This window comes from Coccinella septempunctata, chromosome 4, assembly GCF_907165205.1.
Source record: "Coccinella septempunctata chromosome 4, icCocSept1.1, whole genome shotgun sequence".
NCBI lineage: Eukaryota > Metazoa > Arthropoda > Insecta > Coleoptera > Coccinellidae > Coccinella > Coccinella septempunctata.
The window spans coordinates 4,403,292-4,457,938 of record NC_058192.1 but is presented as its reverse complement, the minus strand read 5'-3'; the positions used below and the strand labels follow the sequence as shown (position 1 = coordinate 4,457,938).

The 54,647-nt window shown below is 38.5% G+C and overlaps 1 protein-coding gene across 1 annotated transcript; it reads right to left on the bottom strand.

The window, feature by feature from the left end:
- Positions 1-8,976: 8,976 nt before the first annotated feature.
- On the bottom strand, positions 8,977-47,655 carry LOC123312297 (transcription factor sox-2). Its single transcript, XM_044896658.1, has 5 exons — positions 47,494-47,655; positions 42,522-42,763; positions 30,892-31,089; positions 17,180-17,319; positions 8,977-9,858 (listed from the first exon to the last, which is right to left on the bottom strand). The coding sequence occupies exons 2-5, from the start codon at positions 42,748-42,750 to the stop codon at positions 9,316-9,318; spliced, it is 1,110 nt and encodes a 369-aa protein (XP_044752593.1). The 5' UTR covers positions 42,751-42,763; positions 47,494-47,655; the 3' UTR covers positions 8,977-9,315.
- Positions 47,656-54,647: the final 6,992 nt, after the last annotated feature.

Genomic DNA, 54,647 nt, shown 5'->3' with positions numbered 1-54,647 from the left:
AAACAGCTTGAACAAACGCAACAACGTCATCTAAGACAGATAATGCACATCAGATGGTTCCACAAAGTTTCGAATGCAGAAGTCTTGCAACGCGCGAGTTGTACAACAATTGAGACTCAAGTAACGAGGGCCCGACTCAGATGGAGCGTTGCATTCTGAGGATGCAAGACACAAGACTCCCCAAAATAGCTCTGTAAGGCGAATTCACTGAGGGAGCCCGGAAACCAGGAGGCCAGTATAAGCGGTTTAAGGATATACTACATCAATTCCTAAAATCAGTTAATGCCAATCATAACTGGGAACAACTAGCATTAGACAGGTCACAGTGGAGGTCTTTGGTACACAGTTATAATGGAGACAGTAAGGATACAGCGGCGGTCAGATCTGGTTGGTGACTATCCATGCCCAGAGTGTGGAAGGATCTGTAGGTCACGGTTGGGTCTCTTCAGTCACAGTCGCAATTAGCCCTAAAAAAGTATAAGTCTGTTCGCACCGTTTTTTTTGTCTCTTTGGAGATTTATTCCCGGTAACGGGATGCAGCAATGAATGTCACAGATTCAGCTAGTTATTTCTGAAGGTAATTTTGTTTTTCCAGGTGTGGACAGCTCATTACGAAAACTTAGAATGGCTATATCTTTTTATCAGGGCCGTATTGAAAAAAATGGTATGGGAAAAAAGTGTTTCTTTTGATCTCAAGAATCTACTGCTTAAATATTTGTACGAGTCAAAGACTCACCCTGTACATTGCAAAAACATATATTACATTTATACTAACCCAAAGTTGAGGCCACCAATAAAACTTCACGCCTCTGTTGATATCGTACATCGATAACCCTACCAAATTCACATTTTCTCCTATCCCATTCAAGTATTATATTGAATAATAGGAATCCCCGAAGAGAAGAAATAAACTGCCGATAAAGCCAACTCCGGATGGCATTCGCAAGCTCTAACTTCATTACAAATGTTCCTTTTATTCACCGGTCAATCTCATCTGAGAATCATCCGTGCCTCTGGATATGGACTCTGTTCTTTTGTCAGGGGCTTATTCCCGGATTCGTGCAGTCGGTCAGTCAGGAGTCCTGATGCGGAAAATTCCGATTGGGCATGCTATCATCCGAGATGTGCGGACGATATGGCAGGATGCACATCCTGTACCGAATTTAAACGATACCGATACCAGAATGGGGTGATTTACCGATCAATTTTCTTCGTTGAACTGGGAAAATCAGTCCTGGCTGAGGTGGGGATGTTTCTTATTGCTTGAAATGTAACTACCTATCTTAATAAATTTGAGGTTGAACTGCGAGAAGTAAGAATGTGGATCTTTGCAAGATGCTACACCTCCCTACTGGATTCCTTAAAGGGCATTTTCGCCTTAGAAAGTATCTGATGGTCTAGCAGAAACTGACGAGTGCAGATTTTGTGGGGAGACGGATGAAACTTTAGATCACCTGGTAACATCCCACCATCCCACCGAAATTGCGTGAAAATCTAAAAGTTGGAGTATCGAGACTGTCGACTTGGGCTAAAACAGATATCTGAAGCACTGAATAGTCCATACAAACGCGTTCATCATATAGTTCACGTCAATTTGGACATGAGAAAAATTGCTGCAAAATGGATCCCCAAATGTTTGAATGTTGACCAAAAGCGTGCATGGGTAGAAGCATCGCGTTCGATCTGTGCTCGATTTGAAAACGATGTAGACTTCTTAAACCGAATTCTTACTATGTATGAGACTTGGGTACATTTATACGATCCAGAAACAAAGCAACAATCGTTGGAATGGCGACACTCTGGTTCTCCAAGACCTACGAAGTTTCGTGTCCAAAAATCTGCTGGAAAAGTTCTTGCTTCAGTTTTTTGGGATTGCCATGGGGTAATCATGATTGACCGTAGTTTGCTATTCGACATTACTGACCTCTCTACGACAAAAAATTAAAGAGAAAAGACACGGAAAGATATACAAAGATGTTTTGTTTTTGTAGGACAACGCCCCTGCACACAAATCTCATGTTGCCATGCAAAAAATTCTAGTTTAGGGTTTGAATTACTAGAACACCTTCCTTATTCACCAGATTTGGCTCCATCCGACTATCATCTCTTTCCTCAACTGAAAAAAAGTTTAAAAGTTCGTAAATTTTCTTCCGACGAGGAGGTAATAAAAGCTGTGGAGGTCTGGCTTGGAGAGCAAGAAGAAACATGTTTTTTGAAAGGTCTAGAGACGTTGCAGGTTCGCTGTAATAAATGTATTCAATTAATAGGAGAATATGTTGAGTAATAAAATATTTTGACATTGAAATTTTGTTTGGTGCTATAGTAGGCTGAGAATTTCTCAATATGTCCTCGTACACTGCTGGTTTATATCCAGGACTATATCGTCGAGTAAGTACCCTATATGACAACGGTCTTTTAAACTTTTAGAAACTACCCACCGAGTTTGAATTGAGAAATCAAAAATTGACGCATAAAATGATTTCCTCGAGAATTATTCCTTAGAGTTTGGTCATTTAGCTGAAAGCCTTTGACCAAATGCCCCGTGTCTCCTGTTCATAGTTCGAAAAATATCTCGGCTCAGAGTCTCCTACGGCCATTTCCAGAACGGTCCTCTTTATTCGCTGACAATCAGTTATTCTTTCCGGCTTGTATCATCGGTTTGCACGGCCTTTCAACGATTGCTTCTTTCTATCCGGGCTTCGGAATGAGGATTTGATTTTATCCAGACAAAAGTCAAGTTTCCCTTCGATTCGCTCTGAAAAACAACTTCGATTCAACGGAAGTTATTTCAGACCCTTGGTGCCTTTCTTTGCCGTTGGTATTGTAGTCTGGCTGATAGGTAGTGAAGAGACAATAACAATGATAGAATGAGAAGTAAACTAGAAGGGGATGAAAGAATCGATTGTTGCTACTCCTGGAGAATCGCTGAGGTGGCCTACTCAGATTTCAGAACGCTACAAACCATACTCGAACATTCCTAGTCTAAGTCTTTTTGATAACAGTAAGTCCAGAACCCTTTTAGAAAGATTTTCTACTACCACTGCAGAATCATGCAAGGTTTCAGAGCGAATTAAAACTCTGATGGTTGAAGAAGATAAGCCCTAGAGATCGCATGACCTTCAACTGAATATTTCGAAGATATCGACACTGATTGACTCCCCAGGGAACTCAATCACATTTCAGGAATGTTTCCTAATGAAATTTTTGCACAGTTTTCGATGAACATCATCTGCGCCTAAAAAATCCCAATAGAAACATACTCCAATTCAATTCTACGTTTCCTTTTACACAGGTGCACGAAATTCACGAGTTTTATCGACGTCTCTATGCGAACCGTATAACTTTCTAGCTTTTCCGTTTCCAAGACTCCTTCCCCTGTATCGACATAAAACGCGAGTGAACAACAAAGCAATTTCAATACTAAAAGCTTCATTATGCCGCGCAGTCTGTGAAATACGAACGGACAAATATAAAAAGACCTGGAACTAAGCTCCAAAGCTATACACGGGCTTTTCATGCAAATGTGTCCTGTTTCAATGGCATTAAATGTCTACAAAGGAAGTACGTGATACACTGACAAACACAAATAACGAAATCCTGCACAGAAATTAGAATTTCGCATCAGCCTTTGATTACACCGTTGTGAGGAGGTTGCATTCAGATCTTTCGCTTTTTGGAGGGTAATAACCAGTTGTCCATGACGAAAATATTCATCCTAATACTAATGATTTCGGGGCAACTTGTCCCTGAACTTGTCCAAAAATCTGCTGGAAAAGTTCTTGCTTCAGTTTTTTGGGATTGCCATGGAGTAATCATGATTGATATCTTGGATAAGGGTAGAACAATAACCGGATATTAGTATTCGACATTACTGACCACTATACGGGACAAAATTTAAGAGAAAAGACGCGGAAAGCTATCCAAAGGTGTTTTGTTTTAGCAGGACAACGCCCCTGCACACAAATCTCATGTTGCCATGCAAATAATTCGTGATTTAGGGTTTGAATTACTAGAACACCCCCCTTATTCACCAGATTTGGCTCCATCCGAATATCATCTCTTTCAGCAACTGAAAAGAAGTTGAAAAGGTCAATTTTCTTCCAACGAGGAGGTAATAAAAGCTGTGCAGATCTGGTTTGCAGAGCAAGAAGAAACATTTTTTTTGAAAGGTCTAGAGACGTTATAGGTTCGCTGTAATAAATGTATCCAATTAAGATGAGAATATGTTGAATAATAAAATATTTTGTCATTGAAATTTTGTTTGGTTCTATAGTAGGCTAAGAATTTTTCAATATATCCTCGTAAAATGATGGGGCTATTTCAATCATAGTGATCATCTCAACATCCATCTGAATTCACTAAATTATACACTTTCAACCTAACGCAATTATCCCAAACCATCAATTAGAGAATTTCTCTGAAGATTGTGAGCCTCAGTATAAACTTCTTGTTTAGACACCCCGAATAAAGGCGATAGAACTAGTGATGTTCGAACAATGGTCGGAATTCTTTCGAGGAACAAGTTCTTCGAGCAACATAGAAGCTTCACTCCTGAAATCAACAATCTCCGTTTATTGGCAGCCCCTTAATTGATTCCCATCGTATGGGATGAATGCCTGTTACTCAGCAAAAAACGAAACGCACGGTATTTTCTTGAGACACCTGTGCCCATAATCGGCTATTATGTGAGCATGATGAATAAATCGAATGATCTTTTGGCTTCGTGACCATATGGTGTTGATTTACATAATATGAACGTATCTTCTGGCGCATTGATTGCTTGTGGTGTTGGGGAATTGAGAAGAATAAGTCTCCACTACTCTGAGGTGGATCTGTTCACAGTATCGTGGGTTTTTGAGCATGTCCCTTGAAAACCCAAAGTTTACAGCTACTTCTGAAGGATAAAAAATACTTCAGATTCACTCGTGTCTAGGATAGTTCTCTAGATTTCGAAACATCGACTCTTCTGCCTTCCTCAGTCGAGCTAACAATTTCGGGATTAATTAAAACGCACAAATCACGCCCTATATATCTCACGATATTGTTACAATTCATATCGAATGCGAGATGTGATACTGCCGGCAAGTTATTATGCGAGAATACGTCGTTAAAACTTTTCAGACTTGCCTTTATTCTGTCAGTAGCAATGCCATACCTGACTGCTTTGTCGAGAGGGCCTTTGTTACATCTCGAACAATATATTGTACGGAGTTGTGTACGATACAATCGTAATTATGTTACGGTTTCAATTGTGCCTTGCATAATTAAAAATAAGAGTGATAATTGAATCACGAGTTCATATTGTTTGCTTCTGAAATATCGGGTTGTTACAGTCGTCTTGGATACGCGTAAGATGGTTGCCGATAGTTTGAGGTTAGGTTGGCAAGCCTGAAATATTGGGAAGTTATTTTTCCAAGAGCCAATTAAAGCATGTACTCTTTATGAAATGATGATCGTCTCTCGCAATGATACGTACCGAGAGTAGGTGGGAGCAGGGCTCAACGACTAATTTTCAACTTTTTTTCAAAAACTCATACGAATTCTAATTTCTCTGTTATTTTTCTCACTCCCAAAATCGATCGGTTGGTGGTAGTGGCTATGCTTAAAAAATCGCAATGAGTAGTATGAATTTTTGACCCTATATACGAGAATATAATGAAAAATTCTTAGCCTACTATAAAACCAAACAAAATTTCAAAGTCAAAATATTTTATTGCTCAACATTCTCTCCTCTTAATTGGATACTTTTATTACAGCGAATCTGCAACGTCTCTAGACCTTTCAAAGAAAATGTTTATTCTTGCTCTGCAAACCAGACCGCAACAGCTCTCATTACCTCCTCGTTGGAAGACAATTTACGACCTTTTAAAATTTTTTTCAGTTGATGAAAGAGATGATAGTCGGATGGAGCCAAATCTGGTTAATAAGAGGGGTGTTCTAGTAATTAAAGTAAGTAGTAATTGAAACCCTAAATCACGAATTTTTTGCATGGCAACATGAGATTTGTGTGCAGGGGCGTTGTCTTGAGAAAACAAAACACCTTTGGATTGTTTTCCGCGACTTTTCTCCTTAATTTTTTCCCGTAGAGTTGTCAGTAATGTCGAATAGTAATCTCCGGATATTGTTCTTCCCTTATCCAGAAAATCAATCATGATTACTCCATGGCAATCCCAAAGAAATTGAAACAAGAACTTTTCCAGAAGATTTTTGGACACGAAACTTCTTAGGTCTTGGAGAACCAGAGTGTCGCCATTCCATCGATTGTTGCTTTGTTTCTGGATCGTAGAAATGTACCCAAGTCTCATCCATAGTAACAATTCGGTTTAAGAAGGCTACATCGTTTTCAAATCGAGCACAGATCGAACGCGATGCTTCTACCCTTGCACGCTTTTGGTCAACATTCAAACATTTGGGGATCCATTTTGCAGCAATTTTTCTCATATCCAAATTGACGTGAACTATATGATGAACGCGTTCGTATGAAATATTCAGTGCTTCAGATATCCGTTTCAGCCCAATTCGACGGTCTGATAAAATCATGTCATGAACTGCTTCGATATTTTCGGAGACAGACACAGAAACTGGCCTTCCCGATCGGTCATCATCTTCAATGGAAAATTTAACTTTTTTGAAGCTTGCAGTCCAATTTTTCACGGTAGCATACGAAGGTCATGATCACCAAGAGTATTGAGCATTGGTAGTAGCAGGTACTTGATGATGGCTCGATACTCCAATTTTTCGATTTTCACAATTTCGGTGGACATCTTCTTTCTCAAACTTCACACTGACACTTCTAATGAGTTATTGTTCGTTGCTATGGTAACGCAATATTTTTTTTATGCATGGAACTGGTCTAGGCTAACTAGATATCAATACCTACATCCTCGTATATAGCTACCGCGGTCCTGATTTCCACTCAGAAATTATTCCATAGCTATAGGGCGATTGCGAGCATTGCGGTCCTCTTAAAGTGGGCCTTTTACCACCTGGGGTTTTCGGGAACTACTCCAGAGGCAACAATTATGCCAGACAAAGGACGAGTGTATAGTCATCGAAGGCCGGTTGACTCTAAATTCAATTGATTCCGAATCGATCCCAGTATGAGATCCTTTATAGCAAAAGCTGCTACTGGGGAGGACTCTTGAAGATGGGACGGAAAACACAAAAGTGTTGATGTCAATATCATTCTTTGGAGCGAAAACCGAGAGTCATCCATTGAGATTGAAAAACTTCTGGAGAAACGAGCTAATACGAGTGGAGCTAATTTACCTTCAAGATAAATGAGATATATGTTAAGTTTATTGGGAAATGATTCTGGAACATTCACTGTGTTTAAATCAGAGTGCTACTAATTTGAGTATCATCAATTACAGAAGTCATTCAAGGAAAATTTCAACAGATTTCTGACATCTCTGCTATGTTCAAATGAATAGAATTCTTTCATCTAGATAAATGTTTTAAACACCCAAAAAATTCCTGATATCCATCTAATCATCAGATCACTAATTATTGCACATTACTCCTCGAATATAGCACAAAAAATAACACAAAAGACGTGTTGATTAGTTCGTAGAAAAGGATGTAGGCGGCCTTCAATGGTACTGAAATTCATTTGTCAGATATCCATTTAATTCAGACAACGGTTATGCAAAAAATCAATTTGCGAACATAAACCGCAATTATTATAATTATCGAATCATTTGTTGGAGGCACGTTTTGTTAATAATCCTACAATGATGTTGTGAGAATCTGCGATGCATAAGTTGAAGAACAATGACTTTCAAAAACGTTCTTCACGAAATAATGAACTCATTCATTCTGTGTTGAAATGATACTTTGGGAAAGCAAATTTCCTTTCCAAAATTTCGTTTTTTTTCCTCCATGATTGATCCAATTTTCCAGATTATAGAAATTAATTAACTCATTGAAGATAACACGCCGGTATGGATTGTTTGTGTTGTTAAGGAAAACCACAAATAATGCAGTGAATAGAGCGCTGTTGTATACCTCCTAACATATGTTTTTGTACGGAAGAAAATTGACACTTTAATAACATTCGAAGATAATGAAGCGACAGGAACGTCATTAATCAGAAACTGGCAGGTTGTCTATTTCCTCCTGCATAGGTTATACTTATTTATTATGTTTAATGTATTTGCATTTTTCATTGCGATTATTGTACCTCACAACTTGATACAATGACAGGTTAAACGGCAATGAATAATGACTCGAAAATGATTTCGATTCAGAATACAGTTATCAGTTGAAGAAAAATCGTGCTGAATTCCTTCATTGGTCGAACTAGAGGTGTCTTTATTTGACTTACCTCTACCTTTTTAGACTCTCAGGATCTGTGGACCAGTCGTTTTACTGAGGCTGCTGTAGTCTTGTGGAAATTGTGGGTTGAAAAATGAAAAGATGTAATTGGAACAATCACGCTCTAGTTTATTATTCTTCTTTGTATATAACTTCACATAACATTACATTCAAGACTATCTCCATAATAAGATCAATATAAATAACAATTTACATAACCGCTAAAGATGCAACTCGATGAGAATCTCTACTGCAAATAGGAACACAAATTGAATACGCTAGATGATACTGCTTCAATATAAGTTATTCCATAACAAATGAATATATAAACATAAACGAGAGAACATCTAACACGTATTTCTTATTTCCTAAATATTTACATTTTGTACATTGAGACGAATATTTCTTGGGGGAAATCAACATCTTTCTCTATTTGTCAGTCTGTTGAATTAAATCCTGAAATTCACACGAACCCAAACTCAAGTCTTCAAAAATTGATTACTGGAATATCTATTTCCTTCGAGATGTTTGAATGAACGTGGATCTATTCACTGAACTGAATATCATATGGCTTCATATCGAATATTATGTATATCTTTTTGACTAGAATTGCTTTCACGAGGAGAAGCAATCCGATTCGACATTGTAAACAACTTCACTATTCTCGTGAAAATCCAGGTTATTCCAGTGAAACATAGGAACGCTAGAGAAATGGAAGAAAAATCGGGGAAGGGAGTTGTTAGAATTGGAATATTTCACAAGACCTTTTCTAGGTCTGGTGCTTGAAAACAGCAACTGTAATCAGACCATCAATAAGTTACTCGTAAAATAAATAAATATCACAATATAAATTGAAATTCACTGAATTAAACTATCCAGATGCTTACTCCACATACTGATCACATTGCCTTCAATCCACCAACTGTAATTCGTTGTGAATCACATATTAACTATTCACGCCGTAGCTAAAGTCACTGGACACGTTCACATGTGCTCTGGTCAGAGTATAACAGTCAAGGGTCGTCTGAATTCTCCCGGAGAGGAGTACTGACTAGTATACTGAGGCATCGGGAGCAACCCTGGCACAGCGTTGCCTTGCTGCATCTGGCTACCTGGGTAGTAGTTGGGCAGACCGCCTGGTGACGCCCCAGCTGAAGACGTCGTTGTGGATGACGAAGACGACGTGCCGTCATGACGTTCCTGCGCCTGTTTGACGTCAGGGGAGTCCGAGCTGCGAGGGGAGTTGATACCGGCTGTAACTTGCTGATTCCCCGATTGCTCTTGGTACATCTTGCCGAAGTCCAGCGCCGAGTAGCCCCTGGAGGTGTCTGGATACTTGTCCATGTACATTTTGTTCGAGTCGAAGTAGGCTTTGGTCGTGGAGTCCAGGTAGCTGCGCTCCAGGTAGCTCTTCGAGGAGGAGTCCATGTATTTCGGGTCGGAGTACATGGACATGGCCAGGGTGGACGGTGGCATGTACGGAGATCTGAATTTGTCCGCGGCGTCCATGGAGTACTTCATGGCGTCCATGGAGCTCATCACCTGGAACAAGAGAAAGAGCTGGTTATGCCTGGATTCGAATCGGTGCAGCGGGAGTTTGAGGATCGCCTCAAATAAGACGACAAGAGATTCTTCAATTTTACTTAGATTTTTGTTAAAGGAGTCGATTTTCTGGGAGAATCGATGGGGATCAGGAGGAAGGTAACCTAAAAAGACGTTCATACAAGCTGACTCGCACAAAAATTAAGTAGTTCATAGGCTGATTCCAACGCAACAAACCAACTAGCATCGTGAAAGACCACATGAATGCTACTGTTGATAAAAAAATCCATCATCCACCCAAATCAATCAAAATTTCATTCTGAAATGTCCGATACAGACCCAATCGAAGGCTCTGGGTTCAAAGTTATTGATCTCGATTCTATGTAGTTCAGTACGATTCTTGTCCACACATGCATCACGTAGCTGACCAAATGCCAACGCTAAAATAACGAACACGACGGTCCTAAATGACGTTGAAGATGTACTGATCCTTCTTGAAGAAGACATGGAAGGGCTACATTAAGCTTTTCCTACAAGTGCTGTCCATCTGGGGACCTATGTATATAATTCTGCTATATGGTTCTTATAGAGGGCCCTAAGAAGTTTTGTTTCTTTGAGGCTCTGTTACTGTGCCCTTATGCCATCTTAGGTACAAACTAGTGGCAGATACGCTTGGACTAGAAAATTTCTTCTCTAGCTTCGAATCCTCAGCCAGTCTTATTCAAGCTACAGGTAATTCATTTATTCCTTGGTAGATTACCCCTTCCTCCGGGTTGCGAGTAGCTTCTCAGTATTTTCTAAAGATTGCGCGATTTTGGAGAACCAGTTATGTTCTGTTGAGGCTTTGCTTTTGCCAGCTTAGGTAGTGGCCTCTCAATTTTTAACCCAACAAGGAATAGTGGCCTATACTTGGACCAGAAATTTCCTTTCTAGCTTCTGGATCAAACTCAGGATCTCGTGATTCTGAGCCAAAGCTCTAAATAGTCCAACCCAAGCTTCTTCATTCATTACTCTGTAGATTGCTCATGGCTCAAGCGTGTGAGTAGCCTCTCAGATCTTGTGTGAGTTTGGAGAACCAGTTATGTTCTATTATGGCACATATCACTTAAGAATTTCTTCTCTTAGGTTCTGGAGGGCTAAGGCTCTAACGAGTCTAACTCAAGCTACAGATACTTCATTCACTACTCAGTAGCTCGCTCAATTTGAGACAAAACTGGGAGTTATTCAACCATGCACTTGCTGGATGCTGTGTTCTTTTGTGAGTATTCCTTTATGGTTTACCTAGAAATTCCTGAAAATTTGGTAAAGTTTGACGAATACGGACGAATCGAGGAGTGTGGAAACCAGGCTCCTTTCGTCAAAACATCCACATCCTGTAATTCCCCCATCAGGAAATGATTCCTCCGGAATGCTTAGCAGAAAGAAGACTCGGAGATGAATATTTGGTCTTTATGTCACGGGAACATTTGAATAATTATCATTATTGTATCCAGGCTAATCTATCACTCCATTCTGGTTTCTAGATATCCGGATGACAAAAATGCGAGTGGCATTAAAAGGACATTCCCAAGGAACGAGACGATTTTGCGTAACGCGGTCGTCCATTCAAATCGTTAAAGCTCATTGTGTGGGATGATATATGGTCCGGCATTGTCAAGCAAGGTGCTGGCTTTCGCGAGACAAAAAGATGCAGCTATCATAATACCGGTTCTCTTCTTCTGTTATTGTTGAGACATATAAAATGTTATACGTGAAATAGAGGGTTATGAATATGAAATTTTAAATTGCGACGGGACAAGATTGAATGGGGCCCAAATTAAATTTCGACCTGTGTTTCAGAAAGGATGTTTATGTTCCCCTTCTGATCCGGCGAGTCCTTTTTGCCGTGGGATGTATCCAGTATGTAACATAAGGAGTTACAAGGTAGTCTTCTGTCGAAAGTTAGAGTGAGACTTCCATATCAGTTTTTTCCAATTAGCCCCTAAAGATTGACGTCATTTTTTGACAAGGAATCACGCCTTAAAATTTTCCGCAACTATTCATTCGCACCCTGTAAGGAAAAATCTGATTCTATTGTTTCCTTTGCTCGTAGGAATCCTCCGAATGTTCTACATTCAACAAAACTTTCCTAATGGCTTCGTAGAACACCATACGTGCGTTTTTAGATTCCTGTCAGTTTAAAACGCAGTGGCGACACATTGACGAAGTCTAAATACGATCTAACAACATCAGTTAACAATATTCCCTTTCAGAATATACAAGCCAAATAACTACCCAATAATACGACATGAAGGGCTCTAATGACAAACCCAAATAATAATAGATTTGGTCGTTTGGAGGTGAATAGAAAACAAATATTGCCTTATTAACGTTCCGTCAAAAATGTGGTTATGTTCGGATATAGGTGAAAATTAAATTATCGCTCAACTTGTTTCATATCCGAATTGTGATAATTGTAAAATGCCAACTCTTGTTTGTTCTTGTGATTGGATATAACGATACTGGTAATTTCTGTTGTCTATTCCCCCATTGTTCTTCATACGAAGGTTACATCTGAAAGTGGCATTTATCCCATTCGATTCCGAGATATTCAGTGTGGAATTTTTCGTTGAATAGAAGCTTGTAACGTTTCTAATTGTAGTATAGAAAATCTGGGGGGGCAAGAGAACCATAGTGAGTCTTAGATAAATGAATCATCATCATTTAAAAAAACCTGAGTGGTTGATATTGTAAATGCATACAAGGGCTTTCAATCCGAGTCTAAGTGAAAATAATAAATTCCCATCCTATCATCTAACAGATATATAAATTCTACTTCATTTCCACTACAGCACTGCAAACGGGAGAGAGCTATTCAAGTGTCGAAAGGACCTGATTGAGCGCGTCTGAAAAAACAACACAATCAAATAAGGGATAAAATTCGAATCAAATTGAACGAAAACATATGGGAAATATAAACAAGACAGGACCCCAAAGAAAAACTGCAGGCCCCCTGTTCCCGTCACAACAGGATATGTAAATAGGGAATGGGACGATTTGAACTCCGGTTCTGATGCAAAATAGGCCCATAGAAGGCTCATTGATATGGCGGGGGTGTCTGATACGCAGCAAGGATATTTCTGTCGGGGAGACAAAGATGCAGGCATTATTAAATCAGGATTAGCGAGGTGTCCGTGAACTGGTCTTGCGGTTTGATGATGGAGTAAGAATATTGTTCGATCCGATGACGGTTGGAGCACAGGGATTGACTAGGAAATATTCAGGAAAATCGGAATCTTATACTGAGCTATAATGTCCAATTCAAAGATGTTATTTAAATGCAGGGTGTTTTCAAAGGTGGGGCTTTTTTTGACAGAAGGTAGAACTCATCCAAATAAGTCGTTTAACCAAAAATTGTCTATGTAAAATATCCAAGATGGCTGAGATACAACCACTAGAATTTCGACAAATTTTCAAGTACGGGACTGTGGCATCGCAAAAACGAAACATATCGTATCGAGTACTATCTGACCCTAAAAATTTCGCTTCAAAATATCCATCGATAATGAATTAACATTCGAAGGCTTGAAATACCTTCGCTAATGACCGCAGAATTAATGAAAACAAAAAAATGGAAAGCACAGCAATCGGAATAGATGATGGGTCGAAAAGAAGTGGTCGTTTGTCAGTTTCCCACAACAAATTCACTCCCAGAGGCCGTTCCTGTCTCACCTAATTCGAACACCAAAGAACTCATGCATACCAAATTCGAATTGTCAGATAAAGTGTCGTTTTTATGTCACAGAGATCTTGTTTGCGGATTGTGAAGCTATGAAACCTGCGGTTTATATTGGATATGTGACTCCCGAAGAAGCCAGCACACTAGATCGCGTACGAACTTAATCACCGAACAAACAGGCGAGGGCAAGTTGAGAAAAAAGCTTTCTTTCACTTCGTATTTATGACGTATGTTAATACAATTTCTCGTTGATAATCCTGATTAACGGGGATGATGCTTGTTAGATTTAATTTAATGCTTATGCGGATCTTCGTCTTCAAAAATAGGCGGGTACCATGTAAGTGGGAATATAGTTATCGTGGTAACGTGTGTGTACACAGGAGATCTAAAATTGATTATAACAAATATCTTGAGCGTAGTATCAGCTTCCTATAAGCTGCTTTGAGAAACTGGTTATACAACATATTTTAATACAGAATTATTGGAGTGAGTGGTATATCTTCAGAGGGAGATATACTGAGGAGATAGAAGAAGGTAAGGGACTATTTCAGTTGTCATCACCATGGTAATTCTAATTTGAGTGCGACAATACCAGAGGAAAATTAGCAGAAATACAAGGTGATATTTTTGTTTCAAGCATAATATAAATAGGCGTATGAAACTTATGATCACTCGGATATTTCAGTCAGGCATCTTTATATACCAAAAAAACCTCTGGGCCAGTAAATGTCATTTGTGAGCAAGTGTATTGGTCCCTTGTTCTCCTTCGTATCTCTAAGTCTAAAAGACTTGATAGTTGGGGAGCCGACGATGCTTAATCGGGATTTACTCGAGTGTCGTGGAGACCTAGTGGATTTTGAAGATTGGATGGTAGAAAGAAAAAAAGGTTCTATCATGTATGCACTTTCAGAGGTGGGGAAAGCGTCTGCAGGGTCTCCAAGATGTAAAAAAAAATGTGGATATGTTAATTGGACCCAAAGGAAGCTACTTTCAAGACTGACAATTTGGACGTGACGCAAGGTCACAGCGGTCCTTTGAAAATGTAAAAAAAATCGTTACTTGTACATACTCGAGCGTTTCAGATTTTCATACAGATGGTTAATCTCGGTGTTGTAAACGTGTTGACCCATTAATTTGACACTAATCAGGAAGAGGGTTTTCATAATCTGACACTTTGAAGATGATAAAAATTCTTTTTTTTTTCGAATATTTCCCTGCCTGTACCTCTAATCGTTTTTGTATTCATTACGAAAGTTGTAGATAATGAAATTCTACACAACTTTGAAGCAATTTTACATACTGTTAACCGTTCTCGAGTTAGAGGGCGATAAGGGCGAGAAGCTTAGCCACACATGCGAAAAGGCAAGGTCAATGTAGAATCCCAGTCTAATCTACAATTGTCAAAATTACAAGGTACTTCTATGATGATAATTTCGTAATTAGTCACGAAAATTTTAGTGTTGTCTGTGACTGAACCTTAGAATGTACTATTTTCCAACGAGTGAATTTTCGCTTTAGCATGTATCGCTAAACACCTCGCATTAATCGCCATATATCTCAAAAACGTTTGAACGTAGAAAAAATTGCTTGGAACAAAATTTGTAGAAAATATTATGCTCTACAACACTCATAATGAATGCGAAAACGATTTGAAGCCCAGGGAAGGAGATAATTCAAAAAAACTGATTTTTGTGACCTTTATGGGCAGTTTTTATTGTTTCGGCTTGCTAAAACTGTCAGATTATATTTTTTCCGTTATTCTTGAATCATCAGCTTCAAAATAAGAAAAAACGCCACCGCGCTCGAGAATGAACACGTGACGTTTTTTTTTGCAACTTTGGCGCCCTCCCACACATTTTCGACAAGCTTAAATTGTCAGATTAAGAGAATATATACTTTCAACATGTAATCAACCACATATATCTTAATCTGACACGCTCGAGTATGTACAATGATCGTTTTTTTTTTTTACTATTCTGACAGGCTGTCCTAGACAATTCAACCTATATACAGGTCTTATTTTTGGTAGAGGTACTCTACAGGGTCCAAGGTATATCCCCTTCTATTAATTTCCCTCTTCGGCTCCCCAACTATAAAAGCAACTAAGGAATTAACTTCAGAATTCATGCAGTTTCCCATATCTTGCGATCTTCTCATATATGCCTCTAGTTTGCATTATCAAACCTCCTTCAATAGCACCCGTTGAATCGAAAGTTCACGGTTACTCATCAGTACAAAAGATTATCCACACTCTTCCTGCCCTACAAAGATCCTCTTGTGGCCATTATCCGCCAGCGAATTCTTTTCCGGTCACTCCATAATGGACCACACAACTCACCAGTGGCATTATTGTCCGGGCCGAACTCAATTCGGCCTCATTGGAATTGATCGATCTCTCACCTGAAAAACTAATTATGGAACGCCATTGGACACCTGGCACATCACATACTGTCCCCCGGCTAATCGCCTAGATCGTGACTCGGGTTTTTTTTTCGAATAAAAACTGGTGCATTAGTTCTCACACTTCGTTAGTTACAGCAAACAGAAATTTTCCGTGTAACTTGGGGAGGGATATCGGTTCAGCAGACGTCTTGTCGGACCATTATTCCGGACAACATCAATTTTAAACTGGCTCAAGCGGAAAACGCACGGGTGGACGAAATTGCAAATCACGAGAGCTGCCACGTAAGTCGACATAAATCACTTTCGCGGGAAATCGATACCGCTGGTCGACTTTCCTGGGGAATTAGTCGCCAAAGAAACCTTCCATCTTCGATTTTAGAACCAAAATAAGGATGAGAGATCTTGCTACACACTACCTGACGCTTATTTTCAGCAAGTAACAAATCACAACCTAACCAGAGAAGAACTCAGCATTCCACTGCTACCCCAAGGCCTATTTTGCCGCCCATCAGAGCTGATCTCATAACTGCGCCATCTACAGCTCGCTCTCCAGCTTCAGTTCCAATGAACTCCAGTCCCCACTATCTAAGATGGCTTCAAGAAGGCTACGTCCCCATTCCTCCTATAATTTTCTAGTCCAAGCATTCCTTCCTGAGATTCAGATACTTCTTGCAGATTCAAAATCCCTAAGTAGCCTACTTTTTTGGTTTCTTCTTCTTTCTTATGAGTAGGTGCACTTTTCTATAGTACAGAAGGGTTCTTTGCCAGTAAGACCAGGAACCCAAAGTAAAAAGAATTTGTTGTTCTTGCCTTTTTCATTAAGTATCCTTTGACACTCCCATCAGCTTTGATTCGATGACATAGGAGTTCAATTCTTTGATACCAGCTCGAATATCAGAATTGATCACTATGCCACATCCTTGATAGTTTTTTCCAGGTTTATGTCACACTCAAGCGATAGTGTACACTTGATGCTTGTCCCTATCATATTTTTTGAACCATGTATGTACCATTTAATGGCACTAACTTTTAAAAGTTCTTCTCGATACTTACTCGTTAAATAAAAACATAAAAACATGTAACGATGATAAAAAATAATATTCAGAAAAGAAAATGAGAAGAAGGAGCATAAAGAAGTAGAAATCTTGGAAAATAAAGAAAATCAATTAAGCAATCGTCCAAACAGTTCGATAAACTTACTTGTGGAGAGGCATTTAGTCCAGCAGACATGGCCAATGCCGATTGTTGAGCAGCAGTTGCAGCTGCTGCCATGGATGCAGCGCTCAGAGATCCATAAGCAGGGTTGTAATAAGATGCCATCGATTGGCCCATGGTGCTAGCTGAAAATGAAAATTTAAGGTTAGTTTAGGTGAATTAAGGCTCAAAAAACTGACGACAGTAAAAATGCCAATCTCTGCTATCAATTAATTAACAAGTATTCTCTGTGTATTGTTACCCTGATTTTCCTGGATAACCTGGTGGTACAGAAGCTCTTCGAAGAGCCTTCACCATGGTCTTTCGACCATCAAAGCCCAAGACTACATTTATGGTGTTTGGCAACTTCGGGAAAAAAAAGATTTTTTTCAAGAAAAGGAAATGGCTGGAAGGTCAGATATGGTTTTACGGGCATTTATTTTTATTCCTTAAAAGGCATATCTTCACGTCCTACTGGACTGAATCGCTTTGTGGCAAAAAATGCAAAATGGGAGTATGTAGTTATAAAAATTTCACCTGTCATTAAGACAGGGTATTCAACATTACCTACATGTTTAACGATATGGAAGCGACCCCACTTTATCTGGTTTTATCTCATAATTGCCGAGTATCCAGCCACTGCATAAATAATCTAATCCCTCTTGACGAATAACGCGGCCATATATCTTTACGTCTAATAAATTCCCAAAGTTTTATGGCCGGTTCAATTACACCATAAAAGTAATGATCAAAGCGATTCATTCCATTAACCGAATGAATATTCATAGTTATGTTTGTGTGGATACAAAACGGCACCGGCGTCTATAAATAGGCAAAAAACTACTGAAATAAATGGGAAATAATGAAACTAATGGTGGAATTGACAAAGGATTCATTTTTAACTGGGTGGTTACAGGTGGTAAGGTATTAATCATATCAATTTGCGTCGCTTTGAATAGCTGGAATGAATGGACTGACGTGTAGGAGAAGCTCCGAGGATCCTTGAAGAATATAGTCATCATTTTTAAACGCTCGATAATCAGCCATTCGAGATATAAAATTATATATATACAACTGTCATTTACAAGCAATTCTGTCTTCACTCGGCCGAGATGCAGGTGATAAATCATTACTTGCGCATCAATATCTTCTGTCAAATGCTGATTTTAAATGAGGTATGATTGACAGCTGAAGACGCTGTCCATGAATGTATCGGATGATTTTTCTCGCTGGAAGGAGAACATCTTTTATCGATGGTGTAGGTATTTAAGTGGGACTGTGCTATTTATCCCCATAAAATAATGATTTGGTAGTGAGTTCACCTAAAAATCCACATAATTTTACTTCGCAAGGTTATTATGGCTGTAACGTCAGTTGAACATACAGGGTGAGTCTTTGACTCACAAATATTTGAACAGTGGATTCTTGAGGTCAAAAGAAACACCTTTTTCTTTTACCATTTTCTTCGATTTGGCCCTGATAAAAAGATATAGTCATTTTGAGTTTTACTTAATGAGCTATGCCACCCCTGGAGAAACAAAATTACCTTCAGAATAAGAAGCTAAATCTATGACACAACACATCTGTGGATCTTCTAAACAGAGTTGCATTCAGTCAAAGTACCCAATTTTCCTAATATCACAGATATTTTTTGTTTTCGAACAAATTACTGGAAAACGACGCATTTTACGAGGAAATAGAAAGAATACTTTTATTTTACTAAAGGTTCAAATATTCATTAGATAGCGGACAACTTAGTTTCAAAACTTGGGCTCTTTGAATTGTTGGTATCTTTATGATACGTTATGTTCATATTTCATATAATGAGAAAACTGGAAGACGTGGGTGATATCTTGTGTTCAAGAAAGATTCATCGTATGAAACCGTTTGTGAGATAGAACTGAAAATAACATTTTCTGTGCTTTCTCAACACTCTGTATCTTTAAAACCGAGACGATTCGGAAAAAATGATATGGGGAAAAAGTGTTTCTTTTGACCTCAAGAATCTACTGTCAAAATATTCGTACGAATCAAAGACTCACCCTGTATATGAATTCGAAAAACTGCAATCTACCAAAATGAATCTTCACAGTGGGTAGAGGGATAGTTCTTGGCTGATTTTGAACTACCCTCTGGGAAATTCTCGGAAAAAAGAGATCAGTTTACTATTCCATCACCTGAATTTCCTTAAATATAGAAGAAAATGAGTTTTCCTCAAAAATCCGTATCTAATTCACATTCAAACAGAAATATTCTTCCTCTCAAGTTCACCATATCAAAAAAGACATTATATGGATGAAAAAATTGCCATTTTCGACAGTCAAAAGTTGCTCCACCACATTAAACATTCTAATGAAACTCTGCAGATCCAATATCTAATCCACCATTCTCTACAACAAAGGAGCACCCATAAAAACAAAATAGCAGCTTCGAACACGTATTATACCTCCATTATTTGCACTACTAATTCGTGGTTCCTTGAATGCCAGGCGTCAACGTTTGAATAATTTACCTTCAAGCCATTCTTCATTCGAGGCAGCGTTTTGATTGATAGTCATTCTATGCAAATGGCTGGAAATTACGTAAGTCTCGAATGGAGCTAAATAAAAATAGAAGAAAGACTAATATGCTGTCATTCTTCCATTGTGTCCATTATGCTGTTTCCTAGGACTCCGGGACAAATTGTCTATTGTCGATCGGATTAATCTGAATCATTTGTTATTGTATATTAGAAAGATCTTTATCTTTGAACCCATTAACTTCGGAGCCTGGACAGGTTGATTCTCTGGAGAAAATTATTGAGTATCACGAAAATTCCCATTTTCAACTGGTATAGGCCAAATTTGGTGTCTTCAGCAATTGAAAAAATAAACTGAAACCATCGATAACAATCGAAAAAAATCGAAGAGGTACAAAGAAAGAAATAACATGCACCAGGCTGGAATTTCTCCACCTGAAAGCCCCCTCCTGGGGCTTCCTGGGGGGCCTTATAGCGTCCCATCGAAGCGAATTAAAGAATTGCTTTGACAACGTGTTTTGCGAGATATTTTATGGACCTCTATAAATTCCCGATAAACAATAAATCTGGTGATTATTATTTTGGTTGCCAGAGGCTCCTACTGCAAACGTATGAGCATAATCCCTGCGATATTTTTAAGGAATTTAGGAGCTCGATATACGGACGATTGTGGGCCTATATGAGATACGAGATATACTGGCCAGATAGGAGTTATTTTTTTTTAGGTAATCCCTTTCACGGAGGTTTAATGAACGATGATATAAAATTGGAAAAAGGAGGTCTAGTGAATAGAGGATTTTTCAAAATACACTGAGAAGAGTTTTCATACATATAGAAGATTTATAGAGTTTCCTTCTTAAAAGTGTCCAATTTTTCACAATTTTATTTGTTAGCTGAAACATCTCTATTACTTCAATAAAATTCACGTTTCACCCAATTTGAATGAATATCTAGCAGATTTTCTATAATCAATTTCAATATAACTCATAAAAAGTTCCCAAATTGAGTACCATTATTAGTAAACTTATTCCGGCATCTTTTTCTGACAGAATTTACTGTATCCAACAGCATAGGAAATGACTCTGATGGCGTTCCTGACTCCCCTTCTCCCATACGGAAAAATTCCAAAGGAATGAGGTCTGGTGATCTCGCTGGCCAGGCAATAGGACCGTGCGTTAAAAAAGTGATCCTATCATCGTTTTTCCCTATCCAGATTAGAAACACCAGAAACGGACGAAATCAAGCAATTGGGATACCCTGTAGACGTTAAGAATGGCTACAGAGAGCGTGAACTGGCTGGCTTTCAGCTTGAGCGCTCCCAGGTTGGCTGCAAACATCCAAAAGTCATTTAGTTTGAGTGTCACATATATTAGCCGTGGTCGCAATAATGTAGTCGCCATTGTGCAGAACAAACGCTAGTTGGCATCCTATAGTAAAGCGATCCATTATTTATTGTGTTAGGTGTCTGTGCGTGCTAGCCGGGTAATTTATAACTGAAAAAGCACGCGAGGTCAGTTTCAACGCTGAAATATTCGTCCATATCGCTCCTCTGGCTCATCTAACGCACATGCCAGTCCTTTCTGAGAAACTTAACGTTTAATCTTGAAAAATTACCCGTAATCTAGCCCGTGTTACATCTGAGTTATTTTTTTTAATCCTTACAAATCGCTTGGTTGCGCGCTACATGTTTATTGTGAATTAAGCGTGGTCCAATCTTTTATACATGCTTGTCAACGTTAATTTTTTGAATTGGATGAAATATAGGAACATCTCATGCGTCCTGTTCAGGGAGTAGCAAACGAAGACAAGCTATAGCTCTGGTACCCCAAGAATATATGGCTTTCATGAAAACCAGAGCTTTATTACAGCGGAAATTCTATGAATTTCATTAATTTTTCTATGGTTATTTGTCGATCCTTTAAAACGTCATTTTTGAGCAAGTACGAGATCTCATTGATCAGTATTTTTGGGGGGTTGATAATTTCAAGATATCCTAATTAATATTTTATGTTCTGTGAGCCAGAAAAGAAGCACTAGATATAAGCTGATTTTTTTGGTGATAGATTGATTCCTTGCGAATAAAAAAAACCAAATTTCATTAATCTACCGCGAACAGTTCAGATTTTATGATTTTTTCCGCGAAGGTCCAAAATTTCCGATTTTCCATCGACGATAACTTGAAAACTAATCCTTTCAGCAAAATTCTGTTCACATATTCGTAATCTACGCCCCTGATTTAGTAAATAATCCAATTTTGGTGGAAATCGGAGAGATCGAAAATTTTTCGATTTTTCCATGCATATATGTATGGAAAAACTGCGATTTTTTGAAAAATATTTTTGGTCTCCGATCAAAACCAAATTTATACTATACACTAATTCGAGGGCGTAGAACACGAATATGCGAACAGATATTTTTAAAAAAATTTATTTTCCAAGTTACGGTCGATGGAATATTGGAAATTTTGGACCTTTGCGGAAAAAATCATTTTTTTATTTTTCGAATGATATCAACCCACGTAATTTTTTTGAGTAATTGGAGATCGTAGATTACGAATATGCAATTAGATTTTTTCTTGGATCAGTACTTTGGGAAATAAATTAGTTTTAGTGGAAAATTTCGAAAAAATTGGTCAAATTTGAGGAGCTGTATCAGCCAGGAAAGAGTCACTGGACATAATCTAATTTTTTTGGTGATAGATTGGGTCTTTGCGAATAGAAAAAACCAACCTTTATTCATCTACCGCGAACAGTTTTGATTTTATGATTTTTTCTGCGAAGGTCCAAAATTTCCGAATTTTCATCGACCATAATTTTAAACCTAATTCTTTCAACAGAATTCTGTTTGCATATTCGTCATCTACGCCCTCGAATTAGTAAATAACCAAATTTTGGTGGAAATCGGAGAGATCGAAAATTTTTCGAATTGTCCATGCATATGTATGGAAAAACTGCGATTTTTTGAAAAATATTTTTGGTCTCAGATCAAAACCAAATTTATACTATACACTAATTCGAGGGCGTAGAACACGAATATGCAAACAAATATTTTTTTAAAAATTTATTTTTCAAGTTACGGTCGATGGAATATTGGACATTTTGGACCATCGCGGAAAAAATCATAAAATCCGAACCACTTGCGGTAGATGAAAAAAATGTGGTTTTTTTCATTCGCAAAGAACCAATCCATCACCAAAAAATCAGCTCATGTCCAGTGCGTTTTTTCTGGTTGCTACAGCTCCCCAAAGTTGACCAATTTTTTCGAAATTTTCCACTAAAAGTGATTTTTTTCCCAAAATATAGATCCTAGAAAAAATCTAATTGCATATTCGTGATCTACGACCTCGAGGTATTAAGTAAAATGACCCTGGTCGATATAGCTGAATGAATAATTTTTTTTCAGACTCTTTTTTTCTCACCATTCAACAGCAAATGCAGTTTCATCTGAAGGAATAAGAAAAATTGTGAATTTTTGATTTTTCCGATAAACTGGGAAACGTCATACGTTTCGACTAAAATTAGTCAAATACAGAAGAACCATACAACATGCGTGCATAAACAAACCCATGCAAATGCACTGGCACTCATAAATTTCGATGTTGATGAGATCCTCTTTGTTTTTCCCGCTAATTAATTATTTCGTTGTCTGTTTGGAGAAAGCAAGACTTGACAGCTATACACGTACCTACTGACCGCGCGCATGATTCACTATAGTGTTTTTAATTAAAACGCTCTCCGCTTAATGGTAATTTTGACCTCTTGCCGTCGATTTCGAATGTTAAATTATGCGGAAAAATTTGATGCAGGGACCAACCACGCTCGAGGACCCGCAGCCATTGTTTGGCGGCAAACCCCATCGATAATGAAGTGTAGAAACGCATTTTCAAATGGTTTGGTTTGCTGATTGAACCATGTGCATACTTCAGACTGTTCGATGTAGCGTTATGTCGGATTTACACCCTTTTTTTTACTCAAGAATTGATTATGAACAACTAGAAATATACAGGGCCAGTAAAAGAAACATTTTTGTCCCATACCATTTTTTCCAAATCGGCTCGGTTTAAAAGATACAGGCTGCGAAAAACCATGAAGAATGTTATTTTCACTTCTTTCTCACAAACGGTTTTATCGAATGAAATGAATTTCGAAATATAGTTTTTCATTTATTTAATGAATCTTTTTCGAACATTGTTAAATAAAAGTATTCTTCATATTTTCTCGAATAATGTTTGGAAGTAGAGGAAACAGAGGAAAGTGCCCTTCATTGATAAGAGTCATTAGGACGAAGCAATAAAACAAAGATGGTTAGCTCTACTGACAGCACGAATGTTTTGTGTAATTTATAGTGGAGGAGAACGTTGATAAAAGGGCCAATAAATTAGGCCGTAATGTTAAATTTAGGCAAGATGTTTGCTAAATAACAACTTTTCTGAACGAATATGAAAAGTATGGACAGGACACGCCACATGCCTCATATTTTATGGTATAATGCATTATAAAACCTGGTATCCGATGTTACCGATACTAGGGAGAGGTATTTTACATATTAAGCACACTGTGTTCGCCTTGCGATTGTTAATAATATCGGAATGATCTTTTTTATGCATAAAACAACTTCTACTTGCCGCGATATGAACTATTTAAAGATTTTATTCGTTTTTTATTCCGTTATTTGCATATAGCCGAGCATTTCAGTATCTTACTAGCTTATTTCGATACCAGTTAAATATGTTCGAAAAATTATCGTAAATAAACGAATAGACTGAACCCCTCATCGATTAACCGAGTAATAAAAAATTTATAGCTAAAGCTAAACGCTAGGTTATCCAATCTTCCTGAAATCTGAAAGTTCTATACAATTCTTGAAGTTTTGAAACTCAACCAGGTAAAAAAAAATTGAAATGCAATCGCGAATAGAATGACAACAATACATCCATGAATAAGGATGAAAACGTCAATATTTATAGCAATGAAATATGAAAACATTCTTGTCCATTCCGTAAGAATGCAAACAATCCACGTTAAATCTTCTAAAGGATGCTAATGATGAAACATCTTGACTTATATCGAATACATACAGGAATTGAGACAATTGTCCCATGAAAAGGACTTCGGAATGAAGACACAAATAGCTATTGGGTTGAACCGTTCCGAGATATAATAAATATTGTAGAAAGTCCCACTGGTCACTTCGTGACACTAACTTAATTATAGTCAGACAGTTGTGGCTACAGCTGATGATAAACGTCACTAGAATCATATAACCTTTGAATTATTCGACTGTCGTACCGCAAAACTCCTCTTGTGACATTTTCACAACAATAATTTCACTGCGAGATTGCTACTTGTATTAGTTTTGTCAATTTAGGATATAATTACTATAAGTCGTAAAAGATTAGATGAGTCCATCTACTAAAGATTGACAGCTGCAGTCTGCCAATTATATGAAATTGACGCATTGATAGTAATTGGTTCTATTGTTGTAAAGTCAAAGCAGTGGAATTACTGTTCTGAAGCAATTATTATGCAAAACAGAATCTTTTATTGGAATGATAAAAGGTAACGTTTTTTGCACCTCCATTTTTGTGTTGGGAGAAAGACCCATTAAAGGCCCACGAGATATCTTTGATATAATAAGTTCATGACCCACGTCGCCGAAATATCAAATGAAAATATACGCCATGAACGAAGTTTGCATAATATACAACTCATAAAATGTTGTATAGGACAAACCTGTTAATTGCTGAATAAATCACTGGTATAGGTACATCCCGTATTCACGACATATCACTTTTTTATATGAAAGAGTGTAGTCAAAGACACCATGAAAATGTTAATGTGGTCTCAATAAAAGTTTTTCAGTTGTTGTCAGTTAGTTTCATCAGTAGAAAATTTATGTCACTTTCGGTTGTTCTTTTGAATGCAATAAACTAAGCTTCACTTTGCATTCTGCACTACTAACTTGAAGGAATTGTCAACTATAATACGATAATTAACTGCATAATTATCGTTGCAATTTTCAATGAGGAATGTGAATTTGACTCGCACTGTATACATTGATTGGAGACACTCAAACTGTCATAAAAAATATTCACTGAAGGATTTCAATCCTCTACAAATCTGAGGGTCAAAAAAAACCAAACAGAGAGACACCCATTTCATCCAATTTTTTTTCATGAAGGAAAGTCAGTTCAGCGTCAACCTCATTAATGAATTTTCTGCTATCGTCATAATATACGGTGAAGAATATAGAGTTGGACATAATCTTTATAAATAGCTCCTCGAACAGAAATTATAACCGTTCAAAAGTCTCTCAGGTACGCTAGAAATCTCCAACGATGGAATCTAAATTTAAACTGGTCAGCTATGCCTGTTTACGTTCTTGAATGATTCCATTCTTCGGACGGCTGACCGCGTGAAGAAGCCAAATAACATCTGGACTTTATTCTCTAGAGGTGTGAAGCCCTGCAGCCAAAATGGTTGCGCCCCGTCGAGAGGCTTTAGACAAAACGACCAAAATTAACACCTTGACGACGAATTCCGCTGAAATTTTTATGGGGACGTCTGGGAGATTATACGGGTTGTTTTCCTTCGAATTGGTGGTCTAGATGATTTTGGTGGTATTCGAAAAAAACGAGATTGAAAAAAAACCTAGTGACGTAAAATACAGAACACCCAGTATTGGTGAATTTAAACTGCTCCACATGAGTTAGGGATATTGACTTAAATTGCAAAAACATATAGTTAAAATAAGATTTTGATGATGAAAATTCATATTAATATGATTTCAAGTTGCAAATTAATTTTAGCCTGTAGGTCTGCAGCGTATACAGGGTGGTTAAGAAAAATCGAGTAAAATAACGAAATTTTATTCCCAGAGAATTCAAGCATTTTAAGACTATCAATACAAAGCATGGCCTCCACGGCCACGGCATCAGTAACAACTTGACATCTTCTTTGCATACTACACACGAGGTTGTTGAACATTTCTTGAGGAATTTGGTTCTATAAACGGGACAGAAGCTCTCTCAGATCATATAAGAATTCTGGGGTAGGTTGATGATTATCTAATCTTCTTTGGAGCATGTTCTATGCAGTTCAAATCTGGTGAGTGCGGAGGTATTGGTAAATGTGGAATACCAAGCTCCTCGCGCGCATTCTCAACTATGGCTACACGCTACACGGTGCGGTCTAGCGTTATCGTCTAGAAATTGAAAAATTTCACCAATAGCAGCGTGAAAATTTGGCACAACATTGTCAATGACATGCTCCTTATAGTGTGAGGCGGTCATATTCCCAGGACAAATGTCTAGATCTGTGCGCCCGTTGAAACATATCCTGGCCCATACCATAACACTACCTCCTCGGAATGGATGGACTTCTTGGACATAGCGACGATTAGGGGGTATGCGTGGGATTGTCCATACCCTTATTCTTCGAGAATCTGAAAATCGTCCATATCTGGATTCATCAGTGAAGAGGACACTACGCCATTGATCGTTCCAATTGATATGTTGCCTTGCCCATTCCAGTCTTTGACGCTTATAGTCACGTGTTAAAGGAACTCCTCTTAATGAACGTCTAGAACTAGATTCACCTCTCTCAAACGTCGTCTGATGGTTTCGATGGAAACTTGGACCCCATCTGCATTTTGAAAAGTATTCCGTAGCATTCTACACGTAGATGTAGGGTTTCTTCTCGCCGAAACGGTGATGAAACGATCCTGACCAGGTGTTGTTTTTCGTCACCCACCAAGCCTTGGTCTTTCTAACACGGAACCTGTCTTCCTGAACCTATTCCAAAGTCGAGATATCACACTTTGGCTGACTTGGAGCCTTTCCGCTACAACAACCTGAGTTAGGCCACCCTGTAGCATTCCGATAGCCCTATTAGCCTCAGCGTTTGTTAATTTACGTCTTGGCATTTTCAGAAAACTCCTTTCAAATCGCAGCCGTTGATAAACTAACTTCAAAATAAGAACATTCATGAAGCATATGCAAAGAACCAAACTTCAGAAAAAAGGCGACCAAATTGACGAAAGGTCTCATACTGATTTTTATTGGATCTATTCAAGTTGTTATTCAATTTTCATTATTGAATGATTTTACAGCGATTTTCTACATGTTATAGGTAAGTAATTGATCGAAATTTGAGAGAACTCGGTGTATTTTCAGTTATTCCAGAGATTAACTGCAAATGATGAACTTTTTTCATGCCAAATAATATGAACCCTGCCGAAATCTATGACGTTTGTCGTACAAAAGCCGCTTTGGAAATGAAACACATCGCACGGCTAAAAATCCATTTTCAACGATCGATTTCAGGTGATATTAAAATTTAACGGGACCATATGTTTTCGATTTGCGAAATAGAAATCCGTTCAAAGTGCGAAACAATGGCATTTTGTTATTAGTTATATCAATCGGTGACTTTTTATGGGCCCCCTTTGTCAGATCCCTTTTATACGCTCCCATTTCGCCCTGCTAACGGTTCAATTTTAAAATCGAATTTGTGATTTCGCATCGGAAACAAATAGCCCCAACGGTACGACAATGGACCCTTCACAATTGCTACATCAAAAACCTGGAATTCTATGAAATTCAATACTGCCCAATGGACAGGACCGTTCCGGGAAATTTCTAGGCCAGTGGTCAGCTTTTATGAGAATTCCGTCCATTATTTTCAATTGGAACAGAGCAAAATAGCCAGTTTTAGGCAAGTTGAGAATCTGTACATGAATTCCCCCCATCTGTACCTGGTATTTTTTCCTGAAATTAACTCAATCGGCTATATTTGAAGAGCTCATCAAAAGTTGAGGAATTCGATTCGGTTCTCTTCGGAAAAATCCTATTTCATATATAGTACATATAGGTATTTCAACAGAAGATTTCTGAGGTCAAAATACTTTTTCCCTTTGCCATTTTTCCCAATTCGGCTCGGTTGAACAGTTAAATTCTTTTAAATACAGGTACTTGATGATGGCTCGACACTTTAATTTTTTGCGTAACACTGGTTTACTTTTTTGACCTCAAACTTCACACTCACACTGCTAATGAGTTATTGTTCGTTGCTATGGTAACGCAATATTTTTTTTATACATGGAACTGGTCTAGGCTAACTAGATATCAATACTTCCTGGTATATCTTACAAACGATTTTATCTAATGGAATGATTTTCGGAACATAGTTGGGGTTTCTCCCGTGAGATTCTTTTCGAATTCCAATCACCAAATCCGACCCTGTAGGGATTACGCCGCTTTCTGAAATCAAATATTTACGCGTTGCGTCCCAGTTCCATATAAATATCCGCACAAGAAGACACAATGGGCGCAAAAACCAGTAGATCTACCTGGCCTGATTATAAGAAAACAGACAAAATCAAATTTCAATTGTATACCGAATCTGTATCGATACGCGTAGGGCCATTGTCAGAAGGTGCTCGCTTTGTGTGAAATCGCTGGTATTCCTATTCTCATTCAAAATCCCAATCGAGGAACGGATCTGACAGATTTTGACGTGGACATAATGCGCACCTGGCTGGAACGGAAAGGATTCCGTACCTATGAGCTGTCAGGATGACAGCCCGAAGAATCACATGAATATTCATATCCATATATATATTTCTCCAGAATCTCTTGGTATACGCCGAAAAAAGTAACCCTAGGACTCAACATTTTTTTCGCAGAGTGTATGTATTGGGAAGATGGTAAGAATCAGCAAATCTTAGCTAATTCCAAAGTTTAGCGAATGTACTATTGGTTCTTCAAGGCAAAGGCGAACTATACTTGGTTCAGCTGGAACTGAATGGACTAAAATTCAATTTAATAATAATGCACCAACTACAAGATTATGAAGAAATGGTAAATTAAAAAAGAGAGCAATCTTCTTTTGACAGTAAAAACCCACCTTGTGTATTTCATTTTTACCCTAATTCTGCAGGGTACCAAGTTGGAACCTATCAGAAGCTCTTTGAAGAGCTTGTACCAGCTGTATGTTGAAAATAAATCAATGGACAATTTCAGAAACGCTTTTCAACCTTGTATAATTTCACTGTTTCTAAATACTGGACAAAACACAATGAAAACGTATTTTTCTAAGCCTATCATACCTCCTAACAATCCTAAAGATTAATATTGAATTCTCATAGAAACTTTTGACATTATTTGATAGTTTTTTCTGGGGTTGTTCTCACATTTATGGTTTCGACACAGAACTCCTCAACTACTAAATGGTTCTATGATTGTGTCAAAGCTTTACATCAACTCTTTGTTGCAATAGGTTTTTCTGTGACGAAACCATCAATATTATCATAGACATAGTCTCTATGTCTCAGAATATTATGCACAAATTATGCTGTCTTTTCACTTTCCGATAATGTTATTCATCGAATACATCTGCCATAGATCGAATGTCGGTAAGTCATTATTGGTTGAATTTTTTAAATTCTTAATGTATGGTTATTCTTTGTGTGATTTCCACGAAATATTTGCTTTCTAGTTGGATTTATAACAATTTCTACAATGCGGTGTCTCATTTTACATTAATCAGTGAAAAGTAGTATACCGTGCTTTCATAGAATTGTTATTCGTCAAATAATTTCATCTGAAAGCACCGAAATAAGGCATCTTTCAGATAGGAAATTATTTGGCAGATACTTCTTGACAGTGAATAAAATTTATTCGAAGGTGAAAGTACCGGGTGGTGAAAGTACAAATAAAATAAAAAATTAAGTTTCATTGTAATTGTTTTGTAGAGTATTCACAAGCGTTTCTGGACTCGTCCATTGGAGTCTTATGAGGTAAGTCAGATTCCTAAATTATATTATATGAGAAGATTAAACTAGGTGTTGAACCTTGTGAATGTTATTACCTATATACTTCTTTCTCCTCATATATCTTCGGTGGCTTCACTTTTCGTGACGTTTAAAGCTACCCATCTGCCGCACCTACTTCAAAAACCCACAAACCCACTGTTTTCACCCACCAATTTCCCCCGAGATCGAAGATTCATTTGAATCGTCAACAACCCCCCTTTACCCACCCCGAAAAATCGGAAACACAAAGCCGGACCTCTTGTCGTTCCCCGGACAAATTCAAAGATGCATGATATGTGAACCGATACGCGAATGCCTCATTGCATTTCTACCCGATAAAGGCAGGAATTGGCAGGCACTTATGCGACGGCATAAAGGATCAACTGACCTGCTCGTAATGCTTCCATTTGCACAGAGGGATACGGTATTGCATACGGATAGCCACCCTCCTTTCGCAGCGTTTTTGGTTTTCTTCGAGGTCGGTACTTGTAGTCCGGGTGCTCTTTCATGTGCATCGCCCGCAACCTTTTGGCCTCGTCGATAAACGGTCGTTTGTCGTCCTCCGACAGTAACTTCCACTCGGCTCCTGTAAAAGAAAGGATGGTCTTTATTCACTCCATTAGAAGACATCAATAAAAATAAAAGGAATTCATGAAAGTTCTAAGAGAGAGCAAGGACCTCGACACCACTATGGTGCCAAAATTCCTACACTCTTCTTACACCTACTCATAGCAAAAATCAAATTTTTTACTGACTCCATCATGAAAAAGAGTCACCGAGTCTAAGGATGAGAGTATATGACATTGCTGGAGCATTGAAGGTTCAGAAAGAGCTGTTTGAAGATATTCTCGAATGAAAACAGATTAATTTGGCTATTATCAGTAGATAATACATATTTTTAACAGTAAGGGACAGGCTTTTTTAAGGGAGGAGAGTATAAGGGAGACGAAGAGTAACTTCTGTGGTCCCCTATCGTATAAATCGAATCAAGTCAAGCTATGGCTGCCACAGGACCTAGTCAGTAGTTTCATGTCCCTTTAAACAGTTCTGGAGTTGAGGCATACCAAGTTTGTGATGCTGCTCAGTGAATTCTCAAATGGCTAAGACAGCACTCAAGGAACTTTTCATCTCCCATCCTTCAGCAGGGAATAGAAAGCTCTGCAAATGGTGCAGTAGCATTTCTACTCATTTCTTACCTTAGTAGGCTGGAGAATTCTATAGTTCGTTGCTCCTGAAGCTCTAGAATGTATAATTTTTACTTTCAAAACGTTATCTGAGTCTAGGTGATGTTCCCTGACTGCCACATTATATTTAGATGTGTTTTCTGGTGTATACTCTGTGGAACAACATATAGTTGAGCCTAAACCATGAAACAATCCTTTTCTAAAGGGATATACTGGTTAAAACGAGGTCCCACAATGCCCACAAAGTCCCTGTGGAGAGCACAGAGTCAGAATCCAAATGGGACAATGTTTGTGAGGCTGCTCAGTGAATTCTCAAATGTCTATGCCAGCACTCAAGGAACTTTTCATCTGCTATCCTTCAGCAGGGAATAGAATGCTCTGCAAAAGGTGCAGTAGCATTTCTACTCATTTCTTACCCTAGTAGGCTGGAGCATTCTATAGTTCGTTGCTCCTGAAACTCTAGATTGTATAGTTTTTACTTTCAAAACATTATCTGAGCCTAGCTGATGTTCCCTGACTGCCACATCATATTAAGATGTGTTTTCTGGTGTATACTCTGTGGAACAACATACCATTGAGCCTAGACTATTAAACAATCCTTACCTTAAGGGATTTACTGGTTAAAACGAGGTCCCACAATGCCCACAAAGTCCCTGTTGAGAGCACAAAGTCAGAATCCAAATGGGACAATGTTTGTGAGGCTGCTAAGTGAATTCTCAAATGGCTAAGCCAGCACTCAATGAACTTTTCATCTCCCATCCTTCAGCAGGGAATAGAAAGCTCTGCAAATGGTGCAGTAGCATTTCTACTCATTTCTTACCTTAGTAGACTGGAGCATTCGATAGTTCGTTGCTCCTGAAGCTCTAGAATGTATAATTCTTACTTTCAAAACGTTATCTGAGTCTAGCAGATGTTCCCTGACTGCCACATCATATTAAGATGTGTTTTCTGGTATATACTCTGTGGAACAACATATAGTTGAGCCTACACCTTGAAACAATCCTTTCCTAAAGGGATATACTGGTTGAAACGAGGTCCCACAATGCCCACAAAGTCCCTGTGGAGAGCATAGAGTCAGAATCCAAATGGGACAATGTTTGTGAGGCTGCTAAGTGAATTCTCAAATGGCTAAGCCAGCACTCAATGAACTTTTCATCTCCCATCCTTCAGCAGGGAATAGAAAGCTCTGCAAATGGTGCAGTAGCATTTCTACTCATTTCTTATCTTAGTAGGCCGGAGCATTCTATAGTTCGTTGCTCCTGAAGCTCAAGAATGTATAATTTTTACTTTCAAAACGTTATCTGAGCCTAGCTGATGTTCACTGACTGCCACTGCATATTTAGATGTGTTTTCTGGTGTATACTCTGTGGAACAACATATAGTTGAGCCTACACTATGAAACAATCCTTTCCTAAAGGGTTTACTGGTTGAAACGAGGTCCCACAATGCCCACAAAGTCCCTGTGGAGAGCATAGAGTCAGAATCCAAATGGGACAATGTTTGTGAGGCTGGTCAGTGAATTCTCAAATGGCTAAGCCAGCACTCAAGGAACTTTTCATCTGCTATCCTTCAGCAGGGATTTCTCACCTTAGTAAGCTGGAGCATTCTATAGTTCGTTGCTCCTGAAGCTCTAGAATGTATAATTTTTACTTTCAAAACGTTATCTGAGTCTAGCAGATGTTCCCTGACTGCCACATCATATTAAGATGTGTTTTCTGGTGTATACTCTGTGGAACAACATATAGTTGAGCCTACACCATGAAACAATCCTTTCCTAAAGGGATATACTGGTTAAAACGAGGTCCTACAATGCCCACAATGTCCCTGTGGAGAGCATAGAGTCAGAATCCAAATGGGACAATGTTTGTGAGGCTGGTCAGTGAATTCTCAAATGGCTAAGCCAGCACTCAAGGAACTTTTCATCTGCTATCCCTCAGCAGGAAATAGAATGCTCTGCAAAAGGTGCAGTAGCATTTCTACTCATTTCTTACCCTAGTAGGCTGGAGCATTCTATAGTTCGTTGCTCCTGAAGCTCTAGATTGTAATAGTTTTTACTTTCAAAACATTATCTGAGCCTAGCTGATGTTCCCTGACTGCCACATCATATTAAGATGTGTTTTCTGGTGTATACTCTGTGGAACAACATACCGTTGAGCCTAGACTATTAAACAATCCTTTCCTAAAGGGATATACTGGTTAAAACGAGGTCCCACAATGCCCACAATGTCCCTGTGGAGAGCATAGAGTCAGAATACAAATGGGACAATGTTTGTGAGGCTGCTCAGTGAATTCTGAAATGGCTAAGCCAGCACTCAAGGAACTTTTCATCTGCTATCCTCCAGCAGGGAATAGAATGCTCTGCAAAAGGTGCAGTAGCATTTCTACTCATTTCTTACCTTAGTAGGCTAGAGCATTCTATAGTTCGTAGCTCCTAAAGCTCTAGATTGTATAGTTTTTACTTTCAAAACATTATCTGAGCCTAGCTGATGTTCCCTGACTGCCACATCATATTAAGATGTGTTTTCTGGTGTATACTCTGTGGAACAACATACCGTTGAGCCTAGACTATTAAACAATCCTTTCCTAAAGGGATATACTGGTTAAAACGAGGTCCCACAAAGTCCCTGTGGAGAGCATAGAGTCAGAATACAAATGGGACAATGTTTGTGAGGCTGCTCAGTGAATTCTGAAATGGCTAAGCCAGCACTCAAGGAACTTTTCATCTGCTATCCTTCAGCAGGGAATAGAATGCTCTGCAAAAGGTGCAGTACCATTTCTACTCATTTCTTACCTTAGTAGGCTGGAGCATTCTATAGTTCGTTGCTCCTGAAGCTCTAGATTGCATAGTTTTTACTTTCAAAACATTATCTGAGCCTAGCTGATGTTCTCTGACTGCCACATCATATTAACGTCCAGTTTCATAATCGAATTTAAAGTCACTTTAAGCTTAAAGCTTCCTTTACTGTCATTTTTAGTAGGGTTAAAGGAAGCTTTAAAATTAAAGCGACTTTAGGTTCGATTATGAAACCGGCCGTAAGATGTGGTTTCTGGTGTATACTCTGTGGAACAACATATAGTTGAGCCTACACCATGAAACAATCCTTTCCTAAAGGGATATACTGGTTAAAACGAGGTCCTACAATGCCCACAATGTCCCTGTGGAGAGCATAGAGTCAGAATCCAAATGGGACAATGTTTGTGAGGCTGGTCAGTGAATTCTCAAATGGCTAAGCCAGCACTCAAGGAACTTTTCATCTGCTATCCCTCAGCAGGAAATAGAATGCTCTGCAAAAGGTGCAGTAGCATTTCTACTCATTTTTTACCCTAGTAGGCTGGAGCATTCTATAGTTCGTAGCTCCTGAAGCTCTAGATTGTATAGTTTTTACTTTCAAAACGCTATCTGAGCCTAGCTGACTGCCACATCATATTTAGATGTGTTTTCTGGTGTATACTCTGTGGAACAACATATAGTTGAGCCTACACTATGAAACAATCCTTTCCTAAAGGGTTTACTGGTTGAAACGAGGTCCCACAATGCCCACAAAGTCCCTGTGGAGAGCATAGAGTCAAAATCCAAATGGGCCAATGTTTGTGAGCCTGCTCAGTGAATTCTGAAATGGCTAAGCCAGCACTCAAGGAACTTTTCATCTGCTATCCTTCAGCAGGGAATAGAATGCTCTGCAAAAGGTGCAGTAGCATTTCTACTCATTTCTTACCTTAGTAGGCTGGAGCATTCTATAGTTCGTTGCTCCTGAAGCTCTAGATTGTATAGTTTTTACTTTCAAAACATTATCTGAGCCTAGCTGATGTTCCCTGACTGCCACATCATATTAAGATGTGTTTTCTGGTGTATACTCTGTGGAACAACATATAGTTGAGCCTAGACTATGAAACAATCCTTTCCTAAAGGGATATACTGCTTGAAACAAGTTCCCACAATGCCCACAGAGTCCCTGTGGAGAACACAGAGTCAGAATCCAAATGAGGCACACGAAGGCTGTTCAGTGTAGACTATAGATCCTCCATCCTGAGTCCTTAGTCCACTAAGACGCTATTGGACCTTCTCCCAGACTCTGAGTACTGCCTTCATCTCTCAGGAACAGCCTAAACTAGGCGAAAGTTGGCTTTTTATGTTTGAACCAATCGTCTTCGCTGAGTACCAAGAGCTGTAGAATCTATGCAGGCCACTCTGAACATAAGTTCTTAGGCTCATTAATCTGAACGTCTCTATTTCAGCCTGGTCATTCTGTATATCTAAGTAGGATGCTAGACTAACCTCTTCTCGTATCAGATTTTATTATTTGCAGAATCTATTTGAATAATCTCAGTTGATCTTTCTATTCCAATGACAAGTTTATTGAAAATGAACTGTTTTTAGTCATCTTTTATCTCTCTTCTTATAAAACTATAGATGTTACCTATCTGTTCTTGTTTGAGTGATTTCATAAGACTAGCTTATCCAATACTTCAGTCCTTCGATTCTGATGTTTATGAATTGGTTCAAATCGAAATATACATATTGCCGTAATAATATCCGGTAAAATACTTTCACCTCATGAGTTTTGAAAGACTGCTACTCATTTTGTACTCAGTGTTTATTCATGTCAAAATCTTCACCCTAAACATGCTCCTCACCCACGTTGAGTTATATTCACAACCTCTGAGTTCTTCCTTCCTCCTTCCATTCTGCCCCCGGATCGGCGACAAAAGAACGAAATAGACCATCGAACAATATCCCCTCCGAAAATATGAAAACTACTAAAAGAAGAACCAACAATGGAGTCTCTTCAGGGAGCTCGATCGAATTAAATCGAAACTCTTGGCGAATGGAAAAATCCATCTCGAATAATCTTCATTATTTCCAGTCGTATAGGGCCCCAAACGAAAAGCAATTTCGCAAAAGGAACTTTTCCGATTTTCTGCGCGGCATCCATTGTCGCCGCGCGGAGCATGAGATAAAACAATCTTTTCGAAATGATGTAACTGAAGTATCTGTTCGACGAACAATGCGCCCTCACAGAGCCAACTAAAAAGACGGTGCTGGCTCTTTGTCTCCATCCGAGTGTTTGTCTCGGATGAAAGGACAGTTTGAACTGCGAATCTATAGGAAAATATAACTGATTTTAAGCTGTTCTCCCTGAATATCCTCCTTTCCCGTGACACTGCCCATTGTTGGCGACAATTGCAGAGTGGGCATTTCCAATACCGGACACAAACATCTTGCGAGAAACGAACAATGAGCCTCTGGTTTCTTTTTGTTGCCCTATCCATATGACACCTTTCACGTGTTTATTATATGCACGGGATTTCGAGCTCAAGCTCAATTTTCGGGTATTGTTGCAGTGATTCGAAAATTACCTGCTGGAAACTGAATGAGGTTAGGAACGAGTCTCTTCGGTGAATACGCACAACGACAAACTACCGAATATAATCGAGCCTCAAAGGGTTCAGTTTTGTAGAAATGGGCAGAGGAGTCAGCTGAGAAACGCCTTGTTTTTTCATAAACTCAAAATGGAAGAACGAATCATTTCAAACAAAGACAAGATCGAGGTAAGAAGTAATTTCGTGTTTATTTGTGGAAAAGATGACATATTTCATTATGAGATACCTATTTCTATTTATTGCACACATTCTTTGCTAGAAAAATGTGAATTGAAAATAATCAATGATAATCTTGTTGAAACTCCAATTGGAATCTGGATGGGCAATTTTTACTTTTTTATATCTATGAAAACACGGTGAAATTTTGGTTATTTATTATTTTCGCCGTTGGTACTTGTGTCCACCTGAATTTCGAGAGAATAACAGAATTTCTTTCTGTCAGTATTGCCACTTTCGCAGCTACGGTTTCAGATTCAGATTTATCATTTTCACTAGCATTAGTCGAAGTCACTTTTGTTTCACTGACCATTTTATATTTTTAATAAAACTTTTCCTTATTCTGCTTGTCAGAGAATATTCTGAGTCAGAATCAGAGTCGAATGGCTCAGAAGACGTTCAGTTTAATGTCACTTATGCCGACTTATGGTAAAATAAGACTACCTCTTTGTGATAATCAAGAGAAGGTATAGAAAGAAGTTCAAACCCGATGGGAAGGGTGATGACGTAGAAGGTGGCAAAGTCAAGTTCACTTGACAGGACTGAGTCCGTTAGCAGTGGCGTATCGATAGATAATAGTAATATATGTGAAGTTAGAAGGAGGATGATTTAAAATAACTTCAACTTTGGTACCAAAACGTTGATATTAGTTGAATTGCATTGTATGATAGTTTCGCCAATGCGCGATTGTGTTTTTTAGGTAATAATAACCTCACTCGACAAAATAGGCTAGAGTGTGCTTGTTCGCGACGTCATTTTGAGTTCGTCAGAAATCAAATTAATATCGGGGAAGCACCATGTATGGTCTCGCTGACTAATCAAGAAATTTCATCATGATCTTGATCTGAAATTTCCTGAAAAAATTCGATTCAATCCAACCTAAAAACATTGACAAAAAACCCCACACATGAACAAATCATCATCAGCAATTATCATGATGATGATGAATCTAACCTAACCTAACCTCACCTAACCTAACAAGATTGACAAACAACCCCACACATGAACAAATCATCATCAGCAATTATAGGGAACTCTAAGGATTTGTCAAAATCAGCTGAGCATTCGCTGTCGTGGGGCACACAAGCTTTTCCCTCCATTGATTCGCATGCTGTTTTGGTCGAGTATTGTGTTTTGTGCATGTTTTTGGATAAAATGTTCTTCCCTACGTTAGATTAGAGTGATTAGACTATAGCCTTCTAAGAAATGCCTCTTTACACTGATAATAAAAAGCTTTGTGTGCCCCACGGCAATGAAGGGTCAGCTGATTTTGACAAATCGTTAGAGTACCCTATTATGATGATGATAAATCTAACCTAACCTAACCTCACCTAACCTAACAAGATTGACAAAAAACCTCATCCATGAAGAAATCATCATCAGCAATCATTACGGTGATGATGAAAATAGGTTATGGGCGCATAAAGACCCCTGGATTTTTTTCATTTCGATTGGGAAAGTAAAAGTTGAGATGTTCGGATAATTTTGAAACTTCTGAATGTTTACCCATATACCTATTTTCGCAGAGGCATCCACAGAGATCCAGGGTCAAGCTCGACCCAACTTTCACCAATCTAGCGCAATGACTTACGGAAACCGAAATCCTATTGTGGATCCACACAGGAATAAATCACGCGCGAAACATAAACGATGATTAAGCGACGCGATCGCAACCATCATTTAAACATTCAGAAATAATAATTACTGAATCAAGGGGCCTAACGAGTTCCCCCTCCCAAAACACAAACGTACAAATAAAGACTAGGCGGATAACGATCGATCGGCGGAATATAACACTTAAAGAAAATGACACATCAATTTCGTTTCGTAGAACGCCTTTTGCCTTTTAATATAGCAATATTGATTCGATAAGATCTCCTTCTCCACCTGCCACACAAAGGACGACCGTAGCAGGAATCTAGCACGTCACGGATAATGAAGGAATTATCATTCTTTCTCTAATTGGTATGAATCCCCGCGTCTGCAGGGCTGGCGCTGAGCGGTGTTTATCCTACGTATAAAATTGGGCCACGCTCTAAAATTTTTGTTTGAGGATCGGCGCCAACGATGTTTTATTTATTCTGAAGAAGAATGCGTGTTTGTTGGGGTTGGAGATGGTTGAGGGCAATTAGTATGTGTCATCTGCTTCTGTCAACAGCTAATAATAATGTTGCCCGAGGGCAAATATGAAGAAAGTGTTACCGGATCGTTGAGGAAAGTCAGAATTTGGACATTATATTTACAAACAATGAAAGGTCTGGTTTTCTTGAATGCATTTTGTCTCGTCCTTAGTTCTGAAGGTGATTTTGGTCCATTATTTCCTTAAATCACCTAGAAATCGCCAAATATGGCTTTGTTACAAGAGTGTCATAGTTTTGAAGTTTGATGCCTTCCTTTCTTCCTTTACCTCAATACCAGTGAAGAATTACAGCAAATGGTGCGAGGGGAATAGAGATCAACTGACTCAAGACGTCTATGATCCGTTGGAAAACGTTCGGATATGAGGCCTAATCTCTATTCGGCGTGGCGTTTGAACGAGGAGACTATTGCCTATGGTAGTCAATCGCCACAGCCTGTAACTTTCAAACTGAGCCGATTCGGAAGAAATGTTAAATGAAAAAAGTATTTCTTTTGACCTCAAGAAACTACTGATGTTAAAATATTTGTACGAGTTAAAGACTCACCCTGTATATTCCTCACAAGGCATTTTCGCCTCAGGAAGCACCTAATGAGAGTGGGCCTGGCAGAAAGTGACGAGTGCAGATACTGTGTTGAAAAAGATGAAACTCCAAATCATTTGTGCCACCAAAAAAATAATTTCATTCTTGGGTTAAGATGACCAAATCACCATAAATTATTCCTTCTCGAATTCACACTCCCCCACAAGTTATTACTGTAAATTTCGTCAGTAGGAAGCGATGATAAGCCCCGAGGTGCATATCTAAACACTCGGTAGGCCGTGAAACAGCAGCTGTGCTACGTCACTTGTCGATCAGATGATCTGAATATGAATACGAATAATACATACCATCCCCGCTACATAAACAGACTGGCTGAATGTGCTACGGATACCTATACGGCTTTATATTGCTATTTGGGGTGGAAATCCATATGAAAAGTGACATTTATAAGATACATGTATGATGGATCTATTCATATGGTAAGTTGGGTATTTAAAACTGTTTAAAATTCATACGGAGATCTGCGGACGGCGTCTGTTCAATGAAAAATTCATTTGGAGATGGTCAGACAGGTATTGTTGGGGCCCATGTAGGATGAGGAGGTTTATGAAGCGATGTTTTGTATTCCTGGTTCATGACTGGAAAGACGCTACATATAATTGAATATAAAGGATGAAATATCTGATAAATAGGAGTAATTTGGTATCTATTTTTATTGATCTGCCTCATAGGACGACGCACTGCCTCATCTGCCTCTTAGGACGAGGCACTTATGCCTCCACCTTGAATATCCGTCTTGCGATTGAGACATAGACGTCATATTTGTATTTATTCAAGATCGAGATCTGTTTTCATAATTCAACGGTGTTTTTTCGTCGTTTCCGTTTTCTCCGGACCTGCCCGCGTACACGCAGGCGACAACCAAACGCCATGATGTCATTCTCGCACTCCGTTTCATCCCCATTCGAGGCACGGAGATGATAAAATCCAACTTGAAATTCGTTTGTTTCCTTAGAAACATCGGGACGTAGCTCCATTATTGCGGAAGCTTGCACCTGTTCCGTCGCCATTGGCGGCAACAATGGAGCAAGCGATTGGATCGTCCAATAGAAGCGCTGTATTACATTACACTGGCTTTTTGTTCTATGTTTTGTCATTTTGTGTCTGAAACTTTGTATGGAACTACTGTAGCCCCTTTGTGACTGTCTCCTGGAGCGAGATAAGAATTAATTACAAGGCATGATGAGGTCTCTTTGTTCACTTGCTGAATTTCATTTACGTTCTAAGATAAATTTAATGCTCTTCCCTTCGTTGCTTCTCTCCCCATTGTCGCAATCGACTTGGAAGTGATTGTTCAGACGATGAGGCCTCAATAGTTCGGATGATTGTTGCAGATCTCCAAGTGAAACGGAGGCACTGATATGTTTTCTTTGCGTCAATTCCTGAGTCGACTTCCTCATCCATTTACGTAATGAAAGAGTGGTTTCATCGAAATGAACAACTTCTTAAACATTGAACTATGAAGATCGATCAGTTATAATTCCTTGGAGTTCAAGGCTTAACGTACTTCATTCACATTCAACTGTATTTCCAAGAAAAATCATCGTAGAGCTGAAAGTAATGCATATTCTAAAAGAATAACTCTTCTACTACTAAATCTCTGAATTAAATCGATTTCAGTGCAACCGATTGGTCTTGAAATTTGTGTAGGTGACCTCATATTTTTTGTAATTTTCTAAGGTGTACTTTGGACACGTGTATCTCCCAGCAAAATCATCGTAGAGCTAAAAGTGATACATATTCTAAAAGAATAACTCTTCTAGTAAAAAATCTCTAAATTTCATCGATTTCCGTGCAACGGATTGAACTTGACAAATTTTTAGGTTACCCCATCTTTTTCAGAATTTTTCTGAGGTCAACTTTCGACATGTGTATATCCCACAAAAATCATCGTAGAACCGAAAGTGATACATATTCTGAAAAAGCAGCTCTTCTAGTAACAAATCTCAAAATTTCATAGATTACAGTGCAACCGATTGGTTTTGAAATTCGTGTAGGTGACCTCATCTTTTTCGGAATTTTTCGAAGGTCAACTTTCGACACGTGTATTCCCCAGAAAAATCATCGTAGAGCTAAAAGTGATACATATTGTAAAAGAGTAACTCTTCTAGTAATACATCTCTAAATTTCATCGATTTCCGTGCATCGGATTGGTCTTGACAAATTTTTAGGTTACCCCATCTTTTTCGGAATTTTTCTGAGGTCAATTTTCGACATGTGTATATTCCACAAAAATCATCGTAGATCTGAAAGTGATACATATTCTGAAAGAGCAGCTCTTCTAGTGATAAATCTCAAAATTTCATAGATTACAGTGCAACGGATTGGTCTTGAAATTCGTGTAGGTAACCTCATCTTTTTCGGAATTTTTCGAAGGTCAACTTTTGACCCGTGTATATCCCAGAAAAATCATCGTAGAGCTAAAAGTGATACGTATTCTGAAAGAGCAAGCTCCCCAACATAAATGACACCCTAATATGGAATTAGTAACTCACCTAATCTCTTGGAAATTTCAGAATTGTGCATCTTCGGATTCTCCTGTGCGATTTTCCTTCTTTGTAGCCGAGACCACACCATGAACGCGTTCATTGGTCGCTTTATGTGATCATCCTGTTTTTTTGCTGATTGTCCTGTCTGCATGCTTTGGGGACTTCCGAAGGTGGCTCCTCCAAGGGAGGCCATCCGCGACAGTCCCTCAGCAGCGCTGAAACCTCCTTCACACATAGGCCCAACCGACCTGCCGAAAGATAATTATTGTCGTTTAATTATGAATTAAGATTGAGACCCATGATATTCATAATTAGGTTGAATTAAATCTGTCAATCAAAACTGTAAGAAAAAATTCAAGTCTGTATCAAAAATTCCTTTTCTGTATGTTGATTTGCAATAGTTTAACTTTTCCAAATGACGAGAAATTCCACATCTTTCTCATTCTCGTCAGTGGGTTCTCCCCTCCCTCAGTCCCATAACCAGAACCGATTCAGATTTTTCAGGTTCACCCAGTTATTTCACAGGAACAAGTAGCGCCATGCAAATCCAGGTGAATAACATCTCTAACCGTCGGTTAGAAGCTTCAAGGTTATATGAATTCCACACGCCGCGCTATCTCTATTAGTATTTTAAAATATGAGACACCCAATATATTAGCCATTTTATATCGTTCCTGTGTTGTTGCACGCTGTATGGACATCTTGTATTTTACGGTACCGCAAATCAAGTTTTATGACCGGAGCGCTGCCATCGCATGCGGAGTAATTATGTTTTTGGCAGGTATTTGGACCAACTGTCTCACGTGGGTACTACTACTTACTTAAGTGCATCTCCTCCCATTAAACGAAGGAAGCATTACTTCCAATTAAGCGAATATACAAACGAACTACCGGAAACTTCAAGCGACGCGCGGTGTCTCTCATGGGTGTATTCTTGGTCCGTTTTTTTTCGAATAATCACACCTGAAGCAATTTCATCGGCGTTAAAATGCTCAGCGCTGCATTGGGAGAATCAAACACAGTTTTGATCGGATTTGAAATTTTGAATTAAGAATCCTCCAATATTCGTTTACAGAAAATTTGGGTTATTTCAAGGATTTTGTAGGTTTTTGTGATTAAAAAGGGTACATGTTCAAAGCTAGTTTAGGTTCGTGATCATGGGGTGAGAAAAAGGGTTCCGAAGAAGTTGTAAATAAGGTATTACCGACGACTTTGACTGGAAATGCACTTTGAGGAATCCTTTTCTGTATGGGAACAACTTAAGCACTATTCAGACAAAGTACAAAATTCGAATTTACATCTTTTCCTTTGGTGCATACATAAAGGGCACCTGTTGCGACAAATCTCAAAAATCAATTGATTTACAACTACCAGTTATGGCACTTTTAAGAAGGGGTGTACTTTTGCTTTAGTCTTTCATGAATGCACCTGTTCATTCCTGTACTTATCGCATTTTACGCTGCTGGAGGTAAGTTCCGAAAATTCCGAAAGGTTACCATTTTGGAATGAAAAGGGTGAGTAAAGTATCCCAATATTTTCCAAAAGAACGCAAATATAACAGATGTTCCAGATTACATAACAAAAGCCATCTATCTATAAGATTTGGCACTTTTGAAGAAAATAATAAAAATGTCTCTACAAGTTTCATTTTTCTCATTTCTCTGAACCTTGGGCAAGTATGAGATTCATGCCTTCCACTCAAACCAATCACAAATTTCTGCCACACAAATCTACATAATTTTGATTTTATAATTGAGAAGGATTCTGTGGAATCCTATATAGGCTCGATATGCACGAGATACATCTAAAACGGTGATACATTTTTGATAAAGCTGTTCTTGTTTACTTGTGTGAATTGACGATGAAAAAATGTTCATTTCCCACTCCTATGATTCAAAACATTCATTCATGCTCATGATCCAACACCTTCGTTGTGCAAGCTTGTTCCTTCGTGATTTTGGAGGCATCCTCCTCTCCTCTACGAGTTAAAACTTCCCTACAAGTTTTTGTAGGGTTTGTAGGGTTGTCATTTCATTTTACTAGACGATTTTTTGAAGAAATAATCGGTATTATACATTTTTTTCCATCGAAGATACCTCCCTTTCGACTGGAGCATTCGAAATGTCTTTTTGACAAAACACATCACCTCAATGTGAACAGCTTAATCTTCACCTTCAAGCGATACGTGCCTTGGCAAATCCCTCGGTACGTAAATCACCCCCAAATCGGCCGTGGATGCTGCCGCCGAACATTTAACTCGGTCGTAATTCAATAACGGTATCTCCACGTCAACAAGCATCGTTTAAACGGGCCTGAGAGGTCTTAATAAATCCACAGTGGGTGATTTCTCACTTCACCCCTAGGGCGCGCCACAAGTGTCCTGCAGGGGTTGTTTAACCCCGAGGTCCGACGCTCACGGAAGAGGCGGTCAGCTTTGTAATTTCGAAACGGCTGGATCTACGGGCCTTCGGAGGTCAATTAGAGACCATTCCGGTCTGGTACAAATGAATTGACTTCCGAGAGGGAGACGATGAAGGAAATATGTAGGTATACAAGCTTAGTTGAAGGCGAAGGTACCTAATCTTTTCGTTTAACATTTCTGGAAGGAAGATTATTGGGATTCAGGAAAGAAATTCGTGTTTTATACGGTATGAGTGAAAACTGCATTAGTTTTACTACTTGTCATTTGATAATAGGGTATATTTCAGCATGATATAATGTGGTAATTTCCAAATGGTCAGGCATAAGATATATTTCATGGATGAATGGAGAGTTTTGGTATTTCATATGTTCCCTATCAGAGCTGAAGCCATCAGAATTCAGTGGTGTGTGTAGAAGGCTCTATATAATTGGTAACTTCGTATTTCAATTTTCATACTCTAAAATTTTTCATGATATTATAATAATAATCTCAAAATACGTCGATTGACACCTCAAATTCAAAAATCTTTGTCGCAAGGCATCATCGCAAGTTATCATCAAAAACTACAGTCTCCATATCTTGCAATGTATTGAAAATGTTACGATAGGTTTTTTTCATTATTGCCGTATTCTTTGGAATTTTTTATTGTTGGAATCTTAAAACTAGATTCAAAAATTGTAGAAGTTATCACCAACACAAAATATCAAAATCAATCGCAGGTTGCAAAATGGCGAATGCATCTGTTTTAAATAGTGAATCTACGGAAAATTAAAAAAAAAAAGCACAAAGATCGCTGCAAATATAATTTTTAAGCACATTACCGTACACAATCACTTCTATCGAAACTTCTATGGTTTTGCAAGAAGGTTACGTACATTTTTGTGCGCATTGTGTTGCGTCTATGTACGGCTTTAGAGTGGGCAGAAAAATGTTCCATCCGGATTACGATATTTTTCCCACAGATGACCAAGGGGAAGAATTTGAGGCCCTGCCATAAATATACTTGAAAGGCATGAAATGAGATTAAACCCAGAGGAGAAAGTAACAGGCCAAGAGTCACGTTTCAAGAATTCACACATACATATTTCCCAAACCCTGGAAACCGTTTGTCCATCCGAAGGATTGCTTCAGTTTGGGTGGCTCAAGTTGGAATAATATGAATTTATTTCGCTTCGTTTTTGCAAGTTTGATGTCGATTTCAATTATCCTTATAAATGGCTGAAAACCGCTCGAAACATTCAATTATTGACTCGATTATGACTATGATTAGGTATATACCCAAATGAAAGTTAGTTTGCGTTTTTTTCAGGTACACATTTCATGCAAATATTGGAAATAGAGAATACAGAAATGCAACCAGAAACATTAGTAGTTTATCATCTATCGTCTGTAACAATTAACAATTTATTGTGAACGCCAAAGCATCCACTGAAATCCAATGAATTTCTAAAACGCTTCAAATATATAATAGGAATAATATAAGAAAGATAAAATATGACCAACAGAAAAACATTTTCCTATTGCCTCGATTGCCTACGACCTACGATCCTACTCCAAATCGAAGGGATCATATAGGTGATATCGTCACGTGACACTGAGATCTCGGGTAGATTTTATTTCTTGCCTAAATTCGTATCTCTTCAACCTGTCATATCTCGGGGAATATCCATTAGAAAACTATGCTGTAAAGAGCATTTTTTATAAGGATTTAATGCCGCAGATAAAGCTCACATTCATTTTTATATTAATTCATTTTAATGTGGTCAAAAAAATTCCTTCAAATGGAATATTACTTTGGATTCAATTGAGAATGTTGAAATTGGTTATCATGAGCTAGATATATACTTGATCAGTTTTCTCTATCTGTTATAGTTTACCCAGCGTCGGCCATGAAAGCTCGAAATAAACGGCTGCTTCATTCACTACTTGTTCATGAAAGAAAACTATATATTTGTGTCGGTATCTCTCATAATATAGGGATGAATTTTACACAAAAACATTCTCGAATAAATTCTCTACCCTATACTGCAATTTCAATCAAAATCGGACATGTAGTTCTGGAGTTACTCAAATACAAACATACAAAAAACACACGGTCTTCGACATTTATAGTACATATGATAATAGTAAGGATATAAAGAGCCTAAATAACCTTTTGAATCAACTTTTCCCTTAATGAAATATCTTCAGATGGCTCTGTACAGGTATGATCTGGGGCACTGAACAAGAATAATACCTATACATATGGACCTACATAGCCAAGCTTATTGATAATTTTGAAAACATCCACAATAACAGCTGAAGATATCTGTTTACTGGGTCAGTTCTGCCGTGCAAAATAAAATTTGAATTCTTTCACATATTAGGTACTAAATTTAAAAGTAGAAAACTAAAGTCAAATATTTATAATAATATAAAAACACTCAAGTAATGACATGGTTGTGTTGACATGAGATATATTGTTAATCACATGATGATTTTGATTACAAATTTTTCAATCCATATCAAGGTCACAGTTGTCAAAATTTTCGAAAATTTCAAAAATCACAGTCCTACCTAATGAAATGGCCGTTGGAGGCCTGCCTCTGCAGTTCGAGATCAATCTTGAGGCCGTCAATCAACCGAAAAGTCCGAATGGTATCACACGACGACACAATTGTTTAGCACAATTATAAAACAATCACAACAAACATATACGTCTATAGCACGATCGGCCACAGAACCCTTTGCATGGAGTCCGGGCTTCTTCACAGATAACTACCGCTGAGCATGCGTCGCAACTGCCAACCTCTCTCGACCAATCAATAGGCGAGGCGGGGCATGGTTTATTATCTATACACGTCACGGTATGAGACTGAATGAGACCCGCCTTTAGTTTGTTATGTTAATTTTTGTCTCTCCCTGTATTGTACAGGTGTTTCAGAATTGTACTTCTACAATGTGGTACACGTTTCACTGACAAGGAATGGGGACGAGTTCTCCGTCTTCTGTGGTCGTGAATGGATAGGTGGGTATCTGTTTCAGCCCAGGGTACTCGATACCAGTTTCAAGATGCTCTATGATCACTTGAGATTCGAGTTTTTGTGATGTTTTGATTAACTCGAGTCCTTTTCTGGACCCTGAGAAAAGCCGGGGGATACAGCTGCCCTTCTTATTTGGGAACAATGGATACAGTAACTGACCCAGAGATTGACGTGTGACTCATGATTTCACATGCTTCAATCATACGAATGAAAATATGATAAACACTTACCTACATGAAATAAGCAGTTTTAACGAGTTTTTTCGAATTCATGACAAAAGCGATCACCCAACCAAGTGAACTCGAGCTCTTAATGCCGGTCCACACTACTCGTGCTCGTGCTCGTCCGTCTTGGTCTTGCCTAGTAGGCTGGTGTCTGACTAACTATCTCAGTTGCTCGTCAAGCTTTAGCTCACGATGATCCGCTTAATTTGCAGCTTTTTGCCGTCCACATAAAACGAGCAGCTTGACGAGCATAGTGATCCTTTCCTTTGATGTACCGACAACAAGCCACCCGAGTTACACGAGCACGAGTAGTGTGAACCGGCCTTTAGATACTCGACGCTGTTCAGCTCCCATGACACAAAATACAACCTATTTTCAAACTCAGCCCTTACTTCAACTTGAATTCCTCGGCATGCTGTGCGTATTCTTACTTTCAATTCTTGTACTTCTAAGAGTTGTATTTCATACACAACCGAATTTGAATGTCCTCTAAAGGAAAAAAATTAAGGGTGTCAAGTCTGGGTAGCGTGATTGCCAAATTGCCATTCAATTGGCTCGATCCTACCAATCCATTTCTCTTGGGAATCATCAGTGCGCCTTTGCCCCACTCTCACTGGATGAATGTTCCGAGCTGGAGCTCCAGCTAGTTGGAAATGAATGAAGTCTTCTCGTAAAAACATAAGGATGGAATTATAATTTTGAATTAAGTAGGGCAATGTCTCACAAATAATTTAGAAGAGAAATGGATTGCTAGGAGCGAGCCAATTGAATGGCCACCACGTTCCCCTGATTTGGCACCCTTAGATTTTCTCCTCAGGGTTGTGTATAATACACACCATGCACCGAGATGAAGAAGAATAATTGAAAGTAATAATACGCATAGCATGCCGAAAATTTCAAGTTTCACGCAAAAAAAATCATAATTTTCAAGTTTCATGTCAACTCTTGCTATGGTCAGTATTCTACTCTTTATTTTTATTTTTCGGAAGTACCTAACCTAACCTAATAATAAAAAGTTTATGCATAAGAATTATGGCATTTCTGAAGAGGCCATAGAATTACCTTTTAAACAAAGTATCATCAAACTCCTTCCCATTCAATATTTTAAGTCATAACGATCACAGGATTGATACAAGTTGATTGGAACCAACCGTATAAAATGACTTTTTTAGCTTTTTTCTTCTGATTTTGCATGGAAGCAGAGATATTAAGGGTGTTACCTTTTCAGATTGACACACTGTATGCCTACTTTGATTTTGAAGAATATAATTCTCAACTAGTCTTAAACTACTACACAATTCACCAGTCTGTATCCTGTATCATCCTGTATAAACTAACCACGAAATAATAAACCTATTCAAAGCTCACCTAGATAATCAATACAAAGCCGAACTGCAAACACAAAATTGAACACACTGTAAGCGTGCCTGGCCCATACAAACTGATGTGGTGAAACGCATTATTATAATCATATTATTATCATAAAGAATTCCATATGTGGCAATTACTTAATCCCTTTTCGTAACTCTCATGGTAATATTAATGTTGATACTCACAGGGTTTGAGACCTGCGGGCTTTTGGATTTGGAGGGGTCATGATCCATGTGCATCCATTATTCAAATTTTCGCTGTGCTATTTGTATTGTAGATTTGTGGTATGTGGAAAATTTTAATTTGCATAAGGGTGGCCAAAGGTATAGCTTTATTTCCAGAGAAATTTCTGGCTTATATAGTAAATAATTTTTTATTTATCATCCTTTGGAATTTTACTTCGTCTTACATCTTTAAAATGTGCAAAATTTCTGTTTACTTGTTAACATCTTTCGTCCTGTTTTCCTGTTCATTCATGGGCAAACAGATGTAGGCAAATCTACCTTATTGAACATCTGTATAAGTTTTTGGCAATTCCAGCGGCATTCTCCAATATATTTTATTGTACTATACATTTCACCCTCAGATTTTTTCCTTTGGGAATATACATTCAAAAATGTTGACCTGACAAGCGAATCAGTATTTGAAACGAAGTTCTCTCTTTCTTTCAGCACCCACCCTTATTTCCGAGTGGCTGTTACATAATGGCAATGTGACAAATTCGTGAATAATTGACGAATATACCCAACAATCGGAAAAAAATCTGATCGCTATCTGCAACATCTACACCGCTTTGTTCCACTTTATTGTCCCCCCATCTCCCGTCGCATGAACCTCTTCACTGAAGAGGATAAATTGATTACATGGCATATTTGCAGTGCCGAAAAGAATACATTAACAGCGAGCCATCCCTTGGCAAATATGTATTAGATGATTAAATTTGTGAAACATATTGCGGCCACGCGCTGTATTAATGCAGCATCATTTAGCTCGATATTTCACAGGGTAATAAAAAGCTTGATCGTTTCTCTTATGAGAATGGGTCTACCCCCTCTGGAGCGTAGGCAAGCGTAAGGGGTTGGTTGGAGATATTGCGGCAAAAAAGAAGATTGAGCTGCTCGACGTTTTGGGCGATCTCTTGAATCTTGATTCTTCGATGCTAGTTTGGCTAATGGACAAATCAATCGAAAAGATCTAGTTGGGGAGCCGGAGAGGAAAATTTGGGATTTACTCGAGCGTGTCAGATTAATATAAGGAGAGATACCTTGAGCCCTGTAGAGTATCTCTACCAAAAATTAGACCTGTATATAGGGGGAATAGTCTAGGACAGCCTGTCAGAATAGTAATCTGATCATTGTACATACTCGAGCGTGTCAGATTAAGATATATGTGGTTAATTACATGTTGAAAAGTATATATTCTCTTAATCTGACAATTTGAGCGTGTCGAAAATGTGTGGGAGGGCGCCCAAGTTGCAAAAAAAAAAACGTCACGTGTACATTCTCGAACGCGGTGGCTTTTTTTCTTATTTTGAAGCTAATGATTCGAGAATAACGGAAAAAATATAATCTGACAGTTTAAGCAAGCCGAAACAATAAAAAATGGGCATAAAGGTCACAAAAATCAGTTTTTTTGAATTATCTCCTTCCCTGGGCTTCAAATCTTTTTCGCATTCATTATAAAAGTTGTAGAGCATAACATTTTCTACAAATTTTGTTCCAAGCAAATTTTTCTACGTTCGAACGTTTTCGAGATATATGGCGATTAATGCGAGGTGTTTAGCGATACATGCTGAAGCGAAAATTCACTCGTTGGAGAATAGTACATTCTTAAGGTTCAGTCACAGACAACACTAAAATTTTCGTGACTAATTTCGAAATTGTCATCGTAGAAATACCTTGTCATTTTGACAATTGTAGATTAGACTGGGATTCTACATTGACCTTGCCCTTTCGCATGTGTGGCTAAGCTTCTTGCACTTATCGCCCTCTAACTCGAGAACTGTTGAGAGTATGTAAAATTGCTTCAGACAAAAGTTGTGTAGAATTTTATTATCTACAACTTTCATAATGAATACAAAAACGATTAGAGGTAGAGGCAGGGAAATATTCGGAAAAAAGAATTTCTATCATCTTCAAAGTGTCAGATTAAGATAACCCCCTCTGATTAGTGTCAGATTAATCGGTCAACACGTACAAATTGTCAGTCCCTTGAAAAGTAGCTTCCTTTGGGCCCAATTAACATATCCTCCAAAAATCTGACACGCTGGACAAATTTTTTTTTCACCATTTTCAATTCTTCCGTACAGCCAGTCCCACCGCGCAAACTGTCAGATAAGCATGAATTCATCATTAGAGACACGTAGAGCATATACAGTATCTTAATCTGACACGTTCGAGTATGTACACCTCGCGATTTTTTTACATCTTTGAGATCCTGCAAACGCTTTCCCCACCGCTGAAAGTGCATACATCGTAGAACCTTTTTTCTTTCTACCATCTAATCTCCAAAATCCACTAGGTCTTCACGACACTCTAGTAAATCCCGATTTAGCATCGTCGGCTCCCCAACTAATCGTGTTAGCTGACTTTTGAAGGTTCTTACAGAATTCTGGAGTCATGTGTGGGATACCGACTATAAAAAACGCGCGTTTGGGAAGATGGCAACGTAAATGTAGCAATCTTCCTCGGAATTTTCAATTTATTCATTATTTTGCAAGAGCAGGAGATGAATAGGTAGCTGATGTTGTAATGAAGCACCTTTCCCAGTTGAAAATTCAAAACATACGGAAGTTTCGAGGAAATAATCCCCGAACAAAACTCCGGAACCAACGATGCCAATTACCAATTCAAAGCGAGTTAAACACAGCAAGACTTTTCAAGCCCCAACATCACTGTTCCTTCTGAAGCTTCCAAAAAGACCGACGCCATGATAAGTAAGCGGCTGTAAATAACTGGTTTTCTCTATCTGTTTTACACCTTCTCGGTGAAGAAGCCTCTTGAAAATAGCTTCCACTCGAGGATCTAGGAATGGGCCAGAGAGAGAGAGAGAGAGGGACGCATATAGGGATTTTGGCGACAGACAGTCTAGCCTAACCGTCGGTATTTTCTCAAATTATGTTCAGAGCAAAGCTCCAGGTGCTATTGATTGGACACCTGCACCAGAACAATTGACTCACGTTGCTAGGATACCGACGATTGCACGCTAAATCTGAAGATTTGTCAAATCTGCATGCGTCGCGGGTTCTATTCTTATGGAGAAGCCCCCCTCGTCGTGGCACAGTGGCGGGTAGGGAGACGATCGAAAAGGGGTGATGATAGAAATTATTGGCCAGCAATTATTTTCGTCCTCCTGATGTAAATTGGACATGGTGGAAATCAATCAGAAGAGTAGGCATAGTTTTAGCTTATTTTAATCATCACAAATTACCAATATCCCTTAACTGATTCGAGTGCCATCCTTAGGAGGCAGTATCTAAGCATAATCTTCTCAAAAACGAAGAATTAAATGAAAGACGCACATTATCCAGTATTCATCATACCTTGTATTTCAGGATGTGAATTCAGAGGTCGAAATATGGAAAAAATTTGAAGGAGCCTACAAAATTTGGCAGAATACTGACTAATGATTTTGAGGCTGTCAAATCGATAGGAGTGTATTGAATTCTTGAGATAAAGTCAGTGGCTCTGTCGAAACGCATCTCATCATCAACATTTTTTCCAGAATGATACGAGGATATATTGAGAAATTCTTAGCCTACTGTAGAACAAAACCAAATTTCAATGTCAAAATATTTTATTACTCGACATATTCTCCCCTTAATTGGATACATTTATTACAGCGAACCTGCAACGTCCCTAGATCTTTCAAAAAAAAAGTTTCTTCTTGCTCTGCAAACCAGACCTCCACAGCTCTTATTACCTCCTCGTTGGAAGAAAATTTACGACCCTTTGAACTTTTTTTCAGTTGAGGAAAGAGATGATAGTCGGATGGAGCCAAATCTGGTGAATAAGTGGGGTGTTCTAATAATTCAAACCCTAAATCACGAATTTTTTGCATGGCAACATGAGATTTGTGTGCAGGGGCGTTGTCCTGCAAAAACAAATCACCTTTGAATAGCTTTCCGCGTCATTTCTCTTTAATTTTTCCCCGTAGTGTGGTCAGTAATGTCGAATAGTAATCTCCGGTTATTGTTCTTCCCTTATCCAAAAAATCAATCATCATAACTCCATGGCAATCCCAAAAAACTGAAGCAAGAACTTTTCTAGCAGATTTTTCAACACGAAACTTCTTAGGTCTTGGACAACCAGAGTGTCGCCATTCCATCGATTGTTGCTTTGTTTCTGGATCGTAGAAATGTACCCAAGTCTCATCCATAGTAACAATTCGATTTAAGAAGTCTACATCGTTTTCAAATCGAGCACAGATCGAACTCGATGCTTCTACCCTTGCACGCTTTTGGTCAACATTCAAACATTTGGGGATCCATTTTGCAGCAATTTTTCTCATGTACAAATTGACATGAACTATATGATGTTCGTATGAAATATTCAGTGCTTCAGATATCCGTTTTAGCCCAATTCGACGGTCTGATAAAATCATGTCATGAACTGCATCGATATTTTCGGGGACTGACACAGAAACTGGCCTTCCCGATCGGCCATCATCTTCAATGGAAAATTTACCTCTTTTAAAGCTTGCAGTCAAATTTTTCAGGCTCGCATACGAAGGACGTTGATCACTAAGGGTATTAAGCATATCTTCGTAAATCGGCTCACCTCTTAACCCTTTTAAATACAGGTACTGGATGATGGCTCAATACTCCAATTTTTCGATATTCACAATTTCGTTGGACATCTTCTTTCTTTCAATTTATTGCGTAACTCTGGTTTACTTTTTTGACCTCAAACTTCACACTGACACTTCTAATGAGTTATTGTTCGTTGCTATGGTAACGCAATATTTTTTTTTAAGCATGGAACTGGTCTTGGCTAACTAGATATCAATACATCTTCGTATATCAAGATTTGTTAACAATTAGTACTTTTCGATATCACCGAACAAGTTGGTTTAACAAAAAATACTCTACTAG

Coding starts and splice junctions, on each gene's coding strand:
- LOC123312297 (XM_044896658.1), bottom strand. CDS start 42,750: ATGTGTGAAGGAGGTTTCAGCGCTGCTGAGGGACTGTCGCGGATGGCC. Junction 31,090..42,521: donor TGAAATTTCCAAGAGATTAG/GTGAGTTACTAA, acceptor TTTCTTTTACAG/GAGCCGAGTGGAAGTTACTG. Junction 9,859..17,179: donor GACTAAATGCCTCTCCACAA/GTAAGTTTATCG, acceptor CTCTTGTTCCAG/GTGATGAGCTCCATGGACGC.